Consider the following 62,016-nt stretch of genomic DNA (forward strand, 5'->3'; position numbering starts at 1 on the left):
TCCCGCGGATGTCAGGTGTTGATGGGGGAATCCCTCCCGCGGATGTCAGCTGTTGATGGGGGAATCCCTCCCGTGGATGTCAGCTGTTGATGGGGGAATCCCTCCCGCGGATGTCAGGTGTTGATGGGGGAATCCCTCCCGCGGATGTCAGCTGTTGATGGGGGAATCCCTCCCGCGGATGTCAGCTGTTGATGGGGGAATCCCTCCCGCGGATGTCAGCTGTTGATGGGGGAATCCCTCCCGCGGATGTCAGGTGTTGATGGGGGAATCCCTCCCGCGGATGTCAGCTGTTGATGGGGGAATCCCTCCCGCGGATGTCAGCTGTTGATGGGGGAATCCCTCCCGCGGATGTCAGCTGTTGATGGGGGAATCCCTCCCGCGGATGTCAGCTGTTGATGGGGGAATCCCTCCCGCGGATGTCAGGTGTTGATGGGGGAATCCCTCCCGCGGATGTCAGCTGTTGATGGGGGAATCCCTCCCGCGGATGTCAGCTGTTGATGGGGGAATCCCTCCCGCGGATGTCAGGTGTTGATGGGGGAATCCCTCCCGCGGATGTCAGGTGTTGATGGGGGAATCCCTCCCGTGGATGTCAGGTGTTGATGGGGGAATCCCTCCCGCGGATGTCAGCTGTTGATGGGGGAATCCCTCCCGCGGATGTCAGGTGTTGATGGGGGAATCCCTCCCGCGGTTGTCAGGTGTTGATGGGGGAATCCCTCCCGCGGATGTCAGGTGTTGATGGGGGAATCCCTCCCGCGGATGTCAGGTGTTGATGGGGGAATCCCTCCCGCGGATGTCAGGTGTTGATGGGGGAATCCCTCCCGCGGATGCCATTGTGTTCGGGAGAACACGGACTATTGTTAGCGGCTTTAGCCAATGGCAATAATCGCATGAACAGTCTGCCATGCTGGTTGTACCCAAGTCCATTGATGGATCCACTTGGGTAAGACCACCCCGTCCACACGTGGATGGAATCTTGGCCCGTCCCTGATGAACCAGTCAAGATTCCAACCATCTTTAGGAAAGGCTTTCTGGGAATTTCCTTCCTTCTTGTGCCTGCTGGAATAGGCGGGGGATGTGCACTCTATGAGCGACGCATTACACACCACCTCAGTGGATGAGTCCACAGTAACCAGGATGAGGTGGAGGCGGAAAAAGAAAAATCTTCAGAGGTCTAAGCCAAGACACCCAAGTCCACCCGACCTACAAACCTAGCGGACAATTCAGGCTGCAATCCAGGAATATATCCAGAGGGAGGCGAGGCCGAAGGGCAGTTGTGGCTGCTGCCACCCGCCGATTCCAGAAGTATGGAGAACCTTTGGAGAAGATCAGCGGCAGAGAATTCTGCTTTAGTCAGGCCGCATGTCGCATCTGAGAGGTTCCCAAATGACGGGGCTGTAGGGGTGTCAATGTACCTCGAAGGGTGGCAACAGCTACCAACCGGAGAGGAACTTGGAGTTTCCTCAGGACCTGCAGAGGAATTACTGCCACCAGTGCTGGGTGAGGTTCTTCCTGCTGGGCACTCCCCGAACTGATGTGGACTGAGGAGGTTCAGCGTGTCCAGGATGAAGGACTCACAATGACCTTCATGGAGCCAATGGAGACGGCAAATGATCAGCGTGTGCCGGCAACGGAAAATGGCAGCCAGAGACCTCTAGGCACTACATCGCTAGCCAGAGGAGGCTTCTAGGCACTACATCGCTAGCCAGAGGAGGCTTCTAGGCACTACATCACTAGCCAGAGGAGACTTCTAGGCACTACATCACTAGCCAGAGACCTCTAGGCACTACATCACTAGCCAGAGGAGGCTTCTAGGCACTACATCGCTAGCCAGAGGAGGCTTCTAGGCACTACATCGCTAGCCAGAGGAGGCTTCTAGGCACTACATCACTAGCCAGAGGAGGCTTCTAGGCACTACATCACTAGCCAGAGGAGGCTTCTAGGCTCTACATCACTAGCCAGAGGAGGCTTCTAGGCACTACATCACTAGCCAGAGGAGACTTCTAGGCACTACATCACTAGCCAGAGGAGGCTTCTAGGCACTACATCATTAGCCAGAGGAGGCTTCTAGGCACTACATCACTAGCCAGAGGAGGCTTCTAGGCACTACATCACTAGCCAGAGGAGGCTTCTAGGCTCTACATCACTAGCCAGAGGAGGCTTCTAGGCACTACATCACTAGCCAGAGGAGACTTCTAGGCACTACATCACTAGCCAGAGGAGGCTTCTAGGCACTACATCATTAGCCAGAGGAGGCTTCTAGGCACTACATCACTAGCCAGAGGAGACTTCTAGGCACTACATCGCTAGCCAGAGGAGGCTTCTAGGCACTACATCGCTAGCCAGAGGAGACTTCTAGGCACTACATCGCTAGCCAGAGGAGACTTCTAGGCACTACATCGCTAGCCAGAGGAGACTTCTAGGCACTACATCACTAGCCAGAGGAGACTTCTAGGCACTACATCGCTAGCCAGAGGAGGCTTCTAGGCACTACATCACTAGCCAGAGGAGACTTCTAGGCACTACATCGCTAGCCAGAGGAGGCTTCTAGGCACTACATCACTAGCCAGAGGAGGCTTCTAGGCACTACATTACTAGCCAGAGACCTCTAGGCACTACATCACTAGCCAGAGGAGACCTCTAGGCACTACATCACTAGCCAGAAGAGAGGAACTTCCAGCAGTGGGAAGAAAAGGAGCGAACATGACAAAAAAAACTACAGAAAACACCCATAATGCAGATCACCCCATAATGCAGATCACCCCATAATGCAGATCACCCCATAATGCAGATCACCCCATAATGCAGATCACCCCATAACCTGCGCCTTGTAGGAGACAATATAACACAACTGGAGCCCTCAGAATCCGGTGCAGCTCTGCATAACCAATCAGATTCTACCAATCAGCTTTGACGATAAAACCTGGAAGCTGATTGGTTTCTATACAGAGCTGCACCGGAGTTATAAAATGTCCCCCAGCGTGTACTACAGATCCCAGTAATGACCCATAAACCAGGAAGTGGTATGTGAAAGGTATAGGGGACACCATGTCCTACCTTGACGTGTCATTGGTCCCATCTGGGGTTCAGGCTTTGCCCATCCCACTGGTCATACCCCCATAGAGGTCTTCAGGGTCTGGGTGCCATAGGTGTGGACCATGACCCTGGACTGTATAGCACCATACGACTAACTCACTCTACATACCTAGAACACAGGATCCAGTGCTTGAAGGAAATACTACACACGACCACACTGTTGGGGGGGGGGGGGGGGGTTGGGTACGGTTCCCAAGAAGAACAGATCTGGAGACGGCTAGTGAGCCATAGGACAATACACAGCCAGATCTAGAGATAGTCGAAGAAAGAAAAACAGTGAAAAATGCAGGATGGGGTCCATCACCTGAGGACACGATCAGAAAGCTGGAGCCCCATGGAGACGGCTAGTGAGCCATCGGGCAGATCTAGACATGTCAACCAAAGAAAGAAAAACTGAAAAATGGAAGTTGAGGTCCATCACCTGAGGACACGGTCAGAAAGCTGGAGCCTCATGGAGAGGGCTAGTGAGCCATCGGGCAGATCTAGACATGTCAACCAAAGAAAGAAAAACTGAAAAATGGAAGTTGAGGTCCATCACCTGAGGACACGGTCAGAAAGCTGGAGCCTCATGGAGACGGCTAGTGAGCCATCGGGCAGATCTAGACATGTCAACCAAAGAAAGAAAAACTGAAAAATGGAAGTTGAGGTCCATCACCTGAGGACACGGTCAGAAAGCTGGAGCCTCATGGAGACGGCTAGTGAGCCATCGGGCAGATCTAGACATGTCAACCAAAGAAAGAAAAACTGAAAAATGGAAGTTGAGGTCCATCACCTGAGGACACGGTCAGAAAGCTGGAGCCTCATGGAGAGGGCGTGGTTTTATGGGTACTCTGAGGGGCAGGTTCCAGCAAACCGTCCAATCACCTGAAGGTAGCGGCATATAACCCGGGGTCTAAGAACCAGTTCCAGCGTTCCATGGCATTCAGATATCAGATTTGGTCAATTCACCTCCCAAGCTGCACCCTGCATTACGAATGTTGGTGATGGCTGAACACTGCCCCCTGCAGTACGGGGGGGTCACACGGCTGGAAATAGCGACAGGTCCACTTGGATGCTCTTCACAGGCTGATGCAAGGACTTCTTCCCATCCCCCGGTCTAAGGACTCGCTGTTCAGTCACATGGCAACCTCCAGAGAAGTGGGGGGAGGGGCCAACATGCTGTCAGCACCCCCTACAGATGTAGAGATTTTTTATTATTTTACCCATGACATAGGATTCCCGGAGCACTGGGGGAGCACAGAAAAGCTGCTTCCCTTCACACCGTCTCTGATGGCCCATGGGGGGAGGGGGAGGTCACTACTCTGGAAGGGGGTTACTATTCAGGAGGAGGATTTAGTGCCCTGGAAGGAGAGGAGTCACTGCCCCCCAGGAGGAGGAGTCACTGTTCTGGAAAGCAAGAGGAGGGTGTTACTTCCCAGGAGGAGGAGTCACTGCCCCCCAGGAGGAGGAGTCACTGCCCTGGAAAGCAAGAGGAGGGTGTTACTTCCCAGGAGGAGGAGTCACTGCCCTCCAGGAGGAGGAGTCACTGTCCTGGAAAGCAAGAGGAGGGTGTTACTTCCCAGGAGGAGTCACTGCCCTCCAGGAGGAGGAGTCACTGTTCTGGAAGGCAAGAGGAGGCGTCACCCAGAAGGAGGAGTCACTGCTGTGGAGGGAAGTTATTGCTCGGGGGGGGGGGTACTGCTGAGGAGGAGTCTCTGTTCTGCAGGTTCACTACCCTGGGGGTAGAGGAGGCAAGTCACTGATGAAGGAGGAGTCACCGCTGTGATGGGGGAGGAGTCACTGCTCTGATGGGCAAGAAATAGCTGCTCTGATGAGGGAGGTGTCACTGCTCTGATGAGGGAGGAGTCCCTGATGGAGGTGGGGAAGGGAGACTCATTGATGGAGGTGGGGAGGGAAGGCTCATTGATGGAGGTAGGGGGAAGGGAAGGCTCCTTGATGGAGGTGGAGGCTCCTTGATGGAGGTGGGGGGGGGGGCAAGGCTCATTGATGGAGGTGGGGGGGAGAGAAGGTTCATTGGTGGGGGGAAGGGAAGGCTCCTTGATGGAGGTGGGGAAGGGAGACTCATTGATGGAGGTGGGGAGGGAAGGCTTATTGATGGAGGTGGGGAGGGAAGGCTTATTGATGGAGGTGGGGAGAGAAGACTCATTGATGGAGGTGGGGGGAGGGAGGTTCATTGATGGAGGTGGGGAGGGAAGGCTTGTTGATGGAGGTGGGGAGAGAAGACTCATTGATGGAGGTGGGGGGAGGGAGGCTCATTGATGGAGGTGGGGAGGGAAGGCTTATTGATGGAGGTGGGGAGAGAAGACTTATTGATGGAGGTGGGGGGAGGGAGGCTCATTGATGGAGGTGGGGAGGGAAAGCTCATTGATGGAGGTCTATAGTCTGATCCAATAGAAGAGCGTCTGGAGCTGAAATTGCTGGAGAAGCTCATGCTGGTTCTGGTAGGAAGGTGTCGGGACAGTTTGCTGTGTATGGGGCTGTCTAGTGGCAGACCGGTCAGGGTGTCCATGCTGACCCGTGTCCACAGTGGGAACGTGAGGTCAGAACTGGAGCACGGAGCAATGGAAGGAGGTGGCCTGGTCTGATGAATGACGTTTTCTTTCCCATCAGGTGGATGGCGGGGTGTGTGCTGGTCGCTTACCTGGGAAGAGATGGCACCTGGATGCAGCATGGGAAGAGGCCAAGCCAGGGGAGGCCATGTGATGCTTTGTCTGTGGAATCCATTCCTCGATTGGCAGCAAAAGGGGAACCTACTGAATATTAGGTGGGTGATCTGAGAAGATTGTGTTCTATTGTTGATCATAGTCATAGATTCCTCCTGAAGGGTCAACCTCTGTGCCATCGAAGGACTACTGGATGAAGATGAAGTCAGTCCGCAGGACCAAGCTGGTTACACATTCTGCCTGGGTGCCGAATGTAAGGACCAATATTCGCAGCAAATGACACAACGACATTAAAGAAGTCAAGTTTTATTTCACAGCACATACACAAGACAACTCAGCGTATGTACAGAGCAATATAAATAAACTGTACACAATATACAAACAGACATTCTTCCACATCATGATTGGTCTACTTCAGATACCACATTCAGGTCCACATTTCCCAACAATAGATCTTAGGAATGTAACCTCCTGGACACCCACACCATCCATGAAAGATCTCGGGAAGCCAACCTCCTTGACACCCACACCATCCATGAAAGATCTCGGGAAGCCAACCTCCTGGACACCCACACCATCCATGAAAGATCTCGGGAAGCCAACCTCCTGGACACCCACACCATCCATGAAAGATCTCGGGAAGCCAACCTCCTGGACACCCACACCATCCATGAAAGATCTCGGGAAGCCAACCTCCTGGACACCCACACCATCCATGAAAGATCTCGGGAAGCCAACCTCCTGGACACCCACACCATCCATGAAAGATCTCGGGAAGCCAACCTCCTGGACACCCACACCATCCATGAAAAATCTCGGGAAGCCAACCTCCTGGACACCCACACCATCCATGAAAGATCTCGGGAAGCCAACCTCCTGGACACCCACACCATCCATGAAAGATCTCGGGAAGCCAACCTCCTGGACACCCACACCATCCATGAAAGATCTCGGGAAGCCAACCTCCTGGACACCCACACCATCCATGAAAGATCTCGGGAAGCCAACCTCCTGGACACCCACACCATCCATGAAAGATCTTGGGAAGCCAACCTCCTGGACACCCTCACCATCCATGAAAGATCTTGGGAAGCCAACCTCCTGGACACTCACACCATCCATGAAAGATCTTGGGAAGCCAACCTCCTGGACACCCACACTATCCATGAAAGATCTTGGGAAGCCAACCTCCTGGACACCCACACCATCCGTGAAAGATCTTGGAAAGCCAACCTCTTGGACACCCACACCATCCCGAAAAATCTTGGGAAGCCAACCTCCTGGACACCCACACCATCCATGAAAGATCTTGGGAAGCCAACCTCCTGGACACCCACACCATCCATGAAAGATCTTGGGAAGCCAACCTCCTGGACACCCACACCATCCATGAAAGATCTTGGGAAGCCAACCTCCTGGACACCCACACCATCCATGAAAGATCTCGGGAAGCCAACCTCCTGGACACCCACACCATCCCGAAAAATCTTGGGAAGCCAACCTCCTGGACACCCACACCATCCATGAAGGATCTTGGGAAGCCAACCTCCTGGACACCCACACCATCCATGAAAGATATTGGGAAGCCAACCTCCTGGACACCCACACTATCCATGAAAGATCTTGGGAAGCCAACCTCCTGGACACCCACACCATCCGTGAAAGATCTTGGAAAGCCAACCTCTTGGACACCCACACTATCCATGAAAGATCTTGGGAAGCCAACCTCTTGGACACCCACACCATCCATGAAAGATCTTGGGAAGCCAACCTCCTGGACACCCACACCATCCATGAAAGATCTCGGGAAGCCAACCTCCTGGACACCCACACCATCCATGAAAGATCTCGGGAAGCCAACCTCCTGGACACCCACACCATCCATGAAAGATCTCGGGAAGCCAACCTCCTGGACACCCACACCATCCATGAAAGATCTTGGGAAGCCAACCTCCTGGACACCCACACCCTCCCTGAAAGATCTTTAACACAACCACCTGGAAGCCCACACCAATTTCTGGGGACAGAGCTGAAGTTGTTTTGAAGAAAGTATTTGAGATGTTTGTGAAGATCAGATCATCATCAGGATCAAATGTCCTACCATAAGCCAAACAATGGCCACAGACAGGACAATTGCCGGGAAGATTCAATGAATCTGCTTGTTGAGATGTCGGAAAAAGTATGACAGCTGCCATTACAGACCTTTCCATTTAGGCTCATAGAAGGGGGGGGCACATTAATAGCCAATCAAGACTCAGCTGTAGAGAACCCCCAAGTGATCATTACCCCAGATATACAGAACCCCAATCTGACCATTACCCCAGATATATATACAGAACCCCAATCTGACCATTACCCCAGATATATATACAGAACCCCAATCTGACCATTACCCCAGATATATATACAGAACCCCCAAGTAACCATTACCCCAGATATACAGAACCCCAATCTGACCATTACCCCAGATATACAGAACCCCAATCTGGCCATTACCCCAGATATATATACAGAACCCCAATCTGACCATTACCCCAGATATATATACAGAACCCCCAAGTGACCGTTACCCCAGATATATATACAGAACCCCCAAGTGACCATTACCCCAGATATACAGAACCCCCAAGTGATCATTACCCCAGATATATATACAGAACCCCAATCTGACCATTACCCCAGATATATATACAGAACCCCAATCTGACCATTACCCCAGATATACAGAACCCCCAAGTGATCATTACCCCAGATATACAGAACCCCCAAGTGACCATTACCCCAGATATATATACAGAACCCCAATCTGACCATTACCCCAGATATACAGAACCCCCAAGTGATCATTACCCCAGATATATATACAGAACCCCCAAGTGATCATTACCCCAGATATATATACAGAACCCCCAAGTGATCATTACCCCAGATATATATACAGAACCCCCAAGTGACCATTACCATAGATATATATACAGAACCCCAATCTGGCCATTACCCCAGATATACAGAACCCCCAAGTGATCATTACCCCAGATATATATACAGAACCCCAATCTGACCATTACCCCAGATATACAGAACCCCCAAGTGATCATTACCCCAGATATATATACAGAACCCCCAAGTGATCATTACCCCAGATATATATACAGAACCCCCAAGTGACCATTACCATAGATATATATACAGAACCCCAATCTGGCCATTACCCCAGATATACAGAACCCCAATCTGGCCATTACCCCAGATATATATACAGAACCCCAATCTGACCATTACCCCAGATATACAGAACCCCAATCTGACCATTACCCCAGATATACAGAACCCCAATCTGACCATTACCCCAGATATACAGAACCCCATTCTGACCATTACCCCAGATATACAGAACCCCAATCTGACCATTACCCCAGATATACAGAACCCCATTCTGACCATTACCCCAGATATACAGAACCCCATTCTGACCATTACCCCATATATACAGAACCCCAATCTGGCCATTACCCCAGATATACAGAACCCCAATCTGACCATTACCCCAGATATATATACAGAACCCCAATCTGACCATTACCCCAGATATACAGAACCCCATTCTGACCATTACCCCATATATACAGAACCCCAATCTGGCCATTACCCCAGGTATACAGAACCCCAATCTGACCATTACCCCAGATATACAGAACCCCAATCTGGCCATTACCCCAGATATACAGAACCCCAATCTGGCCATTACCCCAGATATACAGAACCCCAATCTGTCCATTACCCCAGATATACAGAACCCCAATCTGACCATTACCTCAGATATATATACAGAACCCCAATCTGACCATTACCTCAGATATATATACAGAACCCCAATCTAACCATTACCCCAGATATACAGAACCCTAATCTGTCCATTACCCCAGATATACAGAACCCCAATCTGACCATTACCCCAGATATATATACAGAACCCCAATCTGACCATTACCCCAGATATATATACAGAACCCCAATCTGACCATTACCCCAGATATACAGAACCCCAATCTGACCATTACCCCAGATATATATACAGAACCCCAATCTGACCATTACCCCATATATATATACAGAACCCCAATCTGACCATTACCCCAGATATATATATATATATATATATATATATATATACAGAACCCCAATCTGACCATTACCCCAGATATACAGAACCCCAATCTGACCATTACCCCAGATATACAGAACCCCAATCTGGCCATTACCCCAGATATACAGAACCCTAATCTGACCATTACCCCAGATATCATATATACACAACCCCAATCTACCCTGTCCTCTCTGACCTGCAGATTGGATCATTCTTCTATGAACATTTAATTTCCATTCACCAATGAATCTTCTGCACACCTCACGTCTCCTCTGTCCACACCTCACCGGAACCCTCCAGTGACTACCTACTATGCTGTATTAGGCACAATTCATTGTCATTATTCCCGTACCCTGAGAGCACCTTCAACTTTATCTTTCACCTGCCCCCCATTCTTGGACCCCTTTTCTACAGAACTTTTTCTGCCTGTAGTCCATGACTTAGACCACATATTTCTAATGCCCCCCCTCCCCCCCTTCATTTTCTGTCCACTTTTTAGGAGCTTCAGTTTTCATATTTTATCAGAAGGTTGGTCCATCAACATCTAATCCAGGAAGTCTGTCCCTTAATGTCTACCTCCAGACCACACAGTCTGTCACTCAACTTCTACCTCTAGTCCAGGAGGTTTTTCCTTCCATGTCCACTTCCTGACCACATTGTTTGCCCCTTGACTTGTCCTACTAATCCAGGAGGTCTGTCCCTCAATGTCTACTTGCTGATCAGGTTGTCTGTCCCTCAACATGTATCACTAATCCACAAGGTCTGTCCCACAATGTCCATCACATGACCAGGAAGTTTGTTTCCTCACATTAAACTTTAATCCAGGTGATCTGTCTTTCAAGGTCTACCTCTAAACTAGGTTGTGTGTCCCTTGACATGTAACACAAATCCAGGAGGTCTGCCCCCAATGTCTACCTTCTGACCAGGACGTTACTCTTACAGCATTATCCTCCAATCTAGGTCTGTCTTTAAGTGTCTACCTCCAGACCAGGTCATCTGTCTCTCAACATGTACCACTTATCCAGAAGGTCTCCCCCACAATGTTCACCTCCTGACCAGGACGTTTGTCCTACATTATCCTTTAATCCAGGAGGCCTGGATTTACAGGTCTACCTCCAGTCCAGGTTGTCTGTCCCTCGACATGTACCACTTATCCAGAAGGTCTCCGCCACAATGTTCACCTCCTGACCGGGACGTTTGTCCTACATTATCCTTTAATCCAGGAGGCCTGGATTTACAGGTCTACCTCCAGTCCAGGTTGTCTGTCCCTCGACATGTACCACTTATCCAGAAGGTCTGCCCCCCAATGTCTACCTTTTGACCAGAAAGTTTCCCTTACAACATTATCTTCTAATCCAGGAGGTCTGTCTACATATATATACTTCAAGATCAATGAATCTGTCTCTCAACATGCAGCACTAATCCAGGAGGTCAGCACCCCACAACGTCTACCACCTGACCAGGATGTTTGTTTTTGGACATTAACCTTTAATCCGGGTGGCCTGTCTTTCAAGGTCTATCTCTAAACTAGGTTGATGGTCCCTTGACATGTACCACTTATCCAGGAGGTCTGTCTACATAAGTCTACCTCCAGTCCAGGTTGTTTGTCCCTCAATATGTACCAATTATCAAGAAGTTCTGCCCCCCAATGTCTACCCCCTGACCAGAAACCAGATTAGCCTCTAATCCAGGACACCTGTCTTTAAATGTCTACCTCTAGACCAGGTTGTTTGTCCCTCGAAACGTAACACAAACCCAGAAGGTCTGTCCCACAATGTCTACCTCCAGACCAGGAAATCTATCCATCGTGATCCATCTCTAATTCAATAAATCTGTCACTCAATGTAGAGTCTTTCCAGAAGCTCCAACCTCCTTGCTGTCCAAGACTCACTTCCCAAATACTGGAGGTCAGCTCATGGATGGGTTAGAGAAGTCAAACTTTCAAGCAAAATATTAGTTCCTCACAGAACTTCTAAATGTTAGACCTAAGAAACCCCCCGGCCCTGGAGACCTGCTAATCAGGGCCTACTATTGTATAGGTGTCCTCAGGTTTAATGTAGAAGACAACCCGAGAGTCAAGTCAAGGTTCCAGCACCTTCTTCCAGCCAAGAGAAGATGTGCGTCAAGTAAATATAGGGAATACCATAATCTATCCATTGTGATCCATCTCTAATTCAATAAATCTGTCACTCGGCGTAGCTTCTTTCCAGAAGCTCCAACCTCCTTGATGTCCAAGACCCACTTCCCTAATACTGGAGCTCATGGATGGGTGAGATAGAGAAGTCGTTAAAATTTCAAGGAAAATATCAGTTCCTCACAGACCTTCTAAATGTTAGACCTAAGAAACCCCCCGCCCTGGAGACCTGCTAATCAGGGCCTACTACTGTATAGGTGTCCTCAGGTTTAACGGAGAAGATAACCCGAGAGTCAAGTCAAGGTTTCAGCACCTTCTTCCAGCCAAGAGAAGACGTGCGTCAAGTAAATATAGGGAATACCATAATCTATCCATCGTGATCCATCTCTAATTCAATAAATCTGTCACTCAACGTAGCGTCTTTCCAGAAGCTCCAACTTCCTTGCTGTCCAAGACCCACTTCCCTAATACTGAAGGTCAGCTCATGGATGGGTGAGGTAGAGAAGTCATTAAACTTTCAAGGAAAATATCAGTTCCTCACAGATCTTTTAAATGTTAGACCTAAGAAACCCCCGGTCCTGGAGACCTGCTAATCGGGGCCTACTACGGTATAGGTGTCCTCAGGTTTCATGTAGACGATAACCCGAGAGTCAAGTCAAGGTTTCAGCACCTTCTTCCAGCTGAGAGAAGATGTGCGTCAAGTAAATATAGCGAATACCATAATGTATGTAAACACAAAATGCTTCATTGCTCCCCACGTGTTCTCCAGCCGTCGGTCTTATACATATCATACATATATACATATATATAGAGATACAGGAGCCCAGCACACACATCGAACTATCCGTACCATGAAAACCGATGGATTCAGAAATGTAAAGGTGGTGGAGATACGAACACTCTACACATTACATGGTTCAAGTAGGAGACAGCATTGTGCCTTCCGGGAACGCCATCAGCAGGACGTGCCTTCCGGGAACGCCATCGGCAGGACGAGCCTTCCGGGAACACCATCGGCAGGACGTGCCTTTCCCGGGAACACCATCGGCAGGACGTGCCTTCCGGGAACGCCATCTGCAGGACGTGCCTTCCGGGAACTCCATCGGCAGGACGAGCCTTCCGGGAACACCGTCGGCAGGACGTGCCTTCCGGGAACACCATCGGCAGGACGTGCCTTCCGGGAACACCGTCGGCAGGACGTGCCTTCTTGTACCTTGACGACGGATGTTCCATATTTCTTCTTGTGCCCGGTCAGTTCCATGTATACATCGAATAATGCCTCTAGATAGGGACTGTGTTGCACACTCTGCTCTGCAGGACTGACACGTACAACATTGAGCAGCAAGGACGGGTGATGGAGGGGCACCACAGGGACACGGAGGTATAGTCCAGAATCCTGAGAATCAATAATAAAACTAAATAAAAAAAATGGCTGCCAGAGCCAGGTCACCAGCGGGAGGTCGAGTCGTGTCACGTGAGTCGTCCGGGGTTACAGGGCGGGGCTTGGACTGTCACTAGGGCAGCCATACTGGAGGAGGATATCCGCGCACTCTGTGCTGCCAGCCCGACGGGCGTATGAAAGCGAAGTGAGACTGCGAGCGTCGCAGCACTTCACATCCACACCATACTACAGAGACAAGAAGGAAAGGCGTTAGTAGAAGGATCATCGGCCAGGAAGGCCAAGCCCACATCGATCGTTCCTTCCTCTTACCCAGATGAGGAGCTGTGTGCACACAACGTTGGACATTGCTGCCGAGAGGTGAAGTGCCGAGCGACCATCGCCATCCCCATACGTTTCGTTCACTTCCTCCTTCGTACCGTGAGCGAGCAACGTCACCACCATCCGCAAGTCGTCCTCCACTACTGCGCGCAGGAGCTGCTGCCCCAGGGGGACATCGGAGGCCGGCAGGGGGCACAGGAAGAGCTTCTGCTCATACTTGGCGCGGATCCACCGCTCCTTCTCTTCCCTGAGGAGCAACACAACACAAGAACCTAAGAATGGACCATGGAACCAAGCCGGGAAACGGGGGTGCGGCAGAGCCATCAGGAGGGAGGGGCAGAGCCATTACGGGGGTGAGGCAGAACCATCACAGGGTGGGGCAGGTACCTCATTGGGGTGGGGAATGTAACTCACTGGGGTGGGGAAGGTACCTTACTAGGGTGGGGCAGGTACCTCACTGGGGGAGGACGGAGAACATATGTGCCGTCCTTTCTATCTCTGCATGGACAGACATATGAAAGAGGCGGAGACTTCTGGCACTGGATGGACAGACAGATGAAGGGGGCGGAGACTTCTGACCACTTTCTAGCACTGGATGGACAGACAGATGAAGGGGGCAGAGACTTCTGACCACTTTCTAGCACTGGATGCACAGACATTTGAAGGGGGCGGGGACTTCTGAACACTTTCTAGCACTGGATGGACAGACATATGAAGGGGGTGGAGACTTCTGACCACTTTCTAGCACTGGATGGAAAGACATATGAAGGGGGCGGAGACTTCTGACCACTTTCTAGCACTGGATGGACAGACATATGAAGGGGGCGGGGACTTCTGAACACTTTCTAGCACTGGATGGACAGACATATGAAGGGGGTGGAGACTTCTGGCAACTTTCTAGCAATGGATGGACAGACATATGAAGGGGGTGGAGACTTCTGGCCACTTTCTAGCACTGGATGGACAGACATATGAAGGGGGCGGAGACTTCTAATCACTTTCTAGCACTGGATAGACAGACATATGAAGGGGGCGGAGACTTCTGGCCACTTTCTAGCACTGGATGGACAGACATATGACGGGGGCGGAGACTTCTTGCCACTTTCTAGCACTGGATGGACAGACATATGAAGGGGGCGGGAACTTCTGACCACTTTCTAGCACTGGATGGACAGACATATGAAGGGGGTGGAGACTTCTGGCCACTTTCTAGCACTGGATAGACAGACAGATGAAGGGGGTGGAGACTTCTGGCTACTTTCTAGCACTGGATGGACAGACATATGAAGGGGGCGGAGACTTCTGGCCACTTTCTAGCACTGGTTGGACAGCGGCTTCTACTAGACTTGTCACCAAGTGGTGGGAATCTGAGGAAGCCTAGGCCCAGCTGGAGAGCAGAGGGAGCAAGGCGGAGTGGGCAGAGTGGAGGGACTGCAGGGATGGGGGTGACTTTCAGGTCAGGAAGTTGGGGGTGTCATGGAAATTTTGTATTGTTGGTTGTCCTTTAAATGTGTCATATATGAGTGTTGTTCATATGTCTCTGGTGTGTATAATTAAAGCTCTGAAGGCTGCAATTGGGCCATGCCATGTACAATGTATGTATTACAGTACCCCCAACACTCCGCACCTTTGACCTTACTACCATCGAGGAAGTCTCCAAGATCCTCTCTGATGCCCGCCTCACCACCTGCCCCCTCGACCCTATCCCCTCAACTCCTACGACCTCCTTCCCCCTCCATCCTACGCTCCCTCACCCACATCTTCAATCTCTCCCTCTCCTCCGGCACTTTCCCCTCCCCTCTGAAACACGCCCACATCACCCCCATACTTAAAAAGCCCTCCCTGGACCCTAATGACCCGAACAACCTCAGACCCATCTCCCTGCTCCCATTTACATCTAAACTCCTCGAGCGCCTCGTCTACACCCGCCTATGCTCTCACCTCAACGACAACCACCTCCTCGATCCCCTACAGTCCGGCTTCCGTCCCCTACACTCCACCGAAACCCCCCTACACTCCACCGAAACCTCCCTACACTCCACCGAAACCTCCCTACACTCCACCGAAACCGCCCTACACTCCACCGAAACCGCCCTACACTCCACCGAAACCGCCTTACTCAAACTCTCCAACGACCTGCTAACCGCCAAAGCTAATGGCCACTATTCAGTCCTCCTACTCCTTGACCTCTCTGCGGCCTTCCACACAGTCCACCACCCCCTCCTCCTCAAAAAACTACACTCCCTTGGCCTCAGAGATTCTGCTCTCTCCTGGCTCTCATCCTACCTATCACAATGCTCTTCCAGCGTTACCTATAATGCTACCACCTCCCCCTCACTCCCCCTCTCTGTTGGGGTCCCTCAAGGCTCTGTCCTCGGGCCCCTTCTCTTCTCCATCTATACCTCCTCCCTTGGCCAACTCATACACTCTCACGGCTTCAACTACCACCTATATGCTAACGACACACAAATCTATCTCTCAACCCCCCACCTCACCCCCTCGGTCTCCGCCCCCCCACCTCACCCCCTCGGTCTCCGCCCGAATCACACACCTACTGAGCGACATATCAGACTGGATGTCACTCCACTTCCTTAAATTGAACCTCTCCAAAACCGAGTTTCTTGTCTTCCCCCAAGCCCGGACACCACCCCCCATTGACTTCTCCATCACATCCAACAACGCTACCATCAAACCCGCCCCACAGGCCAGAGTACTGGGTGTCATTCTGGACTCCAACCTATCCTTCCAGCCCCAAGTCCAATCACTAACAAACTCGTGCAGACTCCTCCTCCGCAACATGCAGACTTCGCCTCTGCAACATGCAGACTCCGCCTCCGCAACATGCAGACTCCGCCTCCGCAACATGCAGACTCCGCCTCCACAACATGCAGACTCCGCCTCCGCAACATCGCCAAAATCCGCACGTTCCTAACCCCAGAAATCACTAAACAGCTCATCCACTCCCTCATCATATCACGACTCGACTACTGCAACTCCCTCCTCACTGGCCTGCCTCACCACAGGTTATCCCCGCTTCAGTCCATCCTGAATACGGCTGCCAGACTCATTCACCTTTCCAACCGCTCCATCTCCGCCACCCCCCTCTGCCAATCCCTCCACTGGCCTCCACTCAGTGTCCTCCACCCCCCTCTGCCAATCCCTCCACTGGCCTCCACTCAGTGTCCTCCACCCCCCTCTGCCAATCCCTCTACTGGCCTCCACGCAGTGTCCTCCACCCCCCTCTGCCGATCCCTCCACTGGCCTCCACTCAGTGTCCTCCACCCCCCTCTGCCAATCCCTCCACTGGCCTCCACTCAGTGTCCTCCACCCCCCTCTGCCAATCCCTCCACTGGCTTCCGATTGCGCAACGGATCAAATTTAAAATCCTAACACTGACATACAAAGCCGTCCACCATACTGCCCCGAACTACATCACTGACCTAATATCCAAGTACCGCCCAACACGCACACTCCGCTCCTCACAAGACCTCCTTCTCTCTAGTTCCCTGGTCTCCTCCTCCCATGCCCGCCTCCAGGACTTCTCCAGGATGTCACCCGTCCTCTGGAACTCCCTGCCCCAACCCTTCAGATTATCACCTACTCTCCTCTCCTTTAGGCGCACCCTGAAAACCCATCTCTTCAGGGAAGCCTACCCCACCCCCTGCTAACTTGCCGACCTCCTCCACTCTTCCTACCACTCCATCCCCCACAGCTATCTCCTCCTGTGCCACCATCCCCCCCCTCCTAGATTGTAAGCTCCCAGGATCAGGGCCCTCGATCCCCTCATGTATCACATTGTATTGGTATTGTTCTGTCACATGTTCTGTCCCCCTTTGTAATGTACAGCGCTGAGCCAACTATGGGGGCTTTATAAATACTGTATAATAATAATAATGAGAATACTCAGCTCGGTAATGGATGAGATGGCAGATCTGCACGTATAGACCGGCGTGTATACCACCATTCGATGCGAATGCCGCCGGCGGTAGGCCGCGGGCCTGTATGCACATATCAGCAGCATAGTACCACATGGACTCCGTGCCGCAAGGCGCCAAGCAGTGCGAACTCCGCGTGTAGGATCATGTATATCTTACAACCCATTACCGACCTGAACTGTATCTGGATGGATGTGTTTTAATAAAGATGGTATCGGCCCATCCAGGTAAAGACTGATGTTTAATCTAGGGCAGTGATGGCGAACCCGTGGCACGCGTGCCACAGCCGGCACGCCGAGCCTTATCTGTGGGCACGCCAGGAGAATCCAGCGGCGCGCTGTCTTCCCGGCTGTAGTGTGCGTGACAGCCGGGTCCCAAGTGCGCATGCACAAGAAGCAGTGCTCTTTGTGAATGGTAAGGCGGTACCTGGGACACATGACAGATCCCAGAAGCCGCCGGACCAATCACAAAGCGCAGCGCTTCTTGCGCATGCGCACTGGGCATCCGGCTGTCCGACGAGCGCCCACACTACAGAAGCCGGGAAGACAGCGAGCGGTTGGATAGAGGAACAGGTAAGATAAAAAAAAAACTCTGCGGAAGTAAGAGCGGGTACCCCCCCCCCCTCCCCAAAGGTCAGCAGTCATCTCTGTACTGTCCGCAGTCTCTGGTCATCCCTGTGCTGTCCGCAGTCTCTGGTCATCCCTGTACTGTGTCCGCAGTCTCTGGTCATCCCCTGTACTGTGTCCGCAGTCTCTGGTCATCCCTGTGCTGTCCGCAGTCTCTGGTCATCCCTGTACTGTGTCCGCAGTCTCTGGTCATCCCTGTACTGTGTCCGCAGTCTCTGGTCATCCCTGTACTGTGTCTGCAGTCTCTGGTCATCCCCTGTACTGTGTCCGCAGTCTCTGGTCATCCCTGTGCTGTCCGCAGTCTCTGGTCATCTCCTGTACTGTGTCCGCAGTCTCTGATCATCTCCTGTACTGTGTCCGCAGTCTCTGATCATCCCTGTACTGTGTCCGCAGTCTCTGGTCATCCCTGTACTGTTAATTCGTTTGCACTTCTGTACGAGTTGTTTTTTCTAAACCAAAAGCTCGATATTCAGGTTTCATTGCAGTGTTGGCACTTTGAAAGAAATAAGTTGGTTTTGGGTTGCAGTTTGGGCACTCGGGGCTCACAAAGGTTCGCCATCACTGATCTAAGGGATGCTTGTACAGGGAATGGACATACTACTAGGAGCTGATAGGATGGGAAGTTTGCTCTCCACTGAGAGCTCATGGGGGAGGGGAGGACTGGTTCAACTGGCTTCCAGTATAGATAAGAGGAAATGCTACACTCCAAACAGGATGTTCATTCTCATGTATGGACATCCCTATGCATTGTTCTGTGGGAGGGGATTGACCTGACCCTCGTGTGTGGGCGTGTATGTGCTTGTAATAAACCGGAGGCTGGGATTGGAGGCAGTCTCTATGTGAATTCCAACAGCAACCTGAGAGTGTCGTGTGATCATTCCTAGGTAACGGGAGCTCCATTTCCCCACATCTCGAGATAGCTAAACCAGTTGGAGGTGCAGGAATCTTGGGGCTAAGCTGCAGTCGTGGTGAGCGAGATTCGCACAGCTTTATGGGGGATTGCTGCGCATCCAACTGCGAGTACTCACGGTAAGGAAAAATTCGTTCAAAGCGAATTTCCAAGACAGTTGTCACGTCATTCCATCTTTCGGGACTCACCTGGAGCTCTCCGAGGTTGGCTTGCTGTACCCCTCCGTACAGTGCTCCCACACAGCATTGGCCAGACTATTCCCAATGGCCATCATCACCATAGTAAGCTCAACCGGCCAGTCATCCAAATCGAGAGAGCGCACGCGGGAGAGATGCGTCCCGAGATTGCGGTGAATTCCCGAGCACTCTATACACATCAAAGATCCAAGGTTTAGACTGGCCCAGTCCGGGTCTGAAAAAGGAAAAACAAGAAAGAAGATCAACACCTCAGCCATTGGGCAAACTCTGGTCCAATGACTGGTCACTGGTGTCCTCTCGGGACCTAGAACACAGACGTTTCCCCTATGGGGACGGAGAGTGAAGGCCGGTGGGCAAGTCTCTGGTGTCTACATAGCATACTCAGGGAGGAGTGAGGATAGACATCACACCAGGGACATACATTGGAGAAGGCAATGGAGGGGAGAAGACGTGATGGACGGAGTGGACAGGCGGGTACTCACTGGGAGTGTCACAATCTACACACAAGCTGTTCCCCCTCACACTCCGGATTGACTGAATGGCGAGAGCGTCGCTCTGACTGCCGAGCCGTGTCTGTAATGAGAGCAGAGGGATTGATGGTGGGTGGGGTGAGGGCCAGGAGAAGTGAAGGTCAGTGAGCATTCCACATGGACGGGACATCACCGGGCAGGGAACACGGTTACCACACCTTATTTTTGGTACTCTCACAGCTCTGCAGGCTGGCCAGGATTTGGCTTTCGATGGCCTGGACCCAAAGTTCCCGGTCTTCATACACCGAAGCTTCGAAGTGCCAACTCTGACTGGTCAGTGACACGATCACAAAGCCATACGATTCTTCTGGTTCTGAAGCAGAAAGAGACAGATTACAGCTCAGAACATCGAGGGAACAAGGCTATCCCATCCTCCACCCTGTGCATACCTGTCTCTTGAGGTGATATCCCCCTCCCCCACCCTCAAGGAAGATGGATCCGGAACTCTCACAACCTCTAACTCCATTTTCAAAGATGGAACTGAGCCATGACCCCATCAGCAATTAAAAGATGTTCAGAAGGATGATCTTCAGTGTGGACATCTCATCACAAGACTCCAAATTACTCCATACAGACCCACAGCCAAGCCTGGTACCCCAATGGCAATGTCCTTCTACCTCCGTCCCAGCAGTCATACCCCCATGGCAATGTCCTTCTACCTCCGTCCCAGAAGTCATACCCCAATGGCAATGTCCTTCTACCTCCATCCCAGCAGTCATACCCCCATGGCAATGTCCTTCTACCTCCGTCCCAGCAGTCATACCCCCATGGTAATGTCCTTCTACCTCCGTCCCAGCAGTCATACCCCCATGTTAATGTCCTTCTGTCTCCATCCCAGTAGTCATACCCCCATGGTAATGTCCTTCTACCTCCGTCCCAGAAGTCACATCCAAATGGCAATGTCCTTCTACCTCTGTCCCAGCAGTCATACCCCCATGGTAATGTCCTTCTACCTCCGTCCCAGCAGTCATACCCCCATGGTAATGTCCTTCTACCTCCGTCCCAGCAGTCATACCCCCATGGTAATGTCCTTCTACCTCCGTCCCAGCAGTCATACCCCCATGTTAATGTCCTTCTGTCTCCATCCCAGTAGTCATACCCCCATGGCAATGTCCTTCTACCTCCGTCCCAGCAGTCATACCCAAATGGCAATGTCCTACCTCCGTCCCAGCAGTCATACCCCCATGGTAATATCCTTCTACCTCTGTCCCAGCAGTCATACCCCCATGGTAATGTCCTTCTACCTCCGTCCCAGCAGTCATACCCCCATGGTAATGTCCTTCTACCTCCGTCCCAGCAGTCATACCCCCATGGTAATGTCCTTCTACCTCCGTCCCAGAAGTCACATCCAAATGGCAATGTCCTTCTACCTCTGTCCCAGCAGTCATACCCCCATGGTAATGTCCTTCTACCTCCGTCCCAGCAGTCATACCCCCATGGTAATGTCCTTCTACCTCCGTCCCAGCAGTCATACCCCCATGGTAATGTCCTTCTACCTCCGTCCCAGCAGTCATACCCCCATGGTAATGTCCTTCTACCTCCGTCCCAGCAGTCATACCCCCATGTTAATGTCCTTCTGTCTCCATCCCAGTAGTCATACCCCCATGGCAATGTCCTTCTACCTCCGTCCCAGCAGTCATACCCAAATGGCAATGTCCTTCTGTCTCCGTCCCAGCAGTCATACCCAAATGGCAATGTCCTACCTCCGTCCCAGCAGTCATACCCCCATGGTAATATCCTTCTACCTCTGTCCCAGCAGTCATACCCCCATGGTAATGTCCTTCTACCTCCGTCCCAGCAGTCATACCCCCATGGTAATGTCCTTCTACCTCCGTCCCAGCAGTCATACCCCCATGGTAATGTCCTTCTACCTCCGTCCCAGCAGTCATACCCCCATGGTAATGTCCTTCTACCTCCGTCCCAGCAGTCATACCCCCATGGTAATGTCCTTCTACCTCCATCCCAGCAGTCATACCCCCATGGCAATGTCCTTCTACCTTCGTCCCAGCAGTCATACCCCCATGGCAATGTCCTTCTACCTTCGTCCCAGCAGTCATACCCCCATGGTAATGTCCTTCTACCTCCATCCCAGCAGTCATAACCCCATGGTAATGTCCTTCTACCTCCGTCCCAGAAGTCATACCCAAATGGCAATGTCCTTCTGTCTCCGTCCCAGCAGTCATACCCCCATGGCAATGTCCTACCTCCGTCCCAGCAGTCATACCCCCATGGTAATATCCTTCTACCTCTGTCCCAGCAGTCATACCCCCATGGTAATGTCCTTCTACCTGTGTCCCAGCAGTCATACCTCCCATGGTAATGTCCTTCTACCTCCGTCCCAGAAGTCATACCCAAATGGCAATGTCCTTCTACCTCTGTCCCAGCAGTCATACCCCCATGGTAATGTCCTTCTACCTCCGTCCCAGCAGTCATACCCCCATGGTAATGTCCTTCTACCTCCGTCCCAGCAGTCATACCCCCATGGTAATGTCCTACCTCCGTCACAGCAGTCATACCCCCATGGTAATGTCCTTCTACCTCCATCCCAGCAGTCATACCCCCATGGCAATGTCCTTCTACCTCTGTCCCAGCAGTCATACCCCCATGGCAATGTCCTTCTACCTTCGTCCCAGCAGTCATACCCCCATGGCAATGTCCTTCTACCTTCGTCCCAGCAGTCATACCCCCATGGTAATGTCCTTCTACCTCCATCCCAGCAGTCATACCCCCATGGTAATGTCCTTCTACCTCCGTCCCAGAAGTCATACCCAAATGGCAATGTCCTTCTGTCTCCGTCCCAGCAGTCATACCCCCATGGCAATGTCCTTCTACCTTCGTCCCAGCAGTCATACCCCCATGGCAATGTCCTTCTACCTTCGTCCCAGCAGTCATACCCCCATGGTAATGTCCTTCTACCTCCATCCCAGCAGTCATACCCCCATGGTAATGTCCTTCTACCTCCGTCCCAGAAGTCATACCCAAATGGCAATGTCCTTCTGTCTCCGTCCCAGCAGTCATACCCCCATGGCAATGTCCTACCTCCGTCCCAGCAGTCATATCCCCATGGTAATATCCTTCTACCTCTGTCCCAGCAGTCATACCCCCATGGTAATGTCCTTCTACCTCCGTTCCAGCAGTCATACCCCCATGGTAATGTCCTTCTACCTCCGTCCCAGCAGTCATACCCCCATGGTAATGTCCTTCTACCTCCGTCCCAGCAGTCATACCCCCATGGTAATGTCCTACCTCCGTCACAGCAGTCATACCCCCATGGTAATGTCCTTCTACCTCCATCCCAGCAGTCATACCCCCATGGCAATGTCCTTCTACCTCTGTCCCAGCAGTCATACCCCCATGGCAATGTCCTTCTACCTTCGTCCCAGCAGTCATACCCCCATGGAAATGTCCTTCTACCTTCGTCCCAGCAGTCATACCCCCATGGTAATGTCCTTCTACCTCCATCCCAGCAGTCATACCCCCATGGTAATGTCCTTCTACCTCCGTCCCAGAAGTCATACCCAAATGGCAATGTCCTTCTGTCTCCGTCCCAGCAGTCATACCCCCATGGCAATGTCCTACCTCCGTCCCAGCAGTCATATCCCCATGGTAATATCCTTCTACCTCTGTCCCAGCAGTCATACCCCCATGGTAATGTCCTTCTACCTCCGTCCCAGCAGTCATACCCCCATGGTAATGTCCTTCTACCTCCGTCCCAGCAGTCATACCCCCATGGCAATGTCCTTCTATCTCCGTCCCAGCAGTCATACCCCCATGGTAATGTCCTTCTACCTCCTTTCCAGCAGTCATACCCCCATGGCAATGTCCTTCTACCTCCATCCCAGCAGTCATACCCCCATGGTAATGTCCTTCTACCTCCGTCCCAGCAGTCATACCCCCATGGCAATGTCCTTCTACCTCCGTCCCAGCAGTCATACCCCCATACTAATGTCCTTCTACCTCCATCCCAGCAGTCATACCCCCATGGTAATGTCCTTCTACCTCCGTCCCAGCAGTCATACCCCCATACTAATGTCCTTCTACCTCCATCCCAGCAGTCATACCCCCATGGTAATGTCCTTCTACCTCCGTCCCAGCAGTCATACCCCCATACTAATGTCCTTCTACCTCCATCCCAGCAGTCATACCCCCATGGTAATGTCCTTCTACCTCCATCCCAGCAGTCATACCCCCATGGTAATGTCCTTCTACCTCCGTCCCAGCAGTCATACCCCCATGGTAATGCTGTTCTAACTCCGTCCCATCAGTCATACCCCCATGGTAATGTCCTTCTACCTCCGTCCCAGCAGTCATACCCCCATGGTAATGTCCTTCTACCTCCGTCCCAGCAGTCATACCCTCATGGTAATGTCCTTCTACCTCCGTTCCAGCAGTCATACCCCCATACTAATGTCCTTCTACCTCCATCCCAGCAGTCATACCCCCATGGTAATGCTGTTCTACCTCCATCCCAGCAGTCACCCCCATGGCAATGTCCTTCTACCTCCGTCCCAGCAGTCATACCCCCATGGTAATGTCCTTCTACCTCCGTCCCATCAGTCATACCCCCATGGTAATGCTGTTCTACCTCCGTCCCAGCAGTCATACCTCATGGTTCTTCATGCCTGTGTAATCTTTCATCCTACTTTATCAACACCAACTATGCTCCAATTATACAGAACCCTCTCCCCAGAGACCCCATCCTCAGCATTCAGTATATTACCCTCTCCCGTAGTGGGGGCCCCCTCAGGACGTTGTGGGCCACTGCTTTTTTTCCTGCGGTGCTTCTTGCGGTTGGCATGAGGAGAAGGTGGAGGATCTAGTTTGGGACTTGCTGTGCCCCCCAAATTTGGAGCTGGACTGAGAGAATCACTTGGAGAGACACCTACAAATCCACGACCCAGTGAGAACAGACAATCAATTCACAAGTAAAAGGTACAGGTATCAGCGAGGAGGGCAGAGCTCCATTCTCCAAATCCCAACTTTACCGCCATCATCTCACCTGTTACTGTGTCACCCCACTGCTCCCCGCTACAGACGGAATATGACCTCTGGGTCAGACTGACCCCATCACTCTTCCCACTGAACGTCGACAGACTGAGACCACTGACTGAGCGCTCCGAAGACAAAGAGTTGCTGGAGTGTGTGCCCCCTACAGGACAATATCAGACAATGTATTCAGGCTGAGCAGCGGACCAGTGTCTCATCCGCCCCAAAATGAATGTGCAGGAACTTGTAAAATGAGGCCAGAAGCATTCTCAGAGTGCACAACATGTAGAAATACAAAGATTCCTCCTTCATAATCACACAATCGATGAAAAATGGAGCGGAAGACCCATTCCGATGAAACCATTGCTGAAGTATAAAACTGAAAAACACGCTGAAGGGCTAAAAATGTGCCGATCCTGGAACACATCTCCAATCCCATTCTACCAATGAGAGACAAACACTCCACAACACTGCGTTCATCTTCTGGTTCCACACTCCAACCATTGATGACCTCAAATGGAGCCTCCCAAGATGCTCTTTAAGAACCACAACTGAATCACTCCCCCCAGCATGACGACTTTATATGAAAACTGAATCCTCTCACATGATGTTCGAATACCTCAAAATGATGACGGAGCCTCCCAGATTTCATTATGCATGAGTGATGACCCCATACAGAGCCTCCCACATGTTGTGCCAAACCCATTCTCCAATGATGACCTCATACGGAGCCTTCCACATGAAGCGCCAAACCCATTCTCCAATGATGACCTCATACGGAGCCTTCCACATGAAGCGCCAAACCCATTCTCCAATGATGACCTCATACAGAGCCTTCCACATGATGTGCCAAACCCATTCTCCAATGATGACCTCATATGGAGCCTTCCACACGATGTGCCAAACCTATTCTCCAATGATTACCTAATATGGAGCCTTCCACATGAAGCGCCAAACCCCTTCTCCAATGATGACCTCATACGGAGCCTTCTAAGTGATGCGCCAAACCCATTCTCCAATGATGACCTCATACAAAGCCTTCCACATGATGTGCCAAACCCATTCTCCAATGATGACCTCATACAAAGCCTTCCACATGATGTGCCAAACCCATTCTCCAATGATGACCTCATACAAAGCCTTCCACATGATGTGCCAAACCCATTCTCCAATGATGACCTCATACAGAGCGTTTCACATGATGTGCCAAACCCATTCTCCAATGATGACCTCATACAGAGCCTTCCACATGATGTGCCAAACCCATTCTCCAATGATGACCTCATACAGAGCCTTCCACATGATGTGCCAAACCCATTCTCCAATGATGACCTCATACAGAGCCTTCCACATGATGTGCCAAACCCATTCTCCAATGATGATCTCATACGGAGCCTTCTTGGTGATGTGCCGAACCCATTCTCCAATGAAGACCTAATATAGAGCCTTCCACATGATGTGCCAAACCCATTCTCCAATGATGACCTCATATAGAGCCTCCTACTTGATGTGCCAAACCCATTCTCCAATGATGACCTCAAACGGAGCCTTCCACATGATGTGCCAAACCCATTTTCCAATGATGACCTCATACAGAGCCTTCAACACGATGTGCCGAACCCATTCTCCAATGATGACCTCATACGGAGCCTTCCACATGATGTGCCAAAATCATTCTCCAATTATGACCTCATACGGAGCCTTCTACGTGATGTGCCAAACCCATTCTCCAATGATGACCTCATACAGAGCCTTCCACGATGTGCCAAACCCATTCTCCAATGATGACCTCATACGGAGCCTTCCACATGATGTGCCAAACCCATTCTCCAATGATGACCTCATACAGAGCCTTCCACATGATGTGCCAAACCCATTCTTCAATGATGACCTCATACGGAGCCTTCCACATGATGTGCCAAACCTACTCTCTAATTATTACCTAATATGGAGCCTCCTACGTGATGTGCCAAATCCATTCTCCAATTATGACCTCATACGGAGCCTTCTACGTGATGTGCCAAACCCATTCTCCAATGATGACCTCATACAGAACCTTCTACGTGATGTGCCAAACCCATTCTCCAATGATGATCTCATACAGAGCCTTCCATACGATGTGCCAAACCAATTCTCCGATTATGACCTCTTATAGAGCATTCCACATGATGTGCCAAACCCCTTCTCCAAAAATGACCTCATATAGAGCCTCCTACGTGATGTGCCAAACCCATTCTCCAATGAAGACCTCATATAGAGCCTTCCACAAAATAGGCCAAACCCATTCTCCAATAATGACCTCATACAGAGCCTTCCACACGATGTGCCAAACCCATTCTCCAATGATGACCTCATATAGAGCCTTCCACACGATGTGCCAAACCCATTCTCCAATAATGACCTCATACAGAGCCTTCCACACGATGTGCCAAACCCATTCTCCAATGATGACCTCATATAGAGCCTTCCACACGATGTGCCAAACCCATTCTCCAATGATGACCTCATACAGAGCCTTCTACGTGATGTGCCAAACCCATTCTCCAATGATGACCTCATACGGAACCTTCTACGTGATGTGCCAAACCCATTCTCCAATGATGACCTCAATCAGAGCCTTCCACACAATGTGCCGAACCCATTCTCCAATGATGACCTCATACGGAACCTTCTACGTGATGTGCCAAACCCATTCTCCAATGATGACCTCATACAGAGCCTTCCACACGATGTGCCAAACCCATTCTCCAATGATGACCTCATACAGAACCTTCTACGTGATGTGCCAAACCCATTCTCCAATGAGGACCTCATACAGAGCCTCCTACGTGATGTGCCAAACCCATTCTCCAATGATGACCTCATACGGAGCCTTCTATGAGATGTGTCAAACCCATTCTCTAATTATGACCTCATAGAGAGCCTCCAACAAGTTGTGCAAACCCATTCTCCAATGATGACCTCATACAGAGCCTTCCATACGATGTGCCAAACCCATTCTCCATTGATGACCTCATACAGAGCCTTCCATACGATGTGCCAAACCCATTCTCCAATGATGACCTTATACGGAGCCTTCCATACTATGTGCCAAACCCATTCTCCAATGATGACCTCATACGGAGCCTCCTACGTGATTTGCCAGACCCATTCTCCAATGAAGACCTAATATAGAGCCTTCCACAAAATATGCCAAACCCATTCTCCAATAATGACCTCATACGGAGCCTTCCACACGATTTGCCAAATCCATTCTCCAATAATGACCTCATACGCGGCTTTCCATACGATGTGCCAAACCCATTCTCCAATGATGACCTCATACGGAGCCTCCTACGTGATGTGCCAAACCCATTCTCCAATGATGACCTCATACGGAGCCCTCCATACGATGTGCCAAACCCATTCTCCAATGATGACCTCATACGGAGCCTTCTACGTGATGTGCCAAACCCATTCTCCAATGATGACCTCATACGGAGCCTTCTACGTGATGTGCCAAACCCATTCTCCAATGACCACCTCATAGGGAGCCTTCCATACGATGTGCCAAACCCATTCTTCAATGATGACCTCATACAAAGCCTTCTACATGAAGTGCCAAACCTATTCTCCAATGATGACCTCATAGGGAGCCTTCTATACGATGTGCCAAACCCATTCTCCACTGATGACCTCATACAGAGCCTTCTATGTGATGTGCCAAACTCATTCTCCAATGATGACTACATACAGAGCTTTACACATGTTGTGCCAAACCCATTCTCCAATGATGACCTCATATAGCGCCTTCTACGTGATGTGCCAAACCCATTCTCCAATGATGACCTCATACGGAGCCTTCTACGTGATGTGCCAAACCCATTCTCCAATGATGACCTCATACAGAGCCTTCCATACGATGTGCCAAACCCATTCTCCAATGATGACCTCATATGGAGCCTCCTACGTGATGTTCCAAACTCATTCTCCAATGATGACCTCATATAGAGCCTTCCACATGATGTGCCAAACCCATTCTCCAATGATGACCTCATATGGAGCCTCCTACGTGATGTGCCAAACCCATTCTCCAATGATGACCTCATACAGAGCTTTACACATGATGTGCCAAACCCATTCTCCAATGATGACCTCATACAGAGCCTCCTACGTGATGTGCCAAACCCATTCTCCAATGATGACCTCATATGGAGCCTCCTACGTGATGTGCCAAACCCATTCTCCAACGATGACCTCACACGGAGCCTTCCATACGATGTGCCAAACCCATTCTCCAACGATGACCTCACACGGAGCCTTCCATACGATGTGCCAAGCCCATTCTCCACTGATGACCTCATACGGAGCCTTCTATGTGATGTGCCAAACCCATTCTTCAACGATGACCTCATACAGAGCCTCCTACGTGATGTGCCAAACCCATTCTCCAACGATGACCTCATACAGAGCCTCCTACGTGATTTGCCAAACCCATTCTCCAATGATGACCTCATACAGAGCCTCCTACGAGATGTGCCAAACCCATTCTCCAATGATGACCTCATACGGAGCCTCCTACGAGATGTGCCAAACCCATTCTCCAACGATGACCTCATACGGAGCCTCCTACGTGATGTGCCAAACCCATTCTCCAATGATGACCTCATACGGAGCCCTCCATACGATGTGCCAAACCCATTCTCCAACGATGACCTCATACGGAGCCTCCTACGTGATGTGCTAGCCCACATCATTCCAGATGATCACATATGGAGCCCATGGAGTTGCCCATATTCCTCTGAGGAGCTCAAAAGGAGCCTCCAATCTGCTGTGACAACCGCTTCAACCCGATTTCATATACTGAGCCTCCAGCATGCCGTCCTTGATGACCACATACAGAGCCCACTCTCACATGAAGTGCCAACACCATCCCTCCACCTGATGACACATGATGTTTTTAACTCCACCCCCACCCGATGATTTCATAACGAGCTTATCACATGATGTGCTGACCACACCCCTACTCCTTACAACTTAATACAGAGCTTCGCTTCACATGCAGTGCCAACCTCACCCTTCACTTCATGACTAGTTAACTCCACCTTCCTTCTAGAGACCTTAGAAAGAGCCTCCCACATGTGTTAACTCCACCCCTCCTGATGACCTTATATAGAGACTCCCACTTGTTAACTCCACCCCTTCTGATGATCCTAGATAGATCCTCCCACGTGTTACCTCTACCCCTCCTCCTGATGACCTTATATAGATCTTCCCACATGTGTTAACTCCACCCCTCCTTATGACTTTATATAGAGACTCACACTTGTTAACTTCACCCCTCCTCCTGATGACCTTATATAGATCCTCCCACGTGTTCTCTCCACCCCTTTCTTCTCTTGATGACCCAAGATAGATCCTCCCACATGTGTTACCTGCACCCCTCCTCCTGATGAGCTTATATAGATCCTCCCATGTGTTACCTCCACCCCTTCTCCTGATAACCCTAGATATATCCTCTCACATGTGCTAACTCCACCCCTCCTGATGACCTTAGAGACTCCCACTTGTCAACTCCACCCCTTCTCCTGATTACCCTCGATAGATCCTCCCACATGTGTTACCTGCACCCCTCCTCCTGATGAGCTTATATAGATCCTCCCATGTGTTATCTCCACCCCTTCTCCTGATGACCTTATATAGATCCTCCCACATGTGTTACCTCTACCCCTTCTGATGACCTTCTATAGATCCTCCCACCTGTTACCTCCACCCCTTCTCCTGATGACCTTAGATAGATCCTCCCACATGTGTTACCTCTACCCTTCCTCCTGATGACCTTATATAGATCCTCCCACATGTTATCTCCACCCCTCCTGATGACCTTCTATAGATCCTCCCACATTTGTTAACGCCACCCCTTCTGATGACCTTCTATAGATCCTCCCACCTGTTACCTCCACCCCTTCTCCTGATGACCTTAGATAGATCCTCCCACATGTGTTACCTCTACCCTTCCTCCTGATGACCTTATATAGATCCTCCCACATGTTATCTCCACCCCTCCTGATGACCTTCTATAGATCCTCCCACATTTGTTAACGCCACCCCTTCTGATGACCTTCTATAGATCCTCCCACCTGTTACCTCCACCCCTTCTCCTGATGACCTTAGATAGATCCTCCCACATGTGCTAACTCCACCCCTCCTGATGACCTTAGAGACTCCAACTTGTTAACTCCACCCCTCCTCCTGATGACCTTCTATAGATCCTCCCACATGTGTTAACTCCACCCCTCCTCCTGATGACCTTCTATAGATCCTCCCACATGTGTTAGCTCCACCCCTCCTCCAGATGATCTTATATAGAGATTCCCATTTGTTAACTCCACCCCTCCTCCTGATGACCTTACATAGATCCTCCCACATGTGTTAGCTCCACCCCTCCTCCTGATCCTCCCACGTGTTAGCTCCACCCCTCCCCCCGATGACCTTGGAAATGATGTATTCCTACGTAAACACTGTGCTCAGGACACCTGACAGAGCACATACAATGGGTAGATCAGGCTTCCATGGAGCAGCGATCTGGCAGTCCCTGTCGGTCTTTGTCACACTGGAGTCCCATGTTTATTTCCTACCAGGGACACTATATGTATGGAGTTCCAGTGTGGGCTTCCTCTACAATGATGGTGGTTGGCTTCCACCAGTGCAGTCCTAGGACTGGGACAGGGATGTCAGAGTGTAGGGTCCCCAGGGATGGACAGCCATAGTCCTAGGACTAGCACAGGGATATCAGAGTGTAGGGTCCTCAGGGATGGACAGCCATAGTCCTAGGACTAGCACAGGGATATCAGAGTGTAGGGTCCTCAGGGATGGACAGCCATGGTCCTAGGACAGGGATATCAGAGTGTAGGACCCTGAGGGATGGTCAGCCATGATCCTAGGACAGGGATATCAGAGTGTAGGACCCTCAGGATGGTCAGGAATGGTCCTAGGACAGGGATATCAGAGTGTAGGACCCTCAGGATGGTCAGGAATGGTCCTAGGACAGGGATATCAGAGTGTAGGACCCTGAGGGATGGTCAGCCATGATCCTAGGACAGGGATATCAGAGTGTAGGACCCTCAGGATGGTCAGGAATGGTCCTAGGACAGGGATATCAGAGTGTAGGACCCTCAGGATGGTCAGGAATGGTCCTAGGACAGGGATATCAGAGTGTAGGACCCTCAGGGATGGACAGCCATGGTCCTAGGACAGGGATATCAGCGTGTAGGACCCTTAGGATGGTCAGGCATGGTCCTAGGACAGGGATATCAGCATGTAGGACCCTCAGGATGGTCAGGCATGGTCCTAGGACAGGGATATCAGAGTGTAGGGTCCTCAGGGATGGACAGCCATAGTCCTAGGACTAGCACAGGGATATCAGAGTGTAGGGTCCTCAGGGATGGACAGCCATAGTCCTAGGACTAGCACAGGGATATCAGAGTGTAGGGTCCTCAGGGATGGACAGCCATGGTCCTAGGACAGGGATATCAGAGTGTAGGACCCTGAGGGATGGTCAGCCATGATCCTAGGACAGGGATATCAGAGTGTAGGACCCTCAGGATGGTCAGGAATGGTCCTAGGACAGGGATATCAGAGTGTAGGACCCTCAGGATGGTCAGGAATGGTCCTAGGACAGGGATATCAGAGTGTAGGGTCCTCAGGGATGGACAGCCATAGTCCTAGGACTAGCACAGGGATATCAGAGTGTAGGGTCCTCAGAGATGGACAGCCATGGTCCTAGGACAGGGATATCAGAGTGTAGGACCCTGAGGGATGGTCAGCCATGATCCTAGGACAGGGATATCAGCGTGTAGGACCCTCAGGATGGTCAGGAATGGTCCTAGGACAGGGATATCAGAGTGTAGGGTCCTCAGGGATGGACAGCCATAGTCCTAGGACTAGCACAGGGATATCAGAGTGTAGGGTCCTCAGAGATGGACAGCCATGGTCCTAGGACAGGGATATCAGAGTGTAGGACCCTGAGGGATGGTCAGCCATGATCCTAGGACAGGGATATCAGCGTGTAGGACCCTCAGGATGGTCAGGAATGGTCCTAGGACAGGGATATCAGAGTGTAGGACCTTCAGGATGGTCAGGGATGGTCATAGGACAGGGATATCAGAGTGTAGGACCCTCAGGGATGGACAGCCATGATCCTAGGACAGGGATATCAGCATGTAGGACCCTCAGGATGGTCAGGCATGATCCTAGGACAGGGATATCAGAGTGTAGGACCCTCAGGATGGTCAGGAATGGTCCTAGGACAGGGATATCAGCATGTAGGACCCTCAGGATGGTCAGGCATGATCCTAGGACAGGGATATCAGAGTGTAGGACCCTCAGGATGGTCAGGAATGGTCCTAGGACAGGGATATCAGAGTGTAGGACCCTCAGGGATGGACAGCCATGGTCCTAGGACAGGGATATCAGAGTGTAGGACCCTCAGGATGGTCAGGAATGGTCCTAGGACAGGGATATCAGAGTGTAGGACCCTCAGGGATGGACAGCCATGGTCCTAGGACAGGGATATCAGAGTGTAGGACCCTCAGGATGGACAGCCATGGTCCTAGGACAGGGATATCAGAGTGTAGGACCCTCAGGATGGTCAGGAATGGTCCTAGGACAGGGATATCAGAGTGTAGGACCCTCAGGATGGTCAGGCATGGTCCTAGGACAGGGATATCAGAGTGTAGGACCCTCAGGATGGTCAGGCATGATCCTAGGACAGGGATATCAGAGTGTAGGACCCTCAGGATGGTCAGGAATGGTCCTAGGACAGAGATATCAGAGTGTAGGACCCTCAGGGATGGACAGCCATGGTCCTATGATGTGGACTAGGAGAAGGTGGGACTGTAGAAGGACCCGGTCACAGATCCAGGCTGTGTATGTGAGTTCTCACCCTGGGGGGAGGAGAGGGTTAAGGAGGTGATGGGAGGGGGAGGGGTGGGGAGGTAATGGGACCTCATTATACCACAGATTGTACAATCAGCGAGGTGTAATTGTCGAATTTGATGCTAATGATTAATGAATTATACATGTGCCGCCAATTAGTCCGCCGAGAATAATTCTGCATAAACCTCGGGGTAATGTAATTACCGAACAGACACATAACGAGCTGAGAACATCCTGCATGGGGGGGGACCGCGCACACTCCATGCATCCCGCCAGTGTCAGCACTCACATCCCGGGGGGGAGGGGATCCGGACCAGGAGACGCAAGAGACACCACACACTCCATGCATCCCGCCAGTGTCAGCACTCACATCCCGGGGGGGAGGGGGTCCGGACCAGGAGACGCAAGAGACACCACACACTCCATGCATCCCACCAGTGTCAGCACTCACATCCCGGGGGGGGATCCGGACCAGGAGACGCAAGAGACACCACACACTCCATGCATCCCGCCAGTGTCAGCACTCACATCCCGGGGGGGGGGGGATCCGGACCAGGAGACGCACGAGGCCGAGCACACTCCATGCATCTATGAGACCGGGGGGGTTGTTGTATGACCCGTGTCCTGTATATAAGAGGAGACGGGGGGGGTCATGTATATAGCTGTAGACAGGGGGGGTTGTATGGCCTGTGTCCTTTATATAGGAGTAGATGGGGGGGGGGTGTTATGACCTGTGTCCTGTATATGAGGAGACGGGGGGGGGGGGTCATGTATATAGGAGTAGACAGGGGGGGTTGTGGTCCGTGTCCTGTATATAAGGAGTCGACTGGGGGGGCGTGTCCTGTATATAAGGAGTCGACCGGGGGGCGTGTCCTGAATATGAGTAGACCGGGGGGCGTGTCCTGTATATAAGTAGACTGGAGGGGGTGTCCTATATATGAGTAGTCGGGGGCGTGTCTGGTATATAAGGAGTAGACCGGGGGGCGTGTCCTGTATATAAGGAGTAGACCGGGGGGCGTGTCCTGTATATAAGGAGTAGACCGGGGGGCGTGTCCTGTATAGGAGTAGACCGGGGGGCGTGTCCTGTATATAAGGAGTAGACCGGGGGCGTGTCCTGTATATAAGGATATAAGGAGTAGACCGGGGGGCGTGTCCTGTATATAAGGAGTAGTCGGGAGGGGGGGTGTGTCCCCTGTATATAAGGAGTAGTCGGGAGGGGGGGGTGTGTGTGTCCTGTATATAAGGAGTAGACCGGGGGGCGTGTCCTGTATATAAGGAGTAGACCGGGGGGCGTGTCCTGTATATAAGGAGTAGACCGGGGGGCGTGTCCTGTATATAAGGAGTAGTCGGGGGGCGTGTCCTGTATATAAGGAGTAGTCGGGGGGCGTGTCCTGTATATAAGGAGTAGTCGGGGGCGTGTCCTGTATATAAGTAGTCGGGGGGCGTGTCCTGTATATAAGGAGTAGTCGGGGGCGTGTCCTGTATATAAGGAGTAGTCGGGGGGCGTGTCCTGTATATAAGGAGTAGTCGGGGGGCGTGTCCTGTATATGAGTAGTCGGGGGGCGTGTCCTGTATATGAGTGGTCGGGGGGCGTGTCCTGTATATAAGGAGTAGTCGGGGGGCATGTCCTGTATATGAGTAGTCGGGGGGCGTGTCCTGTATATAAGGAGTAGTCAGGGGCGTGTCCTGTATATAAGGAGTAGTCGGGGGGCGTGTCCTGTATATAAGGAGTAGTCGGGGGGCGTGTCCTGTATATAAGGAGTAGTCGGGGGGCGTGTCCTGTATATAAGGAGTAGTTGGGGGCGTGTCCTGTATATAAGGAGTAGTCGGGGGCGTGTCCTGTATATAAGGAGTAGTCGGGGGGCGTGTCCTGTATATAAGGAGTAGTCGGGGGCGTGTCCTGTATATAAGGAGTAGTCGGGGGCGTGTCCTGTATATGAGTAGTCGGGGGGCGTGTCCTGTATATAAGGAGTAGTCGGGTGGCGTGTCCTGTATATAAGGAGTAGTCGGGGGGGCGTGTCCTGTATATAAGGAGTAGTCGGGGGGCGTGTCCTGTATATAAGGAGTAGTCGGGGGGCGTGTCCTGTATATAAGGAGTAGTCGGGGGCGTGTCCTGTATATAAGGAGTAGTCGGGGGGCGTGTCCTGTATATAAGGAGTAGTCTGGGGGCGTGTTCTGCATATAAGGAGTAGTCGGGGGGCGTGTCCTGTATATAAGGAGTAGTCTGGGGGCGTGTCCTGTATATAAGGAGTAGTCGGGGGGCGTGTCCTGTATATAAGGAGTAGTCGGGGGGCGTGTCCTGCATATAAGGAGTAGTCGGGGGCGTGTCCTGCATATAAGGAGTAGTCGGGGGGCGTGTCCTGTATATAAGGAGTAGTCGGGGGCGTGTCCTGTATATAAGGAGTAGTCGGGGGGCGTGTCCTGTATATAAGAAGTAGTCGGGGGGGCGTGTCCTGTATATAAGGAGTAGTCGGGGGGCGTGTCCTGTATATAAGAAGTAGTCGGGGGGCGTGTCCTGTATATAAGAAGTAGTCGGGGGGCGTGTCCTGCATATAAGGAGTAGTCGGGGGGCGTGTCCTGTATATAAGGAGTAGTCTGGGGGCGTGTTCTGCATATAAGGAGTAGTCGGGGGGCGTGTCCTGTATATAAGGAGTAGTCGGGGGCGTGTCCTGTATATAAGAAGTAGTCGGGGGGCGTGTCCTGCATATAAGGAGTAGTCGGGGGCGTGTCCTGTATATAAGGAGTAGTCTGGGGGCGTGTTCTGCATATAAGGAGTAGTCGGGGGGCGTGTCCTGTATATAAGGAGTAGTCGGGGGGCGTGTCCTGTATATAAGAAGTAGTCGGGGGGCGTGTCCTGTATATAAGAAGTAGTCGGGGGGCGTGTCCTGTATATAAGGACACACGTGTCGGTCGGCGGTCTCACCTGTCTGTCCCTGAATTTGGCTGTTGGGTCCTCCGGCTCTCGGCGGTCTCTTCCCCGGAACCTTCACCGTAGTTCGCAGTAAATCGATCTGCTTCCCATGAATGTTCTGCATGTAGTCCTGGAAGAGGAAGAGTCGGGGTTGTCATGGTGTCAGAGGAGTACAGATATATTGTCCTCCCCCCCACCTCACCCCATCAAAGAAGAGTACGGGGTGGAAGAGGACGAATGGGAAGAGTACGGGGAGGACGAGTGGGGGGAGGACGAGTGGGAAGAGTACGGGGAGGACGAGTGGGAAGAGTACGGGGAGGAAGAGGACGAGTGGGAAGAGTACGGGGAGGACGAGTGGGAAGAGTACGGGGAGGAAGAGGACGAGTGGGAAGAGTACGGGGAGGACGAGTGGGAAGAGTACGGGGAGGACGAGTGGGAAGAGTACGGGGAGGACGAGTGGGAAGAGTACTGGGTGGAAGAGGACGAGTGGGAAGAGTACGGGGTGGACGAGGACGAATGGGAAGAGTACGGGGAGGACGAGTGGGAAGAGTACGGGGAGGACGAGTGGGAAGAGTACGGGGAGGACGAGTGGGAAGAGTACGGGGAGGAAGAGGACGAGTGGGAAGAGTACGGGGAGGACGAGTGGGAAGAGTACGGGGAGGAAGAGGACGAGGTGGAAGAGGACGAGTGGGAAGAGTACGGGGTGGACGAGGACGAGTGGGAAGAGTACGGGGTGGACGAGGACGAGTGGGAAGAGTACGGGGTAGACGAGGACGAGTGGGAAGAGTACGGGGTGGAAGAGGACGAATGGGAAGAGTACGGGGAGGACGAGTGGGGGGAGGACGAGTGGGAAGAGTACGGGGTGGAAGAGGACGAGTGAGAAGAGTACGGGGTGGAAGAGGACCAATGGAAAGAGTACGGGGAGGACGAGTGGGAAGAGTACGGGGTGGAAGAGGACGAGTGGGAAGAGTACGGGGTGGAAGAGGACTAGTGGGAAGAGTACGGGGTGGAAGAGGACGAGTGGGAAGAGTACGGGGTGGAAGAGGACGAGTGAGAAGAGTACGGGGTGGAAGAGGATGAGTGGGAAGAGTACGGGGTGGAAGAGGACGAGTGAGAAGAGTACGGGGTGGAAGAGGATGAGTGGGAAGACTACGGGGTGGAAGAGGACCAATGGAAAGAGTACGGGGAGGACGAGTGGGAAGAGTACGGGGTGGAAGAGGACGAGTGGGAAGAGTACGGGGTGGAAGAGGACTAGTGGGAAGAGTACGGGGTGGAAGAGGACGAGTGGGAAGAGTACGGGGAGGACGAGTGGGAAGAGTACGGGGTGGAAGAGGACGAATGGAAAGAGTACGGGGAGGACGAGTGGGAAGAGTACGGGGAGGACGAGTGGGAAGAGTACGGGGTGGAAGAGGACGAGTGGGAAGAGTACGGGGTGGAAGAGGACGAGTGGGAAGAGTACGGGGTGGAAGAGGACTAGTGGGAAGAGTACGGGGTGGAAGAGGACGAGTGGGAAGAGTACGGGGTAGACGAGGACGAGTGGGAAGAGTACGGGGTGGAAGAGGACGAGTGGGAAGAGTACGGGGTGGAAGAGGACTAGTGGGAAGAGTACGGGGTGGAAGAGGACGAGTGGGAAGAGTACGGGGTAGACGAGGACGAGTGGGAAGAGTACGGGGTGGAAGAGGACGAGTGGGAAGAGTACGGGGTAGACGAGGACGGGAGGACGAGTGGGAAGAGTACGGGGTGGAAGAGGACAAGTGAGAAGAGTACGGGGTGGAAGAGGACGAGTGGGAAGAGTACGGGGTGGAAGAGGACCAGTGGGAAGAGTACGGGGTGGAAGAGGACGAGTGGGAAGAGTACGGGGTGGACGAGGACCAGTGGGAAGAGTACGGGGTGGAAGAGGACGAGTGGGAAGAGTACGGGGTGGACGAGGACCAGTGGGAAGAGTACGGGGTGGAAGAGGACGAGTGGGAAGAGTACGGGGTGGAAGAGGACGAGTGAGAAGAGTACAGGTAGGGGAGGTGTAGATGGGTGAGGGTGGTACACTGTGAAGAAGTTTGGAGGAGTACGGAGAGGACGGGGTGGAGGAGTACGGAGAGGACGGGGTGGAGGAGTACGGAGAGGACGGGGTGGAGGAGTACGGAGAGGACGGGGTGGAGGAGTACGGAGAGGACGGGGTGGAGGAGTACGGAGAGGACGGGGTGGAAGGGAGATGAGACTCTCGGTCAGTAATTAGTAGAATCTCATTTCCTTCCACTGGAGGAGTACGGAGAGGAGGGGGTGGAGGAGTACGGAGAGGAGGGGGTGGAGGAGTACGGAGAGGAGGGGGTGGAGGAGTACAGAGAGGAGGGGGTGGAGGAGTACGGAGAGGAGGGGGTGGAGGAGTACGGAGAGGACGGGGTGGAGGAGTCATTATCACATCATTAGCAGACGATCAATTAACTTCTCCAAACAATCTAATTGATGTGAAGACGACAATTACTGCGAATGACAGAGAGGAGAGCGCCGGAGAACTGCGAGCTGTACTGTGCACTGTATATACTGCACCCGCTATATACAGAGCATGATACACACTATACTGCCCGCAGTATTGGGCCCCCGGCTTTCCCACACACATGACCTTTAATGGCCCCCCAGTCTTAGTCCGTAGGGTTCAATATTGAGTTGGCCCCGCCCTTTCCACACACGACCTTTAATGGCCCCCCAGTCTTAGTCCGTAGGGTTCAATATTGAGTTGGCCCCGCCCTTTCCACACACATGACCTTTAATGGCCCCCCAGTCTTAGTCCGTAGGGTTCAATACTGAGTTGGCCCCGCCCTTTCCACACACGACCTTTAATGGCCCCCCAGTCTTAGTCCGTAGGGTTCAATATTGAGTTGGCCCCGCCCTTTCCACACACATGACCTTTAATGGCCCCCCAGTCTTAGTCCGTAGGGTTCAATATTGAGTTGGCCCCGCCCTTTCCACACACATGACCTTTAATGGCCCCCCAGTCTTAGTCCGTAGGGTTCAATATTGAGTTGGCCCCGCCCTTTGCAGCTATAACAGCTTCAACTCTTCTGGGAAGGCCGTCCACAAGGTTTAGGAGGGTGTCTATGGGAAGGTTGGACCATTCTTCCAGAAGCACATTTGTCAGGTCAGGCACTGATGTCGGGGGAGGGGCACTGATGTCGGAGGAGGAGGCACTGATGTCGGGGGAGGAGGCACTGATGTCGGGGGAGGAGCACTGATGTCGGGGGAGGGGGCCTGGCTCGCAGTCTCCGCCCTAATTCATCCCAAAGGTGTTCTATGGGGTTGAGGTCAGGACTCTGTGCAGGACAGTCAAGTTCCTCCACCCCAAACTGGCTCCTCCATGTCTTTATGGACCATGCTGTGTGCACTGGTGGGCAGTCATGATGGAACAGGAAGGGGCCATCCCCAAACTCCTCCCACAAAGTTGGGAGCATGAAATTGTCCAAAATGTCACCTTAAGAGTTCCCTTCACTGGAACTAGGGGGCCAACCCAACCCCTGAAAAACAACCCCCCACCATAATCCCCCCTACACCAAACTTTACACTTGGCACAATGCAGTCAGGCAAGTACCGTTCTCCTGGCAACTGCCAAACCCAGACACGCCCATCGGATTGCCAGACAGAGAAGCATGATTGGTCCCTCCAGAGAACACGCCTCCACTTGGTGGCTGAGTGGCTGTTGTTCCCAGTGGCTTCCACTTTGTTATAATCCCACTAACAGTTGAGCTTGGAATATTTAGTAGCCAGGAAATGTCCCGGATGGACTTATTGCCCAGGTGACCACCTATCACGGGACCACGCTTGGAGTCACTGAGCTCCTGAGAGCGACCCATTCTTTCACCAATGTTTGTAGAAGCCGTCTGCATGCCTAGGGGCTTGATTGTATACACCTGTGTCCATGGAGGGGATTGGAGCACCTGAATCACATGATATGGAGGGGATTGGAACACCTGAATCACATGATATGGAGGGGATTGGGACACCTGAATCACATGATATGGAGGGGATTGGAACACCTGAATCACATGATATGGAGGGGATTGGAACACCTGAATCACATGATGGGGAGGGGATTGGAACACCTGAATCACGTGATATAAGAGGGGATTGGAGCACCTGAATTACATGATATGGAGGGGATTGGGACACCTGAATCACATGATATGGGGGGGATTGGAACACCTGAATCACATGATATGGAGGGATTGGAGCACCTGAATCACATGATATGGAGGGGATTGGAACACCTGAATCACATGATGGGGAGGGGATTGGAACACCTGAATCACATGATATGGAAGGGATTGGAACACCTGAATCACATGATACGGAGGGGATTGTAGCACCTGAATCACATGATACGGGGGGGATTGGAGCACCTGAATCACATGATACGGGGGGGATTGGAACATCTGAATCACATGATTGGGAGGGGATTGGAACACCCGAATCACATGATTGGGAGGGGATTGGAACACCCGAATCACATGATATGGAGGGGATTGGAACACCCGAATCACATGATATGGAGGAGGGGATTGGAACACCCGAATCACATGATATGGAGGGGATTGGAACACCCGAATCACATGATATGGAGGGGATTGGAACACCCGAATCACATGATATGGAGGGGATTGGAACACCCGAATCACATGATATGGAGGGGATTGGAACACCCGAATCACGATATGGAGGGGATTGGAACACCCGAATCACATGATATGGAGGGGATTGGAACACCCGAATCACACGATTGGGAGGTGATTGGAACACCCGAATCACACGATTGGGAGGTGATTGGAACACCCGAATCACACGATTGGGAGGGGATTGGAACACCCGAATCACACGATTGGGAGGGGATTGGAACACCCGAATCACACGATTGGGAGGGGATTGGAACACCTGAATCACAATTGGGAGGGGATTGGAACACCTGAATCACAATTGGGAGGGGATTGGAACACCCGAATCACATGATTGGGAGGGGATTGGAACACCTGAATCACACGATTGGGAGGAGATTGGAACACCTGAATCACATGGTATGGAGGGGATTGGAACAGCTGAATCACATGATTGGGAGATCGGAAAACCTGAATCACATGATATGGAGGGGATTGGAACAGCTGAATCACATGACTGGGGAGGGGATTGGAACACCTGAATCACATGATATGGAGGGGATTGGAACACTTGAATCACATGATATGGAGGGGATTGGAACAGCTGAATCACATGATTGGGAGATCGGAAAACCTGAATCACATGATATGGAGGGGATTAAAACAGCTGAATCACATGACTGGGGAGGGGATTGGAACACCTGAATCACATGATATGGAGGGGATTGGAACAGCTGAATCACATGATTGGGAGATCGGAAAACCTGAATCACATGATATGGAGGGGATTGGAACAGCTGAATCACATGACTGGGGAGGGGATTGGAACACCTGAATCACATGATATGGAGGGGATTGGAACACTTGAATCACATGATTGGGAGGGGATTGGAACACCTGAATCACATGATATGGAGGGGATTGGGACACCTGAATCACATGAAATGGAGGGGATGGAGCACCTGAATCACATGATACGGAGGGGATTGGAGCACCTGAATCACATGATACGGAGGGGATTGGAACACCTGAATCGCATGATTGGAGGGGATTGGAACACCTGAATCACATGATATGGAGGGGATTGGAACACCTGAATCGCATGATTGGAGGGGATAGGAACACCTGAATCACATGATATGGAGGGAATTGGAACTGAATCACATGATTGGGAGGGGATTGGAACACCTGAATCACATGATATGGAGGGGATTGGAGCACCTGAATCACATGATATGGAGGGGATTGGAACACCTGAATCACATGATTGGGAGGGGCGGGGACAATACTTGTTCCTAATGACATTGGCTGGATGTCAGGGATCACAGGATATGGGGGGAGAGGGGGGGGATGTTGCCCCAATACTGATGACACGATATGGGGGGGTCACCCCAATACTGATCACAGGATATGGGAGGAGGAGGGGTTACCCCAATACTGACCATAGGATATGGGGGAGAGGGGGGTCACCTCAATACTGATCCCTCAATACTGATCACAGGATATGGGGGGAGGAGGGGTTACCCCAATACTGATGACCACGATATGGGGGGTCGCCCCAATACTGATGACATGATATGGGGGGGTCATCCTAATACTGATCATAGGATATGGGAGGAGGAGGGGTCACCCCAATACTGATCATAGGATATGGGGGGAGGAGGGGTCACCCCAATACTGATCATAGGATATGGGGGGAGGAGGAGTTACCCCAATACTGACCATAGGATATGGGGGAGAGGGGGGTCACCCCAATACTGATCACAGGATATGGGGGGAGGAGGGGTTACCCCAATACTGACCATAGGATATGGGGGAGAGGGGGGTCACCTCAATACTGATCATAGGATATGGGGGGAGGAGGGGTTACCCCAATACTGATGACCACGATATGGGGGGGTCATCCTAATACTGATCATAGGATATGGGAGGAGGAGGGGTCACCCCAATACTGATCATAGGATATGGGGGGAGGAGGGGTTACCCCAATACTGATGACCACGATATGGGGGGTCGCCCCAATACTGATGACCACGATATGGGGGGTCGCCCCAATACTGATGACATGATATGGGGGGGTCATCCTAATACTGATCATAGGATATGGGAGGAGGAGGGGTCACCCCAATACTGATCATAGGATATGGGGGGAGGAGGGGTCACCCCAATACTGATCATAGGATATGGGGGGAGGAGGAGTTACCCCAATACTGATCATAGGATATGGAAGGAGAGGGGGGGGGGTTGCCCCAATATTGATGACACGATATGGGGGGGTCACCCTAATACTGATCATAGGATATGGGGGGAGGAGGGGTTACCCCAATACTGATCACAGGATATGGGGGGAGAAGGGGGTCACCCCAAAACTGATCATAGGATATGGGGGGTGGAGGGGATACCCCAATACTGATCACAGGATATGGAGGGAGGGGGTCACCCCAAAACTGATCACAGGATATGGGGGGTGGAGGGGATACCCCAATACTGATCACAGGATATGGAGGGAGGGGGTCACCCCAATACTGATCACAGGATATGGGGGGAGAAGGGGGTCACCCCAAAACTGATCATAGGATATGGGGGGTGGAGGGGATACCCCAATACTGATGACAAGATATGGGGGGAGAAGGGGGTCACCCCAAAACTGATCATAGGATATGGGGGGAGGGGGGATACCCCAAAACTGATGACAAGATATGGGGGGAGGGGGGATTTTGATTTCATATACTTCCATTATGAACCCTTCACCGCATGAGGCGGTAAGTGGGCGGAGGAGGGCGGAGTCAGGACTCACGTGGAGGCTCGGGTGATAGGTCAGGACCCCGTTGTCACACAGCGTCACGTACTTCTTCTTCCATTCCTTGTTCAGAGATTTCCCACTTCTCTTCAGAAGGACCCCCTGAAAGAGCAGAGAAAGAGATTCACAGCATCTCACTTTACGGCAGAGGAGACGCCTCCCCCATCTCACTTTACGGCAGAGGAGACGCCTCCCCCATCTCACTTTACGGCAGAAGAGCCTACAGGGGGCAGAGACGGGGGAGAGGAGCTCAGACACAGAGGGATGAAGAGCCTACAGGGGGGCAGAGACGGGGGAGAGGAGCTCAGACACAGAGGGATGAAGAGCCTACAGGGAGGCAGAGACGGGGGAGAGGAGCTCAGACAAGGAGGGATGAAGAGCCTACAGGGGGGCAGAGACGGGGGAGAGGAGCTCAGACACAGAGGGATGAAGAGCCTACAGGGGGGCAGAGACGGGGGAGAGGAGCTCAGACACAGAAGGATGAAATGCCTACAGGGGGGCAGAGACGGGGGAGAGGAGCTCAGACAGAGGGATGAAGAGCCTACAGGGGGGCAGAGACGGGGGAGAGGAGCTCAGACACGGAGGGATGAAGAGCCTACAGGGGGGCAGAGACGGGGGAGAGGAGCTCAGACACAGAAGGATGAAATGCCTACAGGGGGGCAGAGACGGGGGAGAGGAGCTCAGACAAGGAGGGATGAAGAGCCTACAGGGGGGCAGAGACGGGGGAGAGGAGCTCAGACAAGGAGGGATGAAGAGCCTACAGGGGGGCAGAGACGGGGGAGAGGAGCTCAGACACAGAGGGATGAAGAGCCTACAGGGGAGCAGAGACGGGGGAGAGGAGCTCAGACACAGAGGGATGAAGAGCCTACAGGGGGGCAGAGACGGGGGAGAGGAGCTCAGACACAGAGGGATGAAGAGCCTACAGGGGAGCAGAGACGGGGGAGAGGAGCTCAGACACAGAGGGATGAAGAGCCTACAGGGGAGCAGAGACGGGGGAGAGGAGCTCAGACAGAAGGATGAAGAGCCTACAGGGGGGCAGAGACGGGGGAGAGGAGCTCAGATGCAGAGGGATGAAGAGCCTACAGGGGGGCAGAGATGGGGGAGAGGAGCTCAGACAGAGGGATGAAGAGCCTACAGGGGAGGAAAGGAGCTCAGACACAGAGAGATGAAGAGCCTAAAGGGGTGCAGAGACGGGGGAGAGGAGCTCAGACACAGAGGGATGAAGAGCCTACAGGGGGGGAAAGGAGCTCAGACACAGAGAGATAAGGAGCCCAAAGGGGTGCAGAGATGGGGGAGAGGAGCTCAGACACAGAGGGATGAAATGCCTACAGGGGGGCAGAGACGGGGGAGAGGAGCTCAGACACAGAGGGATGAAATGCCTACAGGGGTGCAGAGACGGGGGAGAGGAGCTCAGACACAGACGGATGAAGAGCCTACAGGGGGGGCAGAGATGGGGGAGAGGAGCTCAGACAGAGGGATGAAGAGCCTACAGATGGGGCAGAGAAAGGGGAGAGGAGCTCAGACAGAGGAATGGAGAGCCTACAGGGGGGCAGAGACGGGGGAGAGGAGCTCAAACACAGAGGGATGAAGAAACTACAAGGGGGGGCAGAGACCTGGGAGCTCGGGGATGGAGGAGTTCAGGGATGGATAGGAGAGGAGTTCGGGGACAGAGGAGAGGAGTATGAAGAGCTCTGTATAGGTCTGCAGCACTGTCATAATGCTCTGCCGCCATCTAGTGGCCATCGTGCAGAGTGCTTTAGTTCTAAAAAGAGAGGGGAAAGGAGCGCAGAGACAGAGGGGAGAGGAGAGCAGAGATAGGGGGGAGGAGCGCAGAGACAGAGGGGAGAGGAGCGCAGAGACAGAGGGGAGAGGAGCGCAGAGACGGGGGGGGGGGGGGGTAACGCAGACACAGAGGGGAGAGAAGCGTGCAGACAGAGGGGATTAAGAACCTATAGGGGGGCAGAGACATAGGGGAGAGGAGTGCAGAGATGGGGGAGAGGAGCTCAGACACAGAGGGATGAACAGTCTACAGGGGTGCAGAGACGGGGAGAGGAGTTCGGGGGTGATGGAGAGGAGTATGAAGAGGCTCTGTATAGGTCTGCAGCACTTTCATAATGCTCTGCCGCCATCTAGTGGCCATTGTGCAGAGTGCTTTAGTTCTAAAAAGAGAGGGGAAAGGAGCGCAGAGACAGAGGGGAGAGGAGCACACAGACAGAGGGAGGAGGAGCGCACAGGCAGAGGGGGGAGGAGCGCACAGGGAGAGGGGGGAGGAGCGCACAGGCAGAGGGGGGAGGAGCGCAGAGACAGAGGAGCATACAGAGGGGAGAGGAGCGCAGAGACAGAGGAGCATACAGAGGGGAGAGGAGCGCAGAGGGGAGAGGAGTGCACAAACAGAGGGGAGAGGAGCGCAGAGATAGAGGGGAGAGGAGCATACGGAAGGAAGAGGAGCGCGCAGACTGAGGGGAGAGGAGCGCACAGGCTGAGGGGAGAGGAGTGCAGAGACAGAGGAGCATACAGAGGGGAGAGGAGTATACGGAGGGAAGAGGAGCGTATAGGCAGAGGGGAGAGGAGCGCACAGGCTGAGGGGAGAGGAGTGCAGAGACAGAGGAGCATACAGAGGGGAGAGGAGTATACGGAGGGAAGAGGAGCGCAGAGGGGAGAGGAGTGCACAAACAGAGGGGAGAGGAGCGCAGAGATAGAGGGGAGAGGAGCATACGGAAGGAAGAGGAGCGCGCAGACTGAGGGGCACAAACAGAGGGGAGAGGAGCGCAGAGACAGAGGAGCATACGGAGGGGAGAGGAGCATACGGAGGGGAGCACCGGCTGCAAGGATACGAGAGGACAGAACCATCATCGGTAGGTCCAGTTTCGGTCTCCTTCCAGTTCCTCTGATTGGCCGTCTTCTGGTGCTTTCTCCTCCAATCATCTCAGGTCGGCTGTGTGGTCACTCCTGCAGCAGGAGACTGGATGGGACTGTATTCAGGGACTGTCGCTGCCCTCATCCTACTGCCCTCTACACGGCTTCCACCAGGACCGGCATGGCCTCTGTATACCGACCACCAATACACCTCCCCTCCTCCCGCCATCAATGGAAACGTCATCAGCCATTCCACGTCCACCGTGAGCACACGTCTACGTTCTGGGGTCCATGTATTATCTCTGCACATGGTCCCTGAGGGACCCCGCCATCGTACACACTCCCTCTGAGGGACCCCGCCATCGCACACACTCCCTCTGAGGGACCCCGCCATCGTACACACTCCCTCTGAGGGACCCCACCATCGCACACACTCCCTCTGAGGGACCCCGCCATCGCACACACTCCCTCTGAGGGACCCCGCCATCGCACACACTCCCTCTGAGGGACCCCGCCATCGCACACACTCCCTCTGAGGGACCCCGCCATCGTACACACTCCCTCTGAGGGACCCCGCCATCGCACACACTCCCTCTGAGGGACCCCGCCATCGTACACACTCCCTCTGAGGGACCCCGCCATCGCACACACTCCCTCTGAGGGACCCCGCCATCGTACACACTCCCTCTGAGGGACCCCGCCATCGCACACACTCCCTCTGAGGGACCCCGCCATCGCACACACTCCCTCTGAGGGACCCCGCCATCGCACACACTCCCTATGAGGGTCCCCGCCATCGTACACACTCCCTCTGAGGGACCCCGCCATCGCACACACTCCCTCTGAGGGACCCCGCCATCGCACACACTCCCTCTGAGGGACCCCGCCATCGCACACACTCCCTCTGAGGGACCCCGCCATCGTACACACTCCCTCTGAGGGACCCCGCCATCGCACACACTCCCTCTGAGGGACCCCGCCATCGTACACACTCCCTCTGAGGGACCCCGCCATCGCACACACTCCCTCTGAGGGACCCCGCCATCGTACACACTCCCTCTGAGGGACCCCGCCATCGCACACACTCCCTCTGAGGGACCCCGCCATCGCACACACTCCCTCTGAGGGTCCCCGCCATCGCACACACTCCCTCTGAGGGACCCCGCCATCGCACACACTCCCTCTGAGGGACCCCGCCATCGTACATACTCCCTCTGAGGGACCCCGCCATCGTACATACTCCTTCAGAGAGACCCCACCATCGTACATACTCCCTCTGAGGGACCCCGCCATCGCACACACTCCCTCTGAGGGACCCCGCCATCGCACACACTCCCTCTGAGGGACCCCGCCATCGTACATACTCCTTCAGAGAGACCTTGCCATTGTACACTATATTGCCCGCAGTATTGTTCGGCCGCCCTTTCCACACACATGACCTTTAATGCCCCCCCCGTCTTACTCCGTAGGGTTCAATATTGAGTCAAGTTCCTCCACCCCAAACTGGCTCCTCCATGTCTTTATGGACCTTGCTTTGTGCACTGGTGGGCAGTCATGATGGAACAGGAAGGGGCCATCCCCAAACTCCTCCCACAAAGTTGGGAGCATGAAATTATCCAAAGTGTCGCCTTAAGAGTTCCCTTCACTGGAACTAGGGGGCCAAGCCCACCCCCTGAGGAACACCCCCACACCATAATCCCCCCTCCACCACACTTTACACTTGGCACAATGCAGTCAGGCAAGTACCGTTCTCCTGGCAACCACCAAATCCAGACACATCCATCGGATTGCCAGACAGAGAAGTGTGATTGGTCTCTCCAGAGAACACGTCTCCCCTGCTCTAGAGTCCAGTGGCAGCGTGCTTTACACCACGGCATCCGACGCTTTGCATTGCACTTGGTGATGGAAGGCTTGGATGCAGCTGCTCGGCCATGGAAACCCATTCCATGAAGCTCTCTACGCACTGTTGTTGGGCTCATCTGAAGGCCACACCAAGTTTGGAGGTCTTTAGCTATTGACTCTGCAGACAGTTGGTGACTTCTGCGCACTGTGCGCTTCAGCATGCGCTGACCCCGCCCTGTCATGTGACGTGGCCTACCACTTGGTGGCTGAGTGGCTGTTGTTCCCAGTGGCTTCCACTTTGTTATAATCCCACTAACAGTTGAGCGTGGAATATTTAGTAGCCAGGAAATGTCACGGATGGACTTATTGCCCAGGTGGCCACCTATCACGGGACCACACTTGGAGTCACTGAGCTCCTGAGAGCGACCCATTCTTTCACCAATGTTTGTAGAAGCCGTCTGCATGCCTAGGGGCGTGATTGTATACACCTGTGTCCATGGAGGGGATTGGAACACCTGAATCACATGATAGGGAGGGGATTGGAGCACCTGAATCACATGATATGGAGGGGATTGGATCAGAACATCTGAATCACATGATTGGAACACCTGAATCACATGATATGGAGGGGATTGGAACCCCTGAATCACATGATAGGGAGGGGATTGGAACACCTGAATCACATGATAGGGAGGGGATTGGAACACCTGAATCACATGATATGGAGGGGATTGGGACACCTGAATCACATGATATGGAGGGCATTGGAACACCAGGATCACATGATATGGAGGGGATTGGGACACCTGAATCACATGATATGGAGGGCATTGGAACACCAGGATCACATGATATGGAGGGGATTGGAACACCTGAATCACTTGATATGGAGGGGATTGGAACACCTGAATCACATGATATGAAGGGGATTGGAACACCTGAATCACATGATATGAAGGGGATTGGAACACCTGAATCACATGACTGGGAGGGGATCGGAGCACCTGGATCACATGACATGGAGGGGATTGGAACACCTGAATCACATGACTGGGAGGGGATCGGAACACCTGAATCACATGATATGGAGGAGATTGGATCAGAACATCTGAATCACATGATTGGAACACCTGAATCACATGATATGGAGGGGATTGGAACCCCTGAATCCAAGGATTTGGAGGGCGGGGCCAATACTTTGGGCAATATAGTGTACACACTCCTTCTGAGGGACCCCCTCATTGCACGCGCTCCCTCTGAGGGACCCGACCATTGCACACACACTCCCTCTGAGGGACCCGACCATTGCACACACACTCCCTCTGAGGGACCCGACCATTGCACACACACTCCCTCTGAGGGACCCGACCATTGCACACACACTCCCTCTGAGGGACCCGACCATTGTACACACACTCCCTCTGAAGGACCCGACCATTGTACACACACTCCCTCTGAAAGACCCGACCATTGTACACACACTCCCTCTGAAAGACCCGACCATTGCACACACTCCCTCTGAAGGACCCCACATAATGACTGAGGGATCTCAGTGGGATACGATGGCTGCAGATGTGGGCAGCTTGGATGGAGAGTGGGGAGAGTCTGGGAAAGGGAGAGATCTGTTGAGGATTCAGGGGGCACTGAGGATCCAATCCGATATGTTCTACTGAACCTGAGGAATCCATTGTGGTGGAGTCACTGCTTTATCCGCTCCTAGTACAATTTACACAGAAATAAGACACGGACCTTGTCCCCTGCCCCCTTCACCCACTCCGAGGACCAGCCGTCCATCACAACCCTCCAGGTGATCTTTCTATTCAGATTTTCTAGGCCAAGAATACTGCCTCTTATCTCAAGGCTTCCTATCCAGAGACACGTGTGCAGAGGGCCATCTCTGGTGTCACTGGCCGCATGCTTGGTTCAGGTCCGAGGCTCACCCCGTAGTGAGGCAGGGATGAGGAGGACAGACCACAAGTAGAAGATTAGGTAAATACTTCCGTTCTCTTACTGTCCATGACTTGTTTCTGCATGTCCTCACTTCTTCACACTGGAGGTACGTTCTCGCTGGTCCATAGTTACTGGATGAACACCATTACCCCTACGAAAACGTAAGCTCTTCAGCCAAGTGCACGTATGATTCAATGTGGTCAGATAATCAGCTCCTACCTAGGTCCAGTTCCAGAAGGACATCCTCGACTCTCCGAGATCATCCTGCGTGTTCTGACAATACATTCTGAGGCAAAGCCAGTCCCTCAGCAGATAAAGTGGACTTTGTATGACATCTCTGGTCTGGGAGCCCAGCAGAGGGCGGGACGTTCTCACAGGGTTTGGGGTACTTGGCTTTCCCAGAAGTCAGGCACAGTAACATCATCAGCACCCCCACGAAGCAGTGGAATTTTCTTGTTTTCTATCATTTTATTTTTGCTTTATAGGCTGGGTGGGGGTGGTCTTAGATGAGCGATCTGCTTTATACACATAGTCCATGCTAACAAACCATCATTCCTATATGCCTCCCTCACACCTCTGACTCATGGGCCAGGTTGGTAAGGGTGTAAAGAGTTGATGGGCCAGGTCGGTGAGGGTAGAACGCGTACAGGGTTGATGGGCCAGGTTGGTAAGGGTGTAAAGAGTTGATGGGCCAGGTCGGTGAGGGTAGAGGGCGTACAGGGTAGAGGGGCCAGGTTGGTGAGGGTAGAGGGTGTATAGGGTTGATGGGCCAGGTTGGTGAGGGTGTATAGGGTTGGGTTGGTGAGGGTGTATAGGGTTGATGGGTCATGTTGGTGAGGGTAGAGGGCGTAAAGGAATGATGGGCCAGGTTGGTGAGGGTAGAGGGCGTACAGGGATGATGGGCCAGGTTGGTGAGGGTAGAGGGTGTACAGGGATGATGGGCCAGGTTGGTGAGGGTAGAGGGCGTACAGGGATGATGGCCCAGGTTGATGAGGGTAGAGGGGCCAGGTTGGTGAGGGTAGAGGGTGTATAGGGTTGAAGGGTCAGGTTGGTGAGGGCGTACAGGGATGATGGGCCAGGTTGATGAGGGTAGAGGGTGTATAGGGTTGGGTTGGTGAGGGTAGAGGGCGTACAGGGTAGAGGGGCCAGGTTGGTGAGGGTAGAGGGTGTATTGGGTTGATGGGCCAGGTTGGTGAGGGTGTATAGGGTTGGGTTGGTGAGGGTAGAGGGTGTATAGGGTTGATGGGTCATGTTGGTGAGGGTAGAGGGTGTAAAGGAATGATAGGCCAGGTTGGTGAGGGTAGAGGGCGTATAGGGTTGAAGGGCCAGGTTGGTGAGAGTAGAGGGCGTACAGGGATGATGGGCCAGGTTGGTGAGGGTAGAGGGCGTACAGGGATGATGGGCCAGGTTGGTGAGGGTAGAGGGTGTATAGGGTTGAAGGGCCAGGTTGGTGAGAGTAGAGGGTGTATAGGGTTGGGTTGGTGAGGGTAGAGGGCGTACAGGGTAGAGGGGCCAGGTTGGTGAGGGTAGAGGGTGTATTGGGTTGATGGGCCAGGTTGGTGAGGGTGTATAGGGTTGGGTTGGTGAGGGTAGAGGGTGTATAGGGTTGATGGGTCATGTTGGTGAGGGTAGAGGGTGTACAGGGTTGAAGGGCCAGGTTGGTGAGAGTAGAGGGCGTATAGGGTTGATGGGCCAGGTTGGTGAGAGTAGAGGGCGTATAGGGTTGATGGGCCAGGTTGGTGAGAGTAGAGGGCGTATAGGGTTGATGGGCCAGGTTGGTGAGAGTAGAGGGCGTATAGGGTTGATGGGCAAGGTTGGAGAGGGTAGAGGGTGTACAGGGATTATGGGCCAGGTTGGTGAGGGTAGAGGGTGTACAGGGTTGAAGGGCCAGGTTGGTGAGGGTAGAGGGTGTATAGGGTTGATGGGCCAGGTTGGTGAGGGTAGAGGGCATATAGGGATGATGGGCCAGGTTGGTGAGGGTAGAGGGCGTACAGGGATTATGGGCCAGGTTGGTGAGGGTAGAGGGTGTATAGGGTTGATGGGCCAGGTTGGTGAGGGTAGAGGGCGTATAGGGTTGATGGGCCAGGTTGGTGAGAGTAGAGGGCGTATAGGGTTGATGGGCCAGGTTGGTGAGGGTAGAGGGTGTACAGGGATTATGGGCCAGGTTGGTGAGGGTAGAGGGTGTACAGGGATTATGGGCCAGGTTGGTGAGGGTAGAGGGCGTACAGGGATGATGGGCCAGGTTGGTGAGGGTAGAGGGTGTATAGGGTTGATGGGCCAGGTTGGTGAGGGTAGAGGGTGTATAGGGTTGATGGGCCAGGTTGGTGAGAGTAGAGGGTGTACAGGGATTATGGGCCAGGTTGGTGAGGGTAGAGGGTGTACAGGGATTATGGGCCAGGTTGGTGAGAGTAGAGGGTGTACAGGGTTGATGGGCCAGGTTGGTGAGAGTAGAGGGTGTATAGGGTTGATGGGCCAGGTTGGTGAGAGTAGAGGGTGTATAGGGTTGATGGGCCAGGTTGGTGAGGGTAGAGGGCGTATAGGGTTGAAGGGCCAGGTTGGTGAGGGTAGAGGGTGTATAGGGTTGATGGGCCAGGTTGGTGAGGGTAGAGGGTGTATAGGGTTGATGGGCCAGGCTTGTGGAGGAATGAGGGTACATACAAAGTTGAAAACCCAGGCTTGGGGGGAGGGGGGGGGTATGGTGGGCACACAAGGTTGATGGGTGAGGCTGGGGGGTATGGTGGGTACATATGATTGATGGGGGAGGCCGGGGAGTACGATGGGCACACAGGGATGATGGGGGAGGCCGGGGGGTACGATGGGCACACAGGGTTGATGGGGGAGGCCGGGGGGTACGATGGGCACACAGGGTTGATGGGGGAGGCCGGGGGGTACGATGGGCACACAGGGATGATGGGGGAGGCCGGGGGGTACGATGGGCACACAGGGTTGATGGGGGAGGCCGGGGGGTACGATGGGCACACAGGGATGATGGGGGAGGCCGGGGGGGGTACGATGGGCACACAGGGATGATGGGGGAGGCCGGGGGGTACGATGGGCACACAGGGATGATGGGGGAGGCCGGGGGGTATGATGGGCACACAGGGATGATGGGGGAGGCCGGGGGGTATGATGGGCACACAGGGTTGATGGGGGAGGCCGGGGGGGGTACGATGGGCACACAGGGTTGATGGGGGAGGCTGCTGAATGTATGAGGGATTTATAGGGCTGATGGGATGGGCTGGTAGTGGTATGAGGGGTATATAGGAGGTGTGTTGTTGGGGGTGGGGGTTGTACACACAGTGCAGGAAATGCGTATTTGCCCCCCCCTGATGTTGAATGTTCGCCCCTCACACAGAAACGATCGGTCTAACAATGGAATGTTCGCCCCTCACACAGAAACGATCGGTCTAACAATGGAATGTTCGCCCCCTCACACAGAAACGATCGGTCTAACAATGGAATGTTCGCCCCTCACACAGAAATGATCGGTCTAACAATGGAATGGTCGCCCCTCACACAGAAATGATCGGTCTAACAATGGAATGTTCGCCCCTCACACAGAAACGATCGGTCTAACAATGGAATGTTCGCCCCTCACACAGAAACGATCGGTCTAACAATGGAATGGTCGCCCCTCACACAGAAATGATCGGTCTAACAATGGAATGTTCGCCCCTCACACAGAAATGATCGGTCTAACAATGGAATGTTCGCCCCTCACACAGAAATGATCGGTCTAACAATGGAATGTTCGCCCCTCACACAGAAATGATCGGTCTAACAATGGAATGTTCGCCCCTCACACAGAAACGATCGGTCTAACAATGGAATGTTCGCCCCTCACACAGAAACGATCGGTCTAACAATGGAATGGTCGCCCCTCACACAGAAATGATCGGTCTAACAATGGAATGTTCGGTGTAACACTGAGAGACAGAATACAACAACAAATTCAGCAGAAATGCGTCTAACAAATGATGACGGATCTGCATGTTCATGAGGGAAAGAAGGATTTGATCCCCTTCACAAAACATGACTTAGTACTTGGTGGCCAATCCCTTGTTGGCCATCACAGAGGTCAGACGTTTCCTGGAGTTGGCCCCCAGGTTCGCACACATCTCAGGAGGGATTTTGGCCCACTCCTCTTGGCAGATCCTCTCCAAGTCATTAAGGTTTGGTGGCTGACGTTTGGCAACTCGAACTTTCAGCTCCTCCACAGATTTTCAATCGGATGAAGGTCTGGAGACTGGCTAGGCCACTCCAGGACCTTAATGTGCTTCTTCTTGAGCCGCTCCTTTGTTGCCTTGGCCGTGTGTTTTGGGTCATTGTCATGCTGGAACACCCATCCACCACCCATTTTCAATGCCCTGGCTGAGGGAAGAAGGTTCTCACCCAAGATTTGAGGGTACATTGCCCCGTCCATCGTCCCTTTGATGCGGTGCAGTTGTCCTGTCCCCTTAGCAGAAAAACACCCCCAAAGCAGAACCTGGGGGCCAACTCCAGGAAACGTCTGACCTCTGTGATTGCCAACAAGGGATTGGCCACCAAGTACTAAGTCATGTTTTGTGAAGGGGATCAAATCCTTCTTTCCCTCATGAACATGCAGATCCGTCATCATTTGTTAGACGCATTTCTGCTGAATTTGTTGTTGTATTCTGTCTCTCAGTGTTACACCGAACATTCCATTGTTAGACCGATCATTTCTGTGTGAGGGGCGATCATTCCATTGTTAGACCGATCGTTTCTGTGTGAGGGGCGAACATTCCATTGTTAGACCGATCGTTTCTGTGTGAGGGGCGAACATTCCATTGTTAGACCGATCATTTCTGTGTGAGGGGCGAACATTCCATTGTTAGACCGATCGTTTCTGTGTGAGGGGCGAACATTCCATTGTTAGACCGATCGTTTCTGTGTGAGGGGCGATCATTCCATTGTTAGACCGATCGTTTCTGTGTGAGGGGCGACCATTCCATTGTTAGACCGATCATTTCTGTGTGAGGGGAGAACATTCCATTGTTAGACCGATCGTTTCTGTGTGAGGGGCGAACATTCCATTGTTAGACCGATCGTTTTTGTGTGAGGGGAGAACATTCCATTGTTAGACCGATCGTTTCTGTGTGAGGGGCGAACATTCCATTGTTAGACCGATCATTTGTGTGAGCGGCCAACATTCCATTGTTAGACCGATCGTTTCTGTGTGAGGGGCGAACATTCCATTGTTAGACCGATCGTTTCTGTGTGAGGGGCGAACATTCCATTGTTAGACCGATCGTTTGTGTGAGGGGAGAACATTCCATTGTTAGACCGATCGTTTCTGTGTGAGGGGCGAACATTCCATTGTTAGACCGATCGTTTCTGTGTGAGGGGCGAACATTCCATTGTTAGACCGATCGTTTCTGTGTGAGGGGCGAACATTCACCATCAGGGGGGCAAATACGCATTTCCTGCACTGTGTGTACATTGTATACAGTCGGGGGAGGGGAGATGCTGGATATCTGAACTATTTTCTCACTCATACATAGAAAATCTAGCCACACCCCTTATCTGATAGGCAGTGATGTCATCTGATAGGCAGTGATGTCATTGGTGTCACGTGGCAGTCATGTGGTCTCTCTGGACTGGTAGGACCCTCAGCCATTCAGTGGGCGGCAGTCTGGGGAGCTCAATGCTCGGTGAGATACAACCACTCGCAGGGCGGACCTCCTCCATGAACACCGACTGTCATTGGAAGGGTGGAGCTTGGCTCTGTCCAGCCTTTGATTCTTCCTATTGGTCCCTTCATGTGATGGATGGCCTCATGGACCAATGGGGAGGCTCAGAGGGTGGCAGGGGGCAGGTCAGACTCCTGTGGCCTGTGTTTGGATGGCGGCTGTGCCAGAAACCGGCTCCCAAGAATTCCCAACTACGGAACCTTCCAGAAACATTGGCCCAATGGGAGAGCGGGAAACGTGTTCCAGAACAACCAATTGATTCTCAGCTTGGGAGAAGGACCAGAAGAATCCGATTGGCTAATGCTGGGTAGCACAGACCTGTCCATCAATAAGGTACACTGCGGGTCTGAAGCTGGGATTGGCCGCCTGGCTGGGAACTCCTCCCCCACCTTACCTTCTACTTGTGGTCCTCTCACTGCGGATGGTGCGGCTCATTCTCAGCACAAACAACATGGCCGCCTCTCCGAGGTCTTAGTCATGTGACTTGACGGGGAACGCTGCTAGTGGGGTCCATACATGATGGTGACATCACACGGGCCGCTGCGGGGACTCCACACACGGGCCGCTGCGGGGAAGGTCTAGAAGCACTGTCCGGGCACCTGTAGGAATGCCCCAACAGTGCTCCTCACTTCCTGTCCCGAGGACCACGGTCACACCCAGACTCTCATAGCGTGTCACCAAGGCAGGAAATATGAGGGTGGAGTCTGGTGTCACTTCCTGTCCCGAGGACCACGGTCACACCCAGACTCTCATAGCGTGTCACCAAGGCAGGAAATATGAGGGTGGAGTCTAGTGTCACTTCCTGTCCTGAGGACCACGGTCACACCCAGACTCTCATAGCATGTCACCAAGGCAGGAAATATGAGGGTGGAGTCTGGTGTCACTTCCTGTCCCGAGGACCACGGTCACACCCAGACTCTCACAGTGTGTCACCAAGGCAGCAAATATGAGGGTGGAGTCTGGTGTCACTTCCTGTCCTGAGGACCACGGTCACACCCAGACTCTCATAGCGTGTCACCAAGGCAGCAAATATGAGGGTGGAGTCTGGTGTCACTTCCTCTCCCAAGGACCACGGTCACACCCAGACTCTCATAGCGTGTCACCAAGGCAGCAAATATGAGGGTGGAGTCTGGTGTCACTTCCTGTCCTGAGGACCACGGTCACACCCAGACTCTCATAGCGTGTCACCAAGGCAGGAAATATGAGGGTGGAGTCTGGTGTCACTTCCTGTCCTGAGGACCACGGTCACGCCCAGACTCTCATAGCTTGTGTCACCAAGGCAGCAAATATGAGGGTGGAGTCTGGTTTCACTTCCTGTCCTGAGGACCACGGTCACGCCCAGACTCTCACAGTGTGTCACGAAGGCAGCAAATATGAGGGTGGAGTCTGGTGTCACTTCCTGTCCTGAGGACCACGTTCACGCCCAGACTCTCATAGCGTGTCACCAAGGCAGGAAATATGAGGGTGGAGTCTGGTGTCACTTCCTGTCCCAAGGACCACGGTCACACCCAGACTCTCACAGTGTGTCACCAAGGCAGCAAATATGAGGGTGGAGTCTGGTGTCACTTCCTGTCCTGAGGACCACGGTCACACCCAGACTCTCATAGCGTGTCACCAAGGCAGCAAATATGAGGGTGGAGTCTGGTGTCACTTCCTGTCCGGAGGACCACGGTCACACCAGACTCTCATAGCGTGTCACCAAGGCAGGAAATGTGAGGAGGGTGGAGTCTGGTGTCACTTCCTGTCCTGAGGACCACGTTCACGCCCAGACTCTCATAGCGTGTCACCAAGGCAGGAAATGTGAGGAGGGTGGAGTCTGGTGTCACTTCCTGTCCTGAGGACCACGTTCACGCCCAGACTCTCATAGCGTGTCACCAAGGCAGGAAATGTGAGGAGGGTGGAGTCTGGTGTCACCAGGAGAGGAAGTGATGGAATATATTGGGATGATATGACGTTTCGGTTCATGCTGCCATGTGGGGGTTGCCGGATATGACCGTGTACCCCGAGTTGTGGACGCCGGATATGACCGTGTACCCCGAGTTGTGGAGAAGCCACGTTCAGCTCTGGGCGTAAGCTGTACTGACCTCTGACAATGATCCCGCCTTCTTTCTGTAAAGAAGAATCTGGTTGGTTGTTACAGACAATACTCATCATGGGGTTTGGAGATGGAGATCACAACAGGCAATGAAAGGTGTGGCAGAACTCCCCCTTCATAGTCCCGCCCCTCCCCCCATCCCATGCCCCTCCCCCACAGAGACCAGGAGCAGTATTCACACACAGGTAAAGCAGATGTAGGAAGCGACACGACGGCCCACGGACACAGAGCATCGAGTGTGCGGTGACACAGGCGGGATTCCGGCTGACGCCGTGACGTTACAAGGAGCTACCTGCCCTCTCTACTCCCCTCCCCCCCAAACACACGCACACACGCTCCGCTCAGGGGGAACCCCACCTGTTTGATAGGAATGGCTCTTCCACTGCCAACACTCTCAGATTTACAATCCGGGGCTCTCTTCTCTCTGTCCACCTCTGCGCCCTCCGAGACTGGAAGAGAACAAGATACAGCCACACATTACAATGGTACAGGAGGGAGCTGTGCGCACACCACCCACGCCACACGCCACGGGGAGGGATCGGGGGGACGTACGTGACGGGAGGGATCGGGGGGAGGCACGCCACGGGGAGGGATCGGGGGGAGGCACGCCACGGGGAGGGATCGGGGGGGAAGTACGCCACGGGGAGGGATCGGGGGAAGTACGCCACGGGGAGGGATCGGGGGGACGTACGTGACGGGAGGGATCGGGGGAAGTACGCCACGGGGAGGGATCGGGGGGAGGTACGTGACGGGAGGGATCGGGGGGAGGCACGCCACGGGGAGGGATCGGGGGGACGCACACCACGGGGAGGGATAGGGGGGGACGCACACCACGGGGAGGGATCGGGGGGATGTACGCCAAACACCACGGGGAGGGATCGGGGGGACGCACGCCACACACCACGGGGAGGGATCGGAGGGATGCACACCCACGGGAGGGATCGGGGGGATGTACGCCACACACCATGGGGAGGGATCGGGGGGACGCACACCACGGGGAGGGATCGGGGGGACGCACACCACACACCACGGCGAGGGATCGGAGGGATGCACACCACGGGGAGGGATCGGGGGACGTACGGCATACACCCACGGGGCGGGATCGGGGGGGATGCACACCGCACGGAGGGATCCGGGGGGACGCACGCCACGGGGAGGGATCGGGGGACGTACGGCATACACCACGGGGCGGGATCGGGGGGGGATGCACACGCACGGAGGGGATCGGGGGACGCACGCCACGGGGAGGGATCGGGGGGGGATGCACGCCACACACCACGGGGAGGGATCGAGGGGACACATGCCGCACACCACGGGGAGGAGAAGAGAAGGACGGCACAGGCACGGGGGGAGAGGAAGGAGGACGGCACAGGCACGGGGGGAGAGGAAGGACGACACACGCATCGGGGGAGAGGAAGGACGGCACACGAACCGGAGGAGAGGAAGGACGGCACACGAACCGGAGGAGAGGAAGGACGGCACACGAACCGGAGGAGAGGAAGGACGGCACACGAACCGGAGGAGAGGAAGGACGGCACACGAACCGGAGGAGAGGAAGGACGGCACACGAACCGGAGGAGAGGAAGGACGGCACACGAACCGGAGGAGAGGAAGGACGGCACACGCACCGGGGGAGAGGAAGGACGGAACAAGCACGGGGGGGGGAGAGGAAGGACGGCACACGCACGGGAGGGGAGAGGAAGGACGGCACACGAACCGGGGGAGAGGAAGGACGGCACACGCACCGGGGGAGAGGAAGGACGGAACAAGCACGGGGGGGGAGAGGAAGGACGGCACAAGCACGGGGGGGGAGAGGAAGGACGGCACACGCACGGGAGGGGAGAGGAAGGACGGAACAAGCACGGGGGGGGAGAGGAAGGACGGAACAAGCACGGGGGGGAGAGGAAGGACGGCACACGTACGGGGGGGAGAGGAAGGACGGCACACGCACGGGGGGAGAGGAAGGACGGCACACGCACGGGGGGGGAGAGGAAGGACGGCACACGCACGGGGGGAGAGGAAGACGGCACACGCACGGGGGAGGAGAGAGAGGACGGCAAACGCACGGGGGAGAGGAAGGACGGCAAACGCACGGGGGGAGAGGAAGGACGGCAAACGCACGGGGGGAGAGGAAGGACGGCACACGCACGGGTGGAGGAGGAGACGGCACACGCACGGGGGGGAGGAAGGACGGCACACGCACTGGGGGAGAGAGGAAGGACGGCACACGCACTGGGGGAGAGAGGAAGGACGGCACACGCACGGGGGAGAGAGGAAGGACGGCACACGCACGGGGGGAGAGAGAAAGGACGGCACACGCACGGGGGGAGAGAGGAAGGACGGCACACGCACGGGGGGAGAGAGGAAGGACGGCACACGCACGGGGGGAGAGAGGAAGGACGGCACACGCACGGGGGAGAGAGGGAAGGACGGCACACGCACGGGGGGAGAGAGGAAGGACGGCACACGCACGGGGGGAGAGAGGAAGGACGGCACACGCACGGGGGGAGAGAGGAAGGACGGCACACGCACGGGGGGAGAGAGGAAGGACGGCACACGCACGGGGGAGAGAGGAAGGACGGCACACGCACGGGGGGAGAGAGGAAGGACGGCACACGCACGGGGGGAGAGGAAGGACGGCACACGCACGGGGGGAGAGGAAGGACGGCACACGCACGGGGGAGAGGGAGGACGACGGCACACGCACGGGGGGATAGGGAGGATGACGGCGCACACACAGGGGATAGGGAGGAGGACGGCGCACACACAGGGGATAGGGAGGAGGACGGCGCACACACAGGGATAGAGAGGAGGACGGCACACGCACGGGGGGGAGAGGAAGGACGGCACACGCGTGGGGGGAGAGGAAGGACGGCACACGCACGGGGGGAGAGGAAGGACGGCACACGCACGGGGGGAGAGAGGAAGGACGGCACACGCACGGGGGGGATAGGGAGGAGGACGGCGCAGACACAGGGGATAGGGAGGAGGACGGCGCACACACAGGGGATAGGGAGGAGGACGGCGCACACACAGGGGATAGGGAGGAGGACGGCGCACACACAGGGGATAGGGAGGAGGACGGCGCACACACAGGGGATAGGGAGGAGGACGGCGCACACACAGGGGATAGGGAGGAGGACGGCGCACACACGGGGGGATAGAGAGGAGGACGGCGCACACACGGGGGGATAGAGAGGAGGACGGCGCACACACGGGGGGATAGGGAGGAGGACAGCGCACACACAGGCGGCGGTGCAGGCCACGCACCGCTACCTCACCCACACTGACCCTGCGTTTTGCCCCCCTATCCCTGTGCGGCAGCGGGAATCCTGCTCGGAGACAGGCATGGAATGT

The 62,016-nt window shown here is 53.6% G+C and overlaps 2 protein-coding genes across 4 annotated transcripts; both read right to left on the bottom strand.

The window, feature by feature from the left end:
* Positions 1–6,046: 6,046 nt before the first annotated feature.
* Positions 6,047–7,966, bottom strand: LOC149427731 (uncharacterized). Of its 3 annotated transcripts, XM_089667725.1 has the most exons (3): positions 7,528–7,682; positions 7,169–7,213; positions 6,047–6,764 (listed from the first exon to the last, which is right to left on the bottom strand). In XM_089667725.1, exons 1-3 carry the CDS (start codon positions 7,680–7,682, stop codon positions 6,212–6,214), a joined length of 753 nt encoding a protein of 250 aa, XP_089523851.1. In that variant the 3' UTR covers positions 6,047–6,211. The 3 variants fall into 3 exon arrangements, with proteins under 3 accessions (XP_089523851.1, XP_089523849.1, XP_089523850.1); XM_089667723.1 differs by having other exon boundaries at positions 6,047–7,213; positions 7,528–7,966; XM_089667724.1 differs by having other exon boundaries at positions 7,169–7,686.
* On the bottom strand, positions 6,047–59,108 carry LOC149427732 (arf-GAP with GTPase, ANK repeat and PH domain-containing protein 3-like; the record flags this gene model as incomplete). Its single annotated transcript, XM_089667726.1, has 10 exons — positions 6,047–13,664; positions 13,749–14,004; positions 19,417–19,639; positions 19,908–19,998; positions 20,114–20,268; positions 24,676–24,837; positions 24,955–25,104; positions 36,781–36,898; positions 44,203–44,307; positions 59,017–59,108. Coding segments are annotated over 10 exons (1,490 nt in total), but the record flags the coding sequence as incomplete, so codon positions are not given.
* Between the last annotated feature and the right edge of the window lie 2,908 nt (positions 59,109–62,016).

This window comes from Staurois parvus, unplaced genomic scaffold, assembly GCF_062004578.1.
Source record: "Staurois parvus isolate SC_StPar_1 unplaced genomic scaffold, SC_StPar_1.0 ptg003537l, whole genome shotgun sequence".
In the NCBI taxonomy this organism is placed as follows: Eukaryota; Metazoa; Chordata; class Amphibia; order Anura; family Ranidae; genus Staurois; species Staurois parvus.

Excerpts from the sequence above, each read along its gene's own strand:
- LOC149427731 (XM_089667723.1), bottom strand. The coding sequence starts at position 7,966 with ATGGAAAGGTCTGTAATGGCAGCTGTCATACTTTTTCCGACATCTCAA. Across the intron at positions 7,214-7,527 it reads ATGGTGTGGGTGTCCAGGAG|GTTGGCTTCCCGAGATCTTT; the intron begins GTTGGCTTCCCA and ends GGTGTCCAGGAG.